We start from the raw sequence: 72,089 nt of genomic DNA, 5'->3' as shown, positions 1-72,089 counted from the left end.
CATCATTAGTGCATGGGAGTTATGGTTATGAGATAGTGGTTGGTGATTTGCAGAGTTGTGTTGACTACAAGAGTTGTACAATGTGTGGATTCTCCATACTTGGTACAGTTTCATTCAGAAGCGTTCACCATTGTTGCAGAGTTGGATTGTACATTCCGTATAGGCCAGTGGGATGCATTGATGGTATTTACTGTGTTGATAGTTTGATTTGTCCACTTTACTTGGGTTCTAATGTTCTAAGAGTTTGTGTCTCGTGGGTTTCTGACTATGGCAGTGGTGATTTTGGAGTTTGGTTGAGCTGTAATTGTCAGTTTGATTATGGATTCCTCTTGGTTATATTGCAGAGGATATTGCAGGAGCCTATGTTAATTGACAGTAGTATAGTTCATGACTACATTTGGGATCTAGGTGGATTGATTGGTTTATTGTTCAGCCATTTCTTGAGGACAAGCAATATTTGGGAGGGGAGGACTTGTCATGTCCCTTTTCAAGTAATTAAAAATAATAATTTTTGCCAAGGCAGGCAGGCCCAAGAAGGTGAAGTTTTGGAAAAAAGGAATTAATCTTTAGAAACCATTGGACTAATACATGAAAATTATTATTAAAATATGTTTTATTAACCCCTCTTGGATGTGAGTTAGGTTTATGCCCTCTTTTAAGGGGTTTGGAGGCATTTTGGGCTCATTCCATAACTTGATTTTTGCTCATTTCTTTGTTGTTCTTCAGAGGCTGCCAAACCCGTGGAGAAGGAGACCTAAGAATGGGAGTTTGCAAGTTTCTAGGAAGGATAAGGACGGGAGTTTAAAGTCATTCCATGTGCATGCTCATGAAGAGTTTGCCTTTGTGCTGAACAGTGTAGATTTGTGGATTTTCGAGTGTGTTTTTTTGTAAGAGTTTGGTGTTTTTGGTGGAGTATTTCATATCAGTTTGGGTTGCTGCTGTATATCAAATATTTAGATGTTAAAATAGAGCTAAATATATGTATTTGGCCATGATTATACTTCTATGATATATTATTAGCATTTTTGTGGTGTTTTCGGCTATTCTGTGTTGTTTTCGGGAGCCTGATGAGCATTGTTTTTGTCCTCCGTTTGGGAGCTATTGCGTAAATGTTATATAGATCTAGAAATGTCATTTTTTAGGCTGTTATGCTGCTGAAATGTCTATAAAAAATGTCCACTTTCAGATTTATTAATAATATGTGAAGCTGTGAAGTTTTTGACACTATTTTCGGCATACCCGATTTGGGGGTTTCTTGAGAAATTGGTTCATCTTTGAAATATTGGTTGTTTGATCTTAAAGATCTGATTAGAGGCTTGAAATATCATACAAAATTAGAGAAAGGGAAATTTCATTAGTTATATTAATATATATCAACTATATATATTATATTATAATACTTTATTAATATGGTATTACTATATTAAAATATATCTTAATCATAATATCATGATTGATTATATTAGATTACTATTTCATTCGTATTTTCATATTGCTATTATAATAAGATATAATATGATATTATTATATGATTATAATATAATATTACTTATAAAATATTATTATTTTAATAGTATTATGATTATTACTTTATATATAATATTTTATTATTTAAATTATTTGCCAAAATGGGGATATTATAGTCCTCCCCTCTGGAATTTGCTTGTCTTCAAGCAAAATCTTTCATGCACAAGTTCCTTCCTAGATACAAACATATATGCATACAAAAGGCCTAAAAGATTTATGAAACATACATCTTAATGAATGAAAACATGAAGTGGACAAAGTAGTCACATGAATACATGAAATCACAAAGCATGCATGATGTAGATAGATGAAAACACGAAGCATACACGATGTAGACAGATGAAAACATGAAGCAAACATGATGTAGATAGATGAAGACGCATGTTATGCAATTCCTTGATTGTGAATCTGTAGCCACAAAAAAATCATTAGTACACATTTATATATAAATTTTTCTTTTCAGGATTTCCTTATATCAATCCTCTAACAAGGTATTTATGGTCTCAATTTAGTGACTTGTCAATCAAAAGTATAGTTCAATTATTAACTCATCATTTTTTGAGTATGGGAGGAGAAACTGTAATAGGGTGCCCTGTTACCCAATCATGGGTCTCACCATTATCCCTCATTATTATTATTTCTCTCCGATCATCATCTCCAAGAGAGTGCCTTTGTATGATGTACCTTGGAGTATTTGCTCCACTATAGGTCTTACCTAGTACCCTTGGATGATGCAGCCTAATGCCTATCTCACTGTAGGCCTTACCTAGTACCTCCAAATGGTGTCAATTAGCCCATTCCACTACAAGCCTTACCTTATCTTGGAAGATGATGACCAACATTATAATTTATTAAACCTTCAATTCATATTATTAAAGCAATTTCAAGTTAATCAAGATTTATACTTAATTGATTAATAATAATGTTTGTAACAATCATTTCAATTATCAAATGATATTATTATTTAGAACCATTAGTTATATATGTTTATAATTTCATATGAATACATGTACATCTTATATACATTATAAATAAACATAACATAATCCTTCATTTTACTAATAGAAATTAAATAGCATATTACTTAGAATAGAATTTAATAATGTATATAAGTAAAAAATAAATAGAAAATTTAACCTTACCTTACTTTTACCTTGTTTAACCCTTTCTTGGTAAGCAATGGGTTCGACCATACTTGCATGACAAGTGCACTTTTTGTAGAGGAGACATTGCTTCAACCATTATTTCCTTACTTATCTTGATTAGTTTTTTTTTTTTTTTTTTGTCTTTTCCTTCCTTGATTTCTTCCATGGCTCTTAGTCCCACTTGGGGATATCCATGAGGATGCGATCTTCTTATCCAGCTTTACTTTTATTGCTTCATATCTATGTTCCCTATGCAAATGTTGGGGAAGGATTCTTCAATAACTAGTTTATATTCATCATTTTCTCTTCTTATATAGTCTATTCATTGGCATCTAGCAAGTTTGAGTGAGCAATATATAGTCCTTTGAATATAAATCGCTTGTCTATATTCACAATAACCAAGGGGCCACCTTCGATATATGGTGATCCTTGTATTTCCATTTTGGAGGCCATACTTATTAAATTCGTCTCTAATTTATATATTCATGCTATCATTTCATAATAATAATATTTGAACTCACATTTTATTGTACTTTTGATGCGCTCTATAATGGGTCACCCTCTTTCTATATTTAATATGTACTTTGTATTATGTACCAGTGTAATGTCCCCACTAGAAAGGACAATAATTTTATTTTGATTAATTACTATGATAATAATTATTCCACTTAAATTTTAAGTATTGGTAATATCAATATTCAATCATACATTTATTTGATATTCACATGTGATGTATATATGAAAATTCATAATAATGTTATAAACTGAAACAAATAGCTTTTTCTATATAATTAAAAAACATATAACTCTAATATAACCTACCTCATGTGCCTTGTCCCTACATTTTAGGGATTCTTTTATCTTTTTAGAAGATGGTCTTATACTTGCCACTTTATGGAATTGCAATGCCAACGTGGTCTTGTTTTGAAGGTTGTTCCCTTGCATTGAATGTTAAACTTTTCTTTTTATTTGATTTTTCTCCTTGTTCGGTGGTGGTGTTATATGCCCACATTATTCTTTGCAATTGATTTTTTATTCAATGTTCTTTTTATATATTTGGTTCTAATGTATTAATGTCTGCGATATCTGCTCATAGGGGTTTTTCATTACACTCTCACTATCTTGTTTCATGTTTTCGTTTGGAGATCAGAGGTAGTAAATTTGCTTTGTATTGCTTCTTATTTACCAAAGCATTTATTTGTTTACATCAATAGTGGTGGATTTTCCCAAGACTCATTTGATTTTTCATTGTAGCAGTGAATGGCTTATCGGTGGAAGCAAGCAACAATCTTATTGAACCTTATATGAGAATCATTCAACTTACTAGTTTCGTGGGTTGGTAATCATATTCTTCACAATGATATAGTATTTGCTTACCTTTGGTTTGGCAACACCAAATATCTTTTATTGCAGAAATTATTTTCTCTGTTTTGCATTTTAAGGTTTGTAGCTCGATCATATAATGACCAACAAAATCATAAATTGTGTAATAGCTTGAACGATGGAAAATCCTACATACTGATTTCTTTTATCATTCGATTAGTGACGATTGATGTAACATATCTCACTGATTTGTAGATGTCTTTTCTTTGTATTTTGTTCTTTCTATTCAATCTAGTTAATATTAAATAACTTTATTTTTCTTCTTAATTATTTTTATCCGAATATTTTATAGTTGATGGTCTCGAGTTTGCGAATTCCACACGAGACTTTATCACTATTCTGATTGCTTATTCATATGTAGTTGTCCTATCAATGTCCCATCTCTGGTGCCTGTCCTCCTTGTGTCTTAGTCTATTGGTGTTTGCATATGATATTTGTCCTCTTTTAAATAGAATATATATAGTATATGCATAATGTAACATATTTTTGGTCTGGTGAGACATGCTAATCGGTATTAATGCTTCCTTGATATTTTCCATGATTATACCAATCCTCCAATCCCTTCTTATCACAAGCTTTTCCCGGTACGTATAATGTTACACAATTTTAATATAACAAAACAACAATAATGCTATATCTAAACAAGGGCTGCAGGGCAGCTTAGTTCCTGCCAAGTGAATGAAGAGAAAGGCAGAGGTTACGTGAAGGGAGGAATGGCTAAGCGGGTTTGAGTTACTTGGCTACCTATTGAGTTACTTGGGTGGAATAGGCAGTGTTGAGGTAAACGAGAACATTGCACTAGAAAGACATAGCAGATGGAAGAGAGTAGATTGTGCAACTTGAAATAGCATCTAATTTTGAGGGGGATGGAACCATCTAATGTATTGTTTCTTAGAACAAGCATATATAGAGATGAGAGTTGAGCTATGGAAGGGGGTATTTTACCCGTCAATGCATTGCTGCACAGGCAGAGCTCTGTTAAGGGTTAATGTTTCAACGTAGTATTTTACATAAATATCATGCAGTTCAATTTCAGCTTGTGAAGAAATGAAAATAAATATGGTTAGGGAACACAATGATATTAAATTAGGTAATGACGAAAATGATATTTTGCACCCAGAAGTCGTTGGCTAATTCTGGCAATAATGTATTGCACATTTATCACATGATGGTATATATATTCTTCTCTGTTGACTAGCCTGCTTTGAGTATAGGGTTTGACCTACACATTGGACTTCCTTGAACTCTTTTCGCTTGACCAAACTTTCTTTTTATGAATGGAATTTACTTGACCATCTTAATTCTGACACTTTATGGAATTTGAATCTGCAAGAAGCTTGAAGGATGTCAAATATTTAGAAAATTGTTAAGGGCTGCGCGTCTGGGCCTTACATGCCTTGACATTTTTTCCAAATCGCCAATCTAAAAAAATAATAGAATACGGAGAAAAAGTATTAATAGGTTTATTCAGAAACAAATTGTCATCCTTTTCCCTTGGAATCTGTCTCCAGATCAGCAAAAATGTTGCAATCTGATCTGTAGTAGGTCACCTATCACTGCATATTAACCAATACATGAGGGCTTTCTGGAGCGAAAGTTTAGAGGGCAAGAGTGTTTTGGATCAATTCAAGATCGAAATCAGCCCATGATTGTTGAGTGTTGTAAATGTGGTGAAAAGGCAATTTGGGTAATTAAAATTGTTTAGAAAATAAGAGGATTTCAATTTAAGATGGTAGCTCGGTGATGGGAGGTTCTAAGTTTGTGTAGTGCCTATCCTTAGTTCACATTTTGTTTTAATTGTCAAACTCTTTTAGGCCAGTTTTATACTTGATGTTTAGTAGCATTACTTTCAGATTATCAGATGTTGTTTTACACTCAATTTATTATATGATGAGATTATTTGGTACTCTATATTTCATGCATGTATGATGATTATTCAATGTTTTCAATTATCGATGATGATTAGTTAGATGGTTTATTATCACATGTGCTTCTTTATGGATACTTACCCCATACTGCATGTGTATGGTGTGCGTGTTTGTTTTCTTTATGTATGGTGTTTTTGATGTGGTTAAGGAAGGGAGTCGTAGTCACCTACTAGTCGGGATCTACACGATGCACCACTTCCTGCCATTGTCTGTTTAGCTTAGAATATTGTGTCTGTACATGCATGGATTTTATGCAGGTTGCAGGTACCGGGTATCGACTTCTCTAAATTGCCAGGATGAGCGTACCCTATCGTATTATCTCAATGGTAAGAGAGGGGAGATAAACTCTTAAGTCCAAATCTTAAACCCTTTAGCCAATTGTCCTAATTGATAATTAGGGCAAGTATCTAAGTTAAGTACCCTCCGAATGCATCAAATGATATTATTTCGTGATTATAACCCTTTTGTTTGATTTAGTATGTATTTTTCTATGAAGAGTTTTCGTATGTTGCTTTATGAGTCCTTGATGTATTTTCTATTAATTAAGTTTAATTAAAAGGATTAATTAATGATTTAATTTAATAGAAAATTATTATGATATTTTAATAATTGATTATATTTAATTAATTGAGAAATTAATTAAATAAAAAGAATTAAATTTAGAAATATAAATTTTAAGTATACTTTTAGAATGTGATAATATTAATTTAATTTAATAATAATATATATTTAGAGTTCGTTTTTAAATAAATGCTAAATATTATTATAAATTGAATTAATAAATATTTTATCAATTAAAGTTTCTTAAATAAATTAAAAGTGGAAAAGATATTAAATTATTAAAGGTTTCTAGATCGCATGATCTAAGCATGAGTTTAAATATAAAAGAAATTAATTAAAACGATTAATTAATAATTTAATTTAATAGAAGATTATTATGATATTTTAATATTTGATTATATTTAATTAATTGAGAAATTAATTAAATAAAAAGAATTAAATTTGGAGATAAAAGTTTAAGGATAATTTAGAACATTATAATATTTATTTAATTTAATAATAATATATTTAGAGTTCATTTTTAAATAAATGCTAAATATTATTCTTATTTAAGTTAATTAAATATTTTATCAATTAAGTTTCTAAAATAAATTAAAAAGTGAAAATATATTAATTATTAAAAGTGTAAGATTGCATGATGCGAGCATGTGTTGAAAATAAAGAAATTAATTAAAAAGATAAAATAAGAGGAAATTATAATATTATTTTAATTTCATAAAGTGTGCATGGGATTAAAAGTAATAAAGATTAAAAATAGAAGTCAAGTGGAATATTAAATAAAGTAGTTTAATAATTCAACTTAATGTGCATGAAAAGATGAATGCAAAATAAAATAAAAGATTAATAAAAGATAATTTTGAGTTAACTCAGTTGAGCAAAGAGTCCTCTCGGGTGAACGCACAATTAGTGCCCCGATTTAAGGAGAAAACTCCTTATCACAACTTTGGGGTTCATTTTTGGGGGACACAAATTTGGACCATGAATTTTGGAGACAGGAATTTTGGAGAGAGTTTTTGGAAGCAAATTTCAGAAGGAGAATTCTAGGAAAGATTTTCAGAAGAAAGTTATTGAAGAGGAGCGAGTTCTCTTATAGATTTTGGGGATTGCGTATTAGCATCAGGTTCAGGTAGGGTCTGGTATTTTCACCCCTAAATGATTTAAGAAATTTAATATGTTCTGTCTACTTCGTGATTGTAAGAATCTTGTCTTCTTGAATGTATCATTTATTCGTTCTAGATCTTTTGCTATTCGATTTCATTTGTAATCTAGATTGAAAAACTGTTTAGGAACATCCTTCAACAAAATTAAATCGGGATTTAGAATTGTATTAAAATAGAGAAAAGAGAGAATTGGTTTGCGGAGAGTTTTGAGATTAAAAAGAAAATTCGTAGGGTTGGAATTATTTTCTCTATTAGATTGCAATTGTTAATTTTTAAAAAAAAAAATAAAAAAAATCTTAAAAAGAAATTCGATTGGTTCGATTTATTCCCCTATCAGATTAAATTGTAATCTTTTATATATAAATAAATAAAAGAATAATAAATAAATTTAAAATATATATATATATATATATATATATATATATATATATATATATATATATATATATATATATAAATTTATATATATTATAATAATAAACCATATATTATTAAACCTTAATCAATATTGAAAAGAATTGTGTGTTAAATTTAGTTTATTTAAAAATTAAAAAAAAATAAAAATAAAAGTTTATAAAATAAATAAATTTATTTTTTTACTTTTTGCAAGCATAATGATAAAGTAAATTATAAAAAACAAATTATATATTTTTTTAATAGGAGTGGGGAGGAGTGGGAAACCCCACGCACCCCCCCGTACCGCTGTCGGCACCCTTTATAAGGGGCTGTGGTAGCAGGTACACTGCTGCTCGCAGCAGCAGTACTGCTGTCGGCGGCAGCAGCGTACTCTGTCGCTGCAGCGTTGAAAGCCGCGCGGGCTATAAACGCAGGTTGACATTAAAGTTTTTTTTTAAATTTATTATTTTTAAAATTATAAAGATTGGTAATAGTGATTTTAATATATATTAATTTTAAATTAATATTTTTAAATAATTATAATTATTAACAAGTTTAATATTATTAATAAATTTTAATATTAGATTAAATATTATATTGATAAGTTTTATTTATTAATTTAAATAATAATTCATTTTAATGTAGTTTTTGTAAATGTTAATTTATTAATTTTTGGTTAAATATTAATAAATTAATAATTAATGAAGATGTTAGATCATTAATTATTGATTATTTCAATTAAAAGTAGTTTAATTAAAATAATTAATAATAGATATTATTTGATAAAATTGTAGAATTAAATTATAGATTTAATGGAAGTTATTATAGAGATGGGTTAATTATAAGAGTTAATTACGAAAACTTATCACTTGGAATGTATATGAAATTGAAACTTTACTTTTAACCCTAATGTGTATTTTTTTAAATCAAACCCAAAATATGAGCTGTATTGTTTTGTTATACTGTCTATGCTTTTGGGGTTTTTGGAGATTGTCCTAGCGTTGACCAGTTTAGGTTGTTACCAAAGGCTCGAGGATTATGTGAATGTGATGTTATGATGATTTGGTCTCGATCTTTCTTAACCCAACCATGGTAGTGTGATGGAGTGCTCTATGACATGATTGTATTTATTGTTTGTTATTGCTTCCAGTTTCTTGGTGTGAAGCTGAAGTGTATGTATATAAGATACCTGACTTAACCATTTTTGAGTCATCGATCAGTTATATTGGATAAACCATTTTTGAGTCATCGATCAGTTATATTGGATAACCATTTTTGAGTCATCGATCAGTTATATTTGATAACCATTTTTGAGTCTCGATCAGTTACACTTGGATTGCTTTCGGTCGCTTGAGAGGACTGAAGTGTTTGTTAAGTTCTTGATGATGTCATGTGTTGACTTGACCATTTTGGAGTCTTTGATCAGTATTTTGATTTATCATTGATGCCTTCAGTTGCTGATAGAGAACTGTTGTGATCATATGATTATTATTTGATGCTTACCTATTGCTCATGAAGAACTGATGTAATTTTGTGGCTTATCTTTTATGATGTATTTCAGTTGCTTGTATAGGACTGAGGTGATTTTATTATGATTCTTTGATTTGTGATTTCATGAGCCTAGGGTAGGTTATCTATGTGTAGTGTCGGGAAGTGGCTTGCAATGGGGATCGGGGCCCTAAGAGGCTGCCTAGAGTAACCCATTGTAAGTTGTGTTAACAAGTGAAAACATCTCACCTAAATACTGACTTAAATGAACCTAATAAGATAATTGTATGTTCTCTCCCATGCCTTGAGTGCTAGTACAGGCTAGGATGGGGTAGAGAGAATGCTTGGTTACGACCTTGCATTCCGCAGTATGCCTTGTCAGTACGAGAGGATACTAGTGGCCGCAGGGATCACTAGGGACCCGGGATTCCTAAGGGATTGCTCGGGTAACTTCTACGTGACTTTTGTGATGACACTTTCCCACTTGCATAGAAGGTTTCCTACGTGTCTTTGTGGTGCCTCTGGGTCTAGATGTCTTTCTATGTTGGAACCTTTGAGTTAGTATTCTTTTAGGATTTCCCAAACTTAGAGTGTACTTGTGTTTTGTGTTTGATACCTTGTTTGGGACTTGAGACTACCTCCTCAGCGCGGTGGGAGTGGACCATTTAGGTTCCACGCGGTCGGGTGGTAGTGCTTTTTACTCTTACCATTGAGATCCGTCTGTGGTCACCGTGGTTGCAGCTTTCTTGGTTGGCATTTACCTTCACTATGTTCTTGGATTATTATGATGGATGGTTAGATTTTATGATAGATGTTTTATCATTATGGATGTATGGATGTATCAGGTATGTTATTAGTTTCATTTATTTTACTGTACTTTGTATCATGGATTTGAGGATGATGTATCTTTATCTTTACATATGTATATTCTTTTAAGCCTTTCATACCCTGTGACATGTACAGTGGATGATTGAGCATTCCGAATTAATTTGCCAAGAGGCATTCGAAGAAAATGTATATTATGGACATTGGACTTTCTAATTATTCTTTCATATGTATGTGGTAGTTGTTAGACTTAGAATTAATTAAATTTAAATGTGACTCAACGTCTTGGGATCCTTAAGGAATGTAACTTGTGATGTATGTTTGTTGATGATTATTGCTTCCGCTACTATTTGTTTGATGTGTATGTTATACATTCTTACTTTAAAATAAAAATAAAAATGTTTAGCAAACTTAGTGAAACTCTAGGTTAATTCTTTTGGATCCCTTGGCGGGGCGTTACATCTGGTATCAGAGCCCAGTTTCTACATTGGGAGCTCTGGGTATATTGGAATGCCACTGGTGTTAACTAGTTGAACAAAAATGAAAACTTTAAACTATTATGTGTATCTCTTTCAAACTAAAACTTGAAACTAGTTGAACTAAAACATAACTTAAATTGTTAGTTGCATATTTTTCATACTTCAACACTTAGACTTCAAAAACTGAAATTATACTTAAACCAAAATTATAGGCAAATTGAAAATTGAAACTAGCTTGTTTGTAAAACATGTATTTGTTGTCTATGTTTTAAAGTAGTGTACTTTTGATTATCCTTGGGAGTATTATGTTGATTTTGTTTAGAGAGTTTAGGTGATCAATTTCAATATTTGTTAGGAAGGATGCATGTTGGATCAATATGGTTTTCGGTTTATTATTAAACTAGAATTATATTGCTCTAAGTGATTTAAAGTTATATAAGTATGCTTATGATACCATCTTGTATCTGGATATTATTGTAGGATGATATCTGGGGCGAGATCTTCTGTTATAAGCCATAGCCCAGACCATGGTGAAGGCCATGGACGAGATAGAGCTATCAGTGTCCATGAGTCTATCCATGAAGAACCTATCCAAGATGGGAATAGGGAAGAGCATGTCAGTGAGCATCAGGAAGAGTACTGTAGAGAGCAACAAGTTGTCTCTGAGGAGGTTGAGCTAAGGCAAATGTTACAGACCATCATTGATCGCCTACCTCCTATTCATGACCATGATAGAGCACATCGGGCAGGACTTGAGCATAGACCTAAGAGCATGAACTCTCGTCAAGCTCGTAATGCATGGCGTAATAAGCGCCACCAGCATTACCAGCCATATCTGGGTAATCAAGGTGTAGGTGGCAATAGGAAACCTCCTTCTGGGGGTAACCAACGGCAGGAAGGTACTTATCCTCCAGCACAGTGTGGTGGCGATGGTTCCAATGCTAGGAACTATCACAAGGTTCATCGCAACAAGCCCAACCAGTATGATCGACAGTCTCAAAGTGTTCAGCCTTATCCTAGTGGGGGTAGTTTCTTGCAGTCTAGTGCACCTAAAGTTCAAAGGAGCTTCGAGGGAGAGTGTTTCATATGTAGACAACATGGACACAAGGTGTCTCATTGTCCTCAAAGGAAACCTCAACCCTTGGATCCGAGACCCGCAGCTTCAGAACCTACGGTTGGTGATATGGATAGATCCCAAAGAGTGTTCTCAGTGGAGACATATCCTCCTGCAGGGGAAAGGTTCCCATTGGACCCACACAGTGAGACCCTTAGTTTTATCATTCATGTCGCTTCCAGGAGTAAGCTTAAGTCTAGGGGGGGTGGATGTAGTGCCTACCCCTAGTTCACATTTTGTTTTAATTGCCAAACTCTTTTAGGCCAGTTTTATACTTGATGTTTAGTAGCATTACTTTCAGATTATTAGATGTTGTTTTACACTCAATTTATTATATGATGAGATTATTTGGTACTCTATATTTCATGCATGTATGATGATTATTCAATGTTTTCAATTATCGATGATGATTAGTTAGATGGTTTATTATCACATGTGCTTTTTTATGGATACTTACCCCATACTGCATGTGTATGGTGTGCGTGTTTGTTTTCTTTATGTATGGTGTTTCTGATGTAGTTAAGGAAGGGAGTCGTAGTCACCTGCTAGACGGGATCTACACGATGCACCACTTCCTGCCATTGTCTGTTTAGCTTAGAATATTGTGTCTGTACATGCTTGGATTTTATGCAGGTTGTAGGTACCGGGTATCGACTTCCCTGAATTGCCAGGATGAGCGTACCCTATCGCATTATCTCAATGGTAAGAGAGGGGAGATAAACTCTTAAGTCCAAATCCTAAACCCTTTAGCCAATTGTCCTAATTGATAATTAGGGCAAGTATCTGAGTTAAGTACCCTCCGAATGCATCAAATGATGTTATTTCGTGATTATAACCCTTTTGTTTGATTTAGTATGTATTTTTCTATGATGGGTTTTCGTATGTTGCTTTATGAGTCCTTGATGTATTTTCTATTAATTAAGTTTAATTAAAAGGATTAATTAATGATTTAATTTAATAGAAAATTATTATCATATTTTAATAATTGATTATATTTAATTAATTGAGAAATTAATTAAATAAAAAGAATTAAATTTGGAAATATAAATTTTAAGTATAATTTTAGAATGTGATAATATTTATTTAATTTAATAATAATATATATTTAGAGTTCGTTTTTAAATAAATGCTAAATATTATTATAAATTGAATTAATAAATATTTTATCAATTAAAGTTTCTTAAATAAATTAAAAGTGGAAAAGATATTAAATTATTAAAGGTTTCTAGATCGCATGATCTAAGCATGAGTTTAAATATAAAAGAAATTAATTAAAACGATTAATTAATAATTTAATTTAATAGAAGATTATTATGATATTTTAATATTTGATTATATTTAATTAATTGAGAAATCAATTAAATAAAAAGAATTAAATTTGGAGATAAAAGTTTAAGGATAATTTAGAACATTATAATATTTATTTAATTTAATAATAATATATTTAGAGTTCATTTTTAAATAAATGCTAAATATTATTCTTATTTAAGTTAATTAAATATTTTATCAATTAAGTTTCTAAAATAAATTAAAAAGTGAAAATATATTAATTATTAAAAGTGTAAGATTGCATGATGCGAGCATGTGTTGAAAATAAAGAAATTAATTAAAAAGATAAAATAAGAGGAAATTATAATGTTATTTTAATTTCATAAAGTGTGCATGGGATTAAAAGTAATAAAGATTACAAATAGAAGTCAAGTGGAATATTAAATAAAGTTGTTTAATAATTCAACTTAATGTGCATGAAAAGATGAATGCAAAATAAAATAAAAGATTAATAAAAGATAATTTTGAGTTAACTCAGTTGAGCAAAGAGTCCTCTCGGGTGAACGCACAATTAGTGCCCCGATTTAAGGAGAAAACTCCTTATCACAACTTTGGGGTTCATTTTTGGGGGACACGAATTTGGACCATGAATTTTGGAGACAGGAATTTTGGAGAGAGTTTTTGGAAGCAAATTTCAGCAGGAGAATTCTAAGAAAGATTTTCAGAAGAAAGTTATTGAAGAGGAGCGAGTTCTCTTACAGATTTTGGGGATTGCGTATTAGCATCAGGTTCAGGTAGGGTCTGGTATTTTCACCCCTAAATGATTTAAGAAATTTAATAGGTTCTGTCTACTTCGTGATTGTAAGAATCTTGTCTTCTTGAATGTATCATTTATTCGTTCTGGATCTTTTGCTATTCGATTTCATTTGTAATCTAGATTGAAAAACTGTTTAGGAACATCCTTCAACAAAATTAAATCGGGATTTAGAATTGTATTAAAATAGAGAAAAGAGAGAATTGGTTTGCGGAGAGTTTTGAGATTAAAAAGAAAATTCGTAGGGTTGGAATTATTTTCTCTATTAGATTGCAATTGTTAATGTTTAAAAAATAAATTAAAAAAATCTTAAAAAGAAATTCGATTGGTTCGATTTATTCCCCTATCAGATTAAATTGTAATCTTTTATATATAAATAAATAAAAGAATAATAAATAAATTTAAAAAAAAAATATATATATATATATATATATATATATAAATTTATATATATTATAATAATAAACCATATATTATTAAACCTTAATCAATATTGAAAAGAATTGTGTGTTAAATTCAGTTTATTTAAAAATTAAAAAAAAATAAAAATAAAAGTTTATAAAATAAATAAATTTATTTTTTTACTTTTTGCAAGCATAATGATAAAGTAAATTATAAAAAAAAAATTATATATATTTTTAATAGGAGTGGGGAGGGGTGGGAAACCCCACGCACCCCCCCGTACCGTTGTCGGCACCCTTTATAAGGGGCTGCGACAGCAGGTACACTGCTGCTCGCAGCAACAGTACTGCTGTTGGTGGCAGCAGCGTACTCTGCCGCTGCAGCGCTGAAAGCCGCGCGAGCTATAAACGCAGGTTGACATTAAAGTTTTTAAAAAAATTTATTATTTTTAAAATTATAAAGATTGGTAATAGTGATTTTAATATATATTAATTTTAAATTAATATTTTTAAATAATTATAATTATTAACAAGTTTAATATTATTAATAAATTTTAATATTAGATTAAATATTATATTGATAAGTTTTATTTATTAATTTAAATAACAATTCATTTTAATGTAGTTTTTGTAAATGTTAATTTATTAATTTTTGGTTAAATATTAATAAATTAATAATTAATGAAGATGTTAGATCATTAATTATTGATTATTTCAATTAAAAGTAGTTTAATTAAAATAATTAATAATAGATATTATTTGATAAAATTGTAGAATTAAATTATAGATATAATGGAAGTTATTATAGAGATGGGTTAATTATAAGAGTTAATTACGAAAACTTATCACTTGGAATGTATATGAAATTGAAACTTTACTTTTAACCCTAATGTGTATTTTTTTAAATCAAACCCAAAATATGAGCTGTATTGTTTTGTTATACTGTCTATGCTTTCGGAGTTTTTGGAGATTGTCCTAGCGTTGACCAGTTTAGGTTGTTACCAGAGGCTCGGGGATTATGTGAATGTGATGTTATGATGATTTGGTCTCGATCTTTCTTAACCCAACCATGGTAGTGTGATGGAGTGCTCTATGACATGATTGTATTTATTGTTTGTTATTGCTTCCAGTTTCCTGGTGTGAAGCTGAAGTGTATGTATATAAGATACCTGACTTAACCATTTTTGAGTCATCGATCAGTTATATTGGATAACCATTTTTGAGTCATCGATCAGTTATATTTGATAACCATTTTTGAGTCTCGATCAGTTACACTTGGATTGCTTTCGGTCGCTTGAGAGGACTGAAGTGTTTGTTAAGTTCTTGATGATGTCATGTGTTGACTTGACCATTTTGGAGTCTTTGATCAGTATTTTGATTTATCATTGATGCCATCAGTTGCTGATAGAGAACTATTGTGATCATATGATTATTATTTGATGCTTACCTGTTGCTCATGAAGAACTGATGTAATTTTGTGGCTTATCTTTTATGATGTTTTTCAGTTGCTTGTATAGGACTGAGGTGATTTTATTATGATTCTTTGATTTGTGATTTCATGAGCCTAGGGTAGGTTATCTATGTGTAGTGTCGAGAAGTGGCTTGCAATGGGGATCGGGGCCCTAAGAGGCTGCCTGGAGTAACCCATTGTAAGTTGTGTTAACAAGTGAAAACATCTCACCTAAATACTGACTTAAATGAACCTAATAAGATAATTGTATGTTCCCTCCCATGCCTTGAGTGCTAGTACAGGCTAGGATGGGGTAGAGAGAACGCTTGGTTACGACCTTGCATTCCGCAGTATGCCTCGTCAGTACGAGAGGATACTAGTGGCCGCAGGGATCACTAGGGACCCGGGATTCTTAAGGGATTGCTCGAGTAACTTCTACGTGACTTTTGTGATGACTCTTTCTCGCTTGCATAGCAGGTTTTCTACGTGTCTTTGTGGTGCCTCTGGGTCTAGATGTCTTTCTATGTTGGAACCTTTGAGTTAGTATACTTTTAGGATTTCCTAGACTTAGAGTGTACTTGTGTTTTGTGTTTGATACCTTGTTTGGGACTTGAGACTACCTCCTCAACGCGGTGGGAGTGGACCATTTAGGTTCCACGCGGTCGAGTGGTAGTGCTTTTTACTCTTACCATTGAGATCCGTCTGTGGTCACCGTGGTTGGAGCTTTCTTGGTTGGCATTTACCTTCACTATGTTCTTGGATTATTATGATGGATGGTTAGATTTTATGATAGATGTTTTATCATTATGGATGTATGGATGTATCAGGTATGTTATTAGTTTCATTTATTTTACTGTACTTTGTATCATGGATTTGAGGATGATGTATCTTTATCTTTACATATGTATATTCTTTTAAGCCTTTCATACCCTGTGACATGTACAGTGGATGATTGAGCATTCCGAATTAATTTGCCAGGAGGCATTCGGAGAAAATGTATATTATGGACATTGGACTTTCTAATTATTCTTTCATATGTATGTGGTAGTTGTTAGACTTAGAATTAATTAAATTTAAATGTGACTCAACGTCTTGGGATCCTTAAGGAATGTAACTTGTGATGTATGTTTGTTGATGATTACATGTTATTGCTTCTGCTACTATGTGTTTGATGTGTATGTTATACATTCTTACTTTAAAAAAAAAAAAAAATGTTTAGCAAACTTAGTGAAACTCTAGGTTAATTCTTTTGGATCCTTTGGCGGGGCGTTACATCTGGTATCAGAGCCCAGTTTCTACATTGGGAGCTCTGGGTATATTGGAATGCCACTAGTGTTAACTAGTTGAACAAAAATGAAAACTTTAAACTATTATGTGTATCTCTTTCAAACTGAAACTTGAAACTAGTTGAACTAAAACATAACTTAAATTGTTAGTTGCATATTTTTCATACTTCAACACTTAGACTTCAAAAACTGAAATTATACTTAAACCAAAATTATAGGCAAATTGAAAATTGAAACTAGCTTGTTTGTAAAACATGTATTTGTTGTCTATGTTTTAAAGTAGTGTACTTTTGATTATCCTTGGGTGTATTATGTTGATTTTGTTTAGAGAGTTTAGGTGATCAATTTCAATATTTGTTAGGAAGGATGCATGTTGGATCAATATGGTTTTCGGTTTATTATTAAACTAGAATTATATTGCTCTAAGTGATTTAAAGTTATATAGGTATGCTTATGATACCATCTTGTATCTGGATATTATTGTAGGATGATATCTGGGGCGAGATCTTCTGTTATAAGCCATAGCCCAGACCATGGTGAAGGCCATGGACGAGACAGAGCTATCAGTGTCCATGAGTCTATCCATGAAGAACCTATCCAAGATGGGAATAGGGAAGAGCATGTCAGTGAGCATCAGGAAGAGTACTGTAGAGAGCAACAAGTTGTCTCTGAGGAGGTTGAGCTGAGGCAAATGTTACAGACCATCATTGATCGCCTACCTCCTGTTCATGACCATGATAGAGCACATCGGGCAGGACTTGAGCATAGACCTAAGAGCATGAACTCTCGTCAAGCTCGTAATGGATGGCGTAATAAGCGCCACAAGCATTACCAGCCATATCTGGGTAATCAAGGTGTAGGTGGCAATAGGAAACCTCCTTCTGGGGGTAACCAACGGCAGGAAGGTACTTATCCTCCAGCACAGTGTGGTGGCGATGGTTCCAATGCTAGGAACTATCACAAGGTTCATCGCAACAAGCCCAACTAGTATGATCGACAGTCTCAAAGTGTTCAGCCTTATCCTAGTGGGGGTAGTTTCTTGCAGTCTAGTGCACCTAAAGTTCAGAGGAGCTTCGAGGGAGAGTGTTTAATATGTAGACAACGTGGACACAAGGTGTCTCATTATCCTCAAAGGAAACCTCAACCCTTGGATCCGAGACCCGCAGCTTTAGAACCTACGGTTGGTGATATGGATAGATCCCAAAGAGTGTTCTCAATGGAGACATATCCTCCTGCAAGGGAAAGGTTCCCATTGGACCCACATAGTGAGACCCTTAGTTTTATCATTCATGTACGCTTCCAGGAGTAAGCTTAAGTCTAGGGGGGGTGGATGTAGTGCCTACCCCTAGTTCACATTTTGTTTTAATTGCCAAACTCTTTTAGGCCAGTTTTATACTTGATGTTTAGTAGCATTACTTTCAGATTATTAGATGTTGTTTTACACTCAATTTATTATATGATGAGATTATTTGGTACTCTATATTTCATGCATGTATGATGATTATTCAATGTTTTCAATTATCGATGATGATTAGTTAGATGGTTTATTATCACATGTGCTTCTTTATGGATACTTACCCCATACTGCATGTGTATGATGTGTGTGTTTGTTTTCTTTATGTATGGTGTTTCTGATGTGGTTAAGGAAGGGAGTCGTAGTCACCTGCTAGTTGGGATCTACACGATGCACCACTTCCTGCCATTGTCTGTTTAGCTTAGAATATTGTGTCTATACATGCATGGATTTTATGTAGGTTGCAGTTACCGGGTATCGACTTCCCTGAATTGCCAGGATGAGCGTACCCTATCGCATTATCTCAATGGTAAGAGAGGGGAGATAAACTCTTAAGTCCAAATCCTAAACCCTTTAGCCAATTGTCCTAATTGATAATTAGGGCAAGTATCTGAGTTAGGTACCCTCCGAATGCATCAAATGATGTTATTTCGTGATTATAACCCTTTTGTTTGATTTAGTATGTATTTTTCTATGATGGGTTTTTGTGTGTTGCTTTATGAGTCCTTGATGTATTTTCTATTAATTAAGTTTAATTAAAAGGATTAATTAATGATTTAATTTAATAGAAAATTATTATGATATTTTAATAATTGATTATATTTAATTAATTGAGAAATTAATTAAATAAAAAGAATTAAATTTGGAAATATAAATTTTAAGTATAATTTTAGAATGTGATAATATTTATTTAATTTAATAATAATATATATTTAGAGTTCGTTTTTAAATAAATGCTAAATATTATTATAAATTGAATTAATAAATATTTTATCAATTAAAGTTTCTTAAATAAATTAAAAGTGGAAAAGATATTAAATTATTAAAGGTTTCTAGATCGCATGATCTAAGCATGAGTTTAAATATAAAAGAAATTAATTAAAATGATTAATTAATAATTTAATTTAATAGAAGATTATTATGATATTTTAATATTTGATTATATTTAATTAATTGAGAAATCAATTAAATAAAAAGAATTAAATTTGGAGATAAAAGTTTAAGGATAATTTAGAACATTATAATATTTATTTAATTTAATAATAATATATTTAGAGTTCATTTTTAAATAAATGCTAAATATTATTGTTATTTAAGTTAATTAAATATTTTATCAATTAAGTTTCTAAAATAAATTAAAAAGTGAAAATATATTAATTATTAAAAGTGTAAGATTGCATGATGCGAGCATGTGTTGAAAATAAAGAAATTAATTAAAAAGATAAAATAAGAAGAAATTATAATGTTATTTTAATTTCATAAAGTGTGCATGGGATTAAAAGTAATAAAGATTAAAAATAGAAGTCAAGTGGAATATTAAATAAAGTTGTTTAATAATTCAACTTAATGTGCATGAAAAGATGAATGCAAAATAAAATAAAAGATTAATAAAAGATAATTTTGAGTTAACTCAGTTGAGCAAAGAGTCCTCTCGGGTGAACGCACATTTAGTGCCTCGATTTAAGGAGAAAACTCCTTATCACAACTTTGGGGTTCATTTTTGGGGGACACGAATTTGGACCATGAATTATGGAGACAGGAATTTTGGAGAGAGTTTTTGGAAGCAAATTTCAGAAGGAGAATTCTAGGAAAGATTTTCAGAAGAAAGTTATTGAAGAGGAGCGAGTTCTCTTATAGATTTTGGGGATTGCGTATTAGCATCAGGTTCAAGTAGGGTCTGGTATTTTCACCCCTAAATGATTTAAGAAATTTAATATGTTCTATCTACTTCGTGATTGTAAGAATCTTGTCTTCTTGAATGTATCATTTATTCGTTCTGGATCTTTTGCTATTCGATTTCATTTGTAATCTAGATTGAAAAACTGTTTAGGAACATCCTTCAACAAAATTAAATCGAGATTTAGAATTGTATTAAAATAGAGAAAAGAGAGAATTGGTTTGCAGAGAGTTTTGAGATTAAAAAGAAAATTCGTAGGGTTGGAATTATTTTCTCTATTAGATTGCAATTGTTAATGTTTAAAAAATAAATAAATAAAATCTTAAAAAGAAATTCGATTGGTTCGATTTATTCCCCTATCAGATTAAATTGTAATCTTTTATATATAAATAAATAAAAGAATAATAAATAAATTTAAAAATATATATATATTATAATAATAAACCATATATTATTAAACCTTAATCAATATTGAAAAGAATTGTGTGTTAAATTCAGTTTATTTAAAAAAATTTTTTAAAAAAAAAAAAAGTTTATAAAATAAATAAATTTATTTTTTTACTTTTTGCAAGCATAATGATAAAGTAAATTATAAAAAAAAAATTATATATATTTTTAATAGGAGTGGGGAGGGGTGGGAAACCCCACGCACCCCCCCATACCGCTGTCGGCACCCTTTATAAGGGTCTGCGGCAGCAGGTACACAGCTGCTCGCAGTAGCAGTACTGCTGTCGGCGGCAGCAGCGTACTCTGTCGCTGCAGCGTTGAAAGCCGCGTGGGCTATAAACGCAGGTTGACATTAAAGTTTTTTTTAAAATTTATTATTTTTAAAATTATAAAGATTGGTAATAGTGATTTTAATATATATTAATTTTAAATTAATATTTTTAAATAATTATAATTATTAACAAGTTTAATATTATTAATAAATTTTAATATTAGATTAAATATTATATTGATAAGTTTTATTTATTAATTTAAATAATAATTCATTTTAATGTAGTTTTTGTAAATGTTAATTTATTAATTTTTGGTTAAATATTAATAAATTAATAATTAATGAAGATGTTAGATCATTAATTATTGATTATTTCAATTAAAAGTAGTTTAATTAAAATAATTAATAATAGATATTATTTGATAAAATTGTAGAATTAAATTATAGATTTAATGGAAGTTATTATAGAGATGGGTTAATTATAAGAGTTAATTACGAAAACTTATCACTTGGAATGTATATGAAATTGAAACTTTACTTTTAACCCTAATGTGTATTTTTTTAAATCAAACCCAAAATATGAGCTGTATTGTTTTGTTATACTGTCTATGCTTTTGGAGTTTTTGGAGATTGTCCTAGCGTTGACCAGTTTAGGTTGTTACTAGAGGCTCGGGGATTATGTGAATGTGATATTATGATGATTTGGTCTCGATCTTTCTTAACCCAACCATGGTAGTGTGATGGAGTGCTCTATGACATGATTGTATTTATTGTTTGTTATTGCTTCCAGTTTCCTGGTGTGAAGCTGAAGTGTATGTATATAAGATACCTGACTTAACCATTTTTGAGTCATCGATCAGTTATATTGGATAACCATTTTTGAGTCATCGATCAGTTATATTTGATAACCATTTTTGAGTCTCGATCAGTTACACTTGGATTGCTTTCGGTCGCTTGAGAGGACTGAAGTGTTTGTTAAGTTCTTGATGATGTCATGTGTTGACTTGACCATTTTGGAGTCTTTGATCAGTATTTTGATTTATCATTGATGCCTTCAGTTGCTGATAGAGAACTGTTGTGATCATATGATTATTATTTGATGCTTACCTGTTGCTCATGAAGAACTGATATAATTTTGTGGCTTATCTTTTATGATGTTTTTCAGTTGCTTGTATAGGACTGAGGTGATTTTATTATGATTTTTTGATTTGTGATTTCATGAGCCTAGGGTAGGTTATCTATGTGTAGTGTCGAGAAGTGGCTTGCAATGGGGATCGAGGCCCTAAGAGGCTGCCTGGAGTAACCCATTGTAAGTTGTGTTAACAAGTGAAAACATCTCACCTAAATACTGACTTAAATGAACCTAATAAGATAATTGTATGTTCTCTCCCATGCCTTGAGTGCTAGTACAGGCTAGGATGGGGTAGAGAGAACGCTTGGTTACGACCTTGCATTTCGCAGTATGCCTCGTCAGTACGAGAGGATACTAGTGGCCGCAGGGATCACTAGGGACCCGGGATTCCTAAGGGATTGCTCGGGTAACTTCTACGTGACTTTTGTGATGACACTTTCTTGCTTGCATAGCAGGTTTCCTACGTGTCTTTGTGGTGCCTCTGGGTCTAGATGTCTTTCTATGTTGGAACCTTTGAGTTAGTATACTTTTAGGATTTCCTAGACTTAGAGTGTACTTGTGTTTTGTGTTTGATACCTTGTTTGGGACTTGAGACTACCTCCTCGGCGTGGTGGGAGTGGACCATTTAGGTTCCACGCAGTTGGGTGGTAGTGCTTTTTACTCTTACCATTGAGATCCGTCTGTGGTCACCGTGGTTGGAGCTTTCTTGGTTGGCATTTACCTTCACTATGTTCTTGGATTATTATGATGGATGGTTAGATTTTATGATAGATGTTTTATCATTATGGATGTATGGATGTATCAGGTATGTTATTAGTTTCATTTATTTTACTGTACTTTGTATCATGGATTTGAGGATGATATATCTTTATCTTTACATATGTATATTCTTTTAAGCCTTTCATACCCTGTGACATGTACAGTGGATGATTGAGTTTTCCAAATTAATTTGCCAGGAGGCATTCGGAGAAAATGTATATTATGGACATTGGACTTTCTAATTATTCTTTCATATGTATGTGGTAGTTGTTAGACTTAGAATTAATTAAATTTAAATGTGACTCAACGTCTTGGGATCCTTAAGGAATGTAACTTGTGATGTATGTTTGTTGATGATTACATGTTATTGCTTCCGCTACTATGTGTTTGATGTGTATGTTATACATTCTTACTTTAAAAAAAAAAAAAATGTTTAGCAAACTTAGTGAAACTCTAGGTTAATTCTTTTGGATCCCTTGGCGGGGCGTTAAAGTTTGACTCCTAATTAGTATATGAAAAGTAAATTAGTAGAGCTTGATTCAACTAAGAGTTCCCAAGTATTTCCATCATAGTTCAAGAGAGATGAAAAAATCACAATTGAAACAAAGCTAGACTCTTCAGAGGGAAAACTGATAGTGCATTGATAGAACACCCTAACAGCAGATATAAAATCTTAAATTTCATTCCTAACAACATTGAAAAATTGAATGAACAATTCATCAAAAACAAATTGAATGAACAAAAACCTAAATTGAATTTAGTTTTCTTGAATGGTTTATAGATGATTTCAACAATCTACAACAAGTCCAGTCCAAATCATATTTTTTGAATAGCTCTAGAGTTGGTTTGACATTCTTTTAAGAAAGCAATTGTGTAGAAAGTGTCGTGATTTTGTAATAATAAATATTGCTTTCAATAAATGGAAGGTGTATAGCTCTTGAGTAGTTTTCTGTACAACCACACATCTGTGAGGTTTGCCGATACAGTGGGCATGTGAGGAGGATGATTTCTTCATAATTAGGAAATATTTATCAGCAGGATGAATACTTGTTAAATAGAGATGTTACACTGGAGTACTGTAAAGTGATAAAAGAGAAGTGGTTTTAAGGCTTCTAACTGCTATTTCTAAATATGTGACGGGGTTTTTCTATTCGAAAAGATCTGTAATTTTGATGGAAACCGTGTTGCATTTCTATTTCAATAATAGATAATAGACAAGCTAATTTTCTGGTGGATTTAGTGTATCCAACACTGCAGGATTTTTTAAACTAACAGAAAAGGACAAAGCTAACCTAATAGGATTTCTCTTAGGTGGGTTAGGAAGCGGATAAATGTTAAGTAGCAACCACTTAATCAGATTTCTTGTAACTGGGTTAGAGAAGGGGTAAAAGGTACCCAGCAACCACTTATCTAATTTCTTTCAGTTGGATTAGAGAGGGGTTAAAACTTACCAGCAACCACATAATCTGATTTCTTTTAGCTGAGTTGTAGATGGAGAAAAGAGAAGCGGCACTCACATTGTTCTATTTTTCATATGAAGAACAGGAACGGGAAATCTGTGGGGCATATTTGGGATTTATGTTCTGTATGTTCTGCTGACACTTGGTGAGAAATGATACACCTTTGGTTTGAGAAAACTTGTCTTAGAACCTAGCTATCTGTCATCTTCTCCCAACACTTAGTTCCAAAAGTAATCTTGAATGTGGAGCAAGGATAGGTTGATAGTACTGAATAGGCATAGGCAGAGGTTTAGCATGGTAGACTCTTTCGTTCATTATTTGGTAAGATCCCACACATACCAGGATGATACGAGGACGGCTGGGGGCATAAGCAACATTATGTACTTCTGCTTGGAGCCAACAGGGAGCTTTCTAGCCAGTGGTGTATGTGTTCTACTTATGTTTTTTGCAACGCTGCAGGCATCACACATTGAGGGCATTTTTTTCCTCGATTTGAAATATTTGAAAAATATCAAGCAAACCCTAATTGGGCGAGAGTTATCAGGCACAGACAATTAAACCAAAAGTACCAATTATGAAGCAAGAGAAGGCCAGTAATGTGAAGCATACAGTCCTATGATACTTTGCTAGATGGAGAAATACTGACACAATAAAGAGATCAATATAAACCAATGGGCTAGAAAACCAGAAACTCTAATGGTGTGAATTGTTTAGAAGCACCAGAACAAAAAACAAGGGTTAGAATACCTCTCAGCAGCCTCCACAAACACATCGGTCTATTCCTCTCACCGGTACAACAAACATATCCTGCACAGAAGAAGCTCATCTAGTTCTGTTTTGTAATCGCCACAGGGGTTTGCTACACTCCGAAGATAAAGGCACGCGTCACACCTGCATGAAGGAGGGAAGGCCATAGCAAGCAGCTAGTGCTTTTGGTAATCCCCTAGCAACGACTGGCCCTAAACCTCGTTCTATGGAAAAGCCTGAAAAAACCTTTATGAGGTCCTGTCATCCACCTCGGTTCTCCCCTCTTCTCTAGCCTCGATTTTCGATTATCCCCTCTTCTCTCGCGTTGATTGTTGTGAATATCTGAATATCCCCTGCTAGTGATTAAACGTCAAGTAGCTTCAGCCATGGTAGAAGAATAAGATAGGGCAGGAACTAAACATGCGGCCATAGAGATTGGATGTATAAAAATGTTTTAATAACGAGTTAACGGTGAACTCTAGGCAATAGTTTCCTGCACGGCAGGAACTAATAAGATCTGTGTTGTTGATTCCCCAATCAAATTCAATCAAATATATGTGAGATTGTTCTTGAGCTTGATCAATGTGTTATATAAGAATGACTTCATTTTCTTTCAGATTCCCATATGCCTCAGAAGTGCATGAACTATGGAGTATCATAGGTTGGATTTATATTTATAATTTCGAGAACAAATTCAAATGATCAAAATGTATTAGTTTCCCTCTTAATTTTATTTTGTTTTCTCTTTGGTCACCTTCTATTATACAATTATGTATAAGATCTACTTTTTCATTTTCTTATCCTTATTATTTCCACTTACCATCGGTTCAATCTTATATTTATTTTCCCTCAGGCTAGTAGGAACAAGCTCTGATGCCACTTGTAATGTTCCTTTTTTATTGTCCTTCACGTTGCTCTTAGTTTCCTTTATAATACCTTATACAGCTAGCATCCACATCATCGAGTGTTGTTACAATAACTTCAAAGCCAAATGTGAATTCCAATGAATGTCTTGTACCACCTCAGTACCAGTCCTATCACACCCTATGCCCACATCTCAACTGTGATTGGAGTACTTTGTACTTGCAATGACTTTTATCCTTATACTCTCTATGCTTGTATTCACCGATGGGATGTCATTGTCTCTAATGAAGCCACTGTATGAAGCTCTTGACCAATGTAATGGTCATTAAAAAAGGATTATTATTTGTTTCTATGCTTCTTGATATCTTATAAGTTATTATGGACCATTGATCCTAATGAGAGACTGAATGTTTTCAACTCTAATGTGTTGGATGCTATATTTATTTCTAATTTTATAATCCTTAGGATTATATGCAATTGATTAGGGCAAAGAGTGATTCAATCTAATTGAACAATTCTAAAAACATAATATTCTGAATAGAAACCTGACTCTGTTAGATTGTGTCATTGCCGAATCCTTTGCTTCTCTTCCTTCTTTTCTTTCAATTATATCATTTAAAATTCCATTTCCTAATCCATTATTATTAAGGTTGGCAGAGTATGGTTGACAATGCAACAACCTCTATTGAATTTGATGCCTTCCCATGCTGGTTCTAAGAGAATCATCATTAGGTTTCCTATATCGGTTGCTTGTTATGCATAATTGTATTGTGGATATATATTTGCTTGCACACTTATGCTTCGAATTTCATCCACTAACAACAGAAACTAGGTCAAGCACAAAGATTGGTTCACATAGGTAGCAGACTTAATATACTAGCTTTATACTAATCCCTGAGTAGTTTCGTATATACTATCACCTTAGTAAACATATGAGGTGATTTCTTTCATCTCCTAAAGTGCTGGCCAAAAGTATTTGCTTTACAACTTTCACAAATTGGTTAATAGATGGGGCTGGCATGCACATGCACTCTGCACCATTTATTATTCGCAAAGCATTCTCTCCAATAATTTTAAGTCCTTTGGGTTTTTGGATTTTTATCCAACTGTATAGCTTCTTTTATACACTAATTTCCTTGACTTTCCACTTAATACTTTCCACAGGATGGTAGGAGAGATACTCTGATACCACTTGTAATGTCCCCAATTAGGACATTAGATTTTTAATTCCCACTATGTATATAATTTCTATTTTCCTTTGTGATGATCCCTACAGGAATGTTATTATTATTATATATATATATATATATATATATATATATATATATATATATATATATATATATATATATATATATATATATATATATATATATATATATATATATATATATATATATATATATATATATATATGAGTCATGTCCTTTCATAATATATTATATTAATAATAATTATAGTATATTAATAATAATATAATTATATTAATTATATATTTATAAGCTTAGTTATATTAATATATATCAACTATATATATTATATTATAATACTTTATTAATATAGTATTACTATATTAAAATATATCTTAATGATAATATCATTATTTATTATATTATTATATTATTTCATTCGTATTTTCATATTACTATTATAATACGATATAATATGATATTATTATATGATTATAATATAATATTACTTATAAAATATTATTATTATTAATATTACATTATATATAATATTTTATAATTTAAATTATTTGCCAAAATGGGGATATCACAAGAGGGTCCATACCCGAGGCAAGATATGGTGTGATTTGCGTCAATCCCTAATGATGGGCCTTTATAAATCTTGACAAACATTTTTCTAGAAAAACTATGAAAAGGGGATCAGGGTTCATGAGGAGACTATTTATTATTTTAGGTTAACATGTGTAATCAAAACACAATTGCCATTATTATTAATAAGTTTTCTCTTTAGGAAACAAAAGGTTTCTATCTTGGTTCTTTGTGTATTCCACTCGCTTTCTCTAGTAGCCTTGCTAAGGATATAATAGAAGTTGTGGCTGATTTAGAATAACTGAGAGGGGGTGGGGGTGAATCAATTACTCAAGGTCCATAAGTACCACTTGAAAAATTAAATATAAAACATTCTTTATTCTACTTATCTTATTGTTTCTTGGTCTCGACTGTATCGATAAACAAAATTACTATCCCAAACATAACATACTTTTCTGAATATAAATTGTAAAATATATAAAGAATTCGACACAAATTTGACACTAGGATTTTATGTAGAAACCCAATTTGCAAAAAACCACTAGCAACATGTCACCACTTTTTCACTCTTTCAAAGTGAGCTCTATTAGGAGCCAACCTTGTTAAAGCTTTACAATACACATTGTAAAATGTGACCCAATTAGAGGATTTAATCACCCTATTAGGAGTGGCCTTGTCAGAGGAATTTGATCATTCCATTTAGAATGCCACCTTGTTAAAGGATTTACATAGACTATTAAGCCCTTTAAATGATTGTTAGGTCAACCTCTGTTAAAAGGATTTCAATACAAATTATTTATAATGATTAGAAAAAAAACAATAGGGTTTTGAGATCTGTATTATTACAACTCACTTTGCAAGTTCAAATGACTATTTGGTTCATGTGTTGATTCATTGATATGATCTTCATTGTCATCTTTGTTCTTGATTTGCTTGGCAACCCTTCAAGCAATCAATCTTCTCCTTTCTACAATACTTAAGGCTTCTGCTCATATTCGCTTATCAATATCAAAAGCATTTGCATAAGTAATCTACCATAGATTCACATCCACTCTCACATGCTTGTGTTTCTCTGATCAACCTTCTTATGCATTCTCCTCACACATACACACATTCATTCAGCTCTATACCTCTTTAAATAGATAACTCTTGCTTTTCCATTTTCCATGATCACCGTAGATCTTAGGGTTTACGATTGGGTTCAACATGATTCGTTGTATCTGTCCATTTTTTTGATCTTCCTTAGAAACTTCTTTGCAATTCTTCTGCTAGGTATTTACGTAATGCTCAACTTTCATTTAATGATCAAACTCATCAATCTTATCTTCAAGATGGTTTACATCTCCCAAGAAATCAACTAAGTCTGTTGGGAATCACTATTTCCTCAAATTCATTCTCAATAATGTTACTCAAAAATCACTAAGTTTTGACACTCAGTCATCACTTAACACTCATATGTTGTAAAACTTTCTAGCTCAGCATTGACTAACTTGCTTAGTCGATACTATATCTTAGTCAACACTATATTTTCTCAGCACTTACTATGACTCAATTGACACTAGCATCACTCAACATTACTTAACCATTTTCTCTATTGCTTTTTAGCTTAAATTTCTTGATATAAAAATCATTTTGTCTCATCAAAGTCTATCTTATAAAATTTCCATTATAGCTTCCTTAAAATAACTCAACCTTTCCTCTAGGTGCTATTGTTATGAGAAATTTCTCAAATCCTCTTCATCAATCAAATAGATATGACATTTGATTAGTTAGCAATATGTCTTATCAATATATTTGACATAATGAAAGAACAACAATTGCTTCAATTATAAGTTTCCAATAGTTATTAAATAGATTCATTAAGACCAACATTCACCATGTATACCACAAGAGAAACTAAGTGACAGAAAACCTTGCTTCTAGCAATAAGAAGATCTAGGAAATGGAGTATGATCTTCCAACGGTAATTTCAATGCCAGTTCAAAAAGAAAAGCTTCTAACATGCAATAATGACCATTTTGAGAAATTGGTTTGTGGGAGTTGGATTTATGATAGAGCCTTTCAAGGTGAGGGGTTATTTTATGTTGATTTTAAATTAGAACACCTTTTCAATTAATATCATAACTATGATTCTTTATGACAAGAGAGGACCCATAACCCTAGGCAAGATAAGGTGTGATTGTCTTCAATCCCTAACGATGGGCCTTTATTACTCTCGATGAACATTTTTCTAGAAAATTATGAATTTGGGGACTGGGTTTCATGAGGAGAATATTTATTATTTTAGGTTCACATGTGTAAATCATAAGTGTAATCAAAACATAATTGCCACTATTATTAATCAATTTTATCTTCAGGAAAATAAAGCTTTTTGTATTGGTTCTTTGTGAATTTTGCTTGGTTTCTCTAGTAGCCTTACTGAGGAGATAATAGAAGCTGTGGATGATTTAGTGATTGATCTTGGTGATGATGAAGCTATAGAGAATTCCAACACTCAGATTGAACTACCCAAAGTCGAAGATGATATTAGGAAGGATAAAGAGGCTTGGACATATTTGAGGGAAGAGGTCTTAATTCCATTTATGGAATGCATTGAAGGTAATGATGAGAAAGCTTCATGGCAATTTATAGAATCTTGGAAGAAATGTTGGGTGACTATGAATGGAGTCTCGTTTGAAGTTACTAAGGAGTCAGTATGCATGCTATTGATCTAGTTTTAGATGGAACCAACTAGAGAAAGCAATTGAGCATTGTAGATGTGATAACCCTGAGGAAGTTTTTCAACCCAACGAGGGTCTTGTTCTTTTTTGTGCTGGTTTATCTTGTAAGGAATTGATAGAACTCTATGATATGGTCTTCTATGTGATTATGAGGTATATCATCATAGAAGATAAGTATAAGGTGATTTACTATTATCATTTTCTCATTCTCAACCACTTTAGGAATAGGGAAAGAGATTCTTTTCCTCACCTTCTTCTGTATTCTACAAAGGATTGTGTTTGAAAAGTGTGCAAAAAGAAAGAAGAAGGCAAGAGATTCATCATATACAATCAATCCTTAATTTTTTTTTCCTATTTAATTTATACGAAGGCTTTAACCCTTATATTCCTAGCCTAATCCCTTCCCCACCCAAGATCATTGATGTTTCCCATACTTTTGTTGGAAATCTAATTGAAAAGCTCATTGTTGAGAGTGGGAGATTGTTGTTAAAGGAATGTTTTCAATCATTGTTTTTTCATTGATGTCAAACTTGCTATTTGTAGGAATGACATTTGCTTATAAGATCCAAAGTACTATCACTTAGTTGATTAATGAAAAGCATTTGATCAACAAGATGTAACAAGAGCACCTAAAGAAAAGGTTGAGTTATGATGTTGTAATGAAGTGAAAGGATCAGTTAAGACAATGGTTAAATGATGTATTGATAACATACTCAAAGATACAGAGGTTTGTCACACTTAGAAACATTGGAGGAAGAAGTTGTAACAAGGTTGACTGTAAAGCTTAAACTAAGATCAATAGTGGATGTCAAGCAAGTTAGTTGAAGCCAAGAAAATTCTTAGTTGGAGCTGAGTAACAAGAAATTTTAGTGTGTCCTAAGTGATCTTCAGGTGTCGAGTGAAGATCAGGTCTTAATTGGTGCCGAGTGATCTTCAAGTGCCAAGCATCAGGAAAAACATAGTTGATGCCGAGTAACACAGTATGTGCTGAGCACCAATATTTCAATAGTGCCAAGCTGCTGTATTATTTTAAATGATGAAGATTTTCCAAATTTGAGCCGACAAAGTGGTTACCTTGAATTTTGTGAACAAGTTGGAAGATAAGGATGATGAGTTGGTGGCACAGAATTCTATGTAAACCATTTTTGAGTGAATTCAAGAGGATTATTCAAGAAGTTTCTAGAGGAAACAAAATATGGATTAGATGCAATAAATCCTACCTAATCTAAGCGAATTGAAATTAAAGAATGGAAGGATCAAGCAGGAAAAGAACTCCAAGACTTCTATTTAAGGAGTCATAGACCAAGAAGCAAATGCTACTAATATTGTTGCTGCTAAAGTGGAAAAACTGTGAAGTGGTTAGAAGGGTGTAAAGGTGGGACATCTAGGAGAAGGAAGAGCACAGTGGTTGTACTTTTATAAGTGGTCATGAAGAGATGATTGCACTGGTACATTGAGCAAGGAGACTCAAGGAGACTAAGCTTGAAAGGAGGGCAAGCTATCAAGAGTTGCAAAGATTGAAAGCCAGACAATGGTATGAGCTGAGAAGTGATATGAGATTTGCAAGTTAAGTTGTATGTTGTATTCAGGTCAAGATTTTCTAATACTCTCTAGCAATTGTATTGGATATGAAAATCCTATGGACTTAGGTTGGTTTAATAGCCATTTGTAAGTCCTTTAACAAGGTCACATTTGACAGTGTGTTGTAAGCCTTTAATAGGGCAGGCCTTTCACAGGGCATCACTTCAGAAGAGTGAGAATTGAGTAGTATGTTACTGGTGGTTTTTCCCAAATTGGGTTTTGACATAAATTACTATGTTATGGGTTGATTTCTTACGTGTTATGCTTGCATACTAATTTACAGTAACATGCTGGTTAGAATAATTAAAGCTTGGATGAATGAATGGTTGAAAGGGCTCACTATACTTAGTGAAAAGGACATTTGGGCCTTGAATAACTGATTCACCACCACCCCACGCTCCCCCCCCCCGTAAGTTATTTTAAAGCATTTTTAACAACTTTGTCCCTTTTTGCAAAAATCCAAGATGATAAGGAGTCCTCTACCACTATTAGGAGCAATAAAACAAAGAAAATAGAGGTTATAGATGTGAAAAGTAAGAGTTATGGCTGGGTAGGGGACCCATAAGTCTAGGAAGAGATTGAGAGATTAAAAAACCCTCTAGACTTATTGGCACAGAGAAATTGATCAGTTATGATTCTACAAAGAACTTTGGAAAAAAAGAAGGCCCTAGACCTAAAAGAAAGGCCACTAGGAGAAAATGTGATGAACAAGATGACAAGGAGATGACTAGTGAGAACAAGAATGAGGAGACCATTGAAGTGGGCCAAGACAGTCCTATTCCTTCTAGGGTGTTAGATACTTTCAAAATTGAGGCTAGCATCCCTAATTCTAAGAAAGAGGGTGACATGGGTGACTAAGGGATGATTACCTCCCTTGTAGTATTTTAAAATTGGAAGCTCAAAACCAAGGGACTAAGAATAATATGTAGGTCCTAGAGGACAAGCCTATGGGAGGTGACAACTAGAAGGAGGAGAAGACTATGCCACATGTCACTTCTAATAAAGAAATTATGTGAAATAAAATTTAATCATTAGAATAATGGATCTAGAAAACTTGCCTTTATTTCATAAACACTTTAATTGTGACAAGATTTGTAGTCTCCTAAAGTAGTCACAATTATTTTCATTTCCTTCACAACTGCATTGCTAGAATGTCATGCGACCAAATGATGTGTTGTAAAATGGTAAGGAAAACGATAATCATTTCTTGCTTGTAGAAAGAGGAGGCCTACACTGATTAGATTTGTTTTTTTATCTTCAAAGAAGATTAGATGTTGCATAAGGAAAACATGAGCTTCTTCGCACTAGATCTGCATCTACATTCAAATTTCTGAAGAGGAATGTTGGTTCTTCATTCAGCACCTTGTATCCATTATTTTTATTTCCTCTTTTTTGGACCCGCAAATAAAGATTTGCATCCCCACCATGAGACATTTTGTTTCTTTTTTTTCAAAGGAATTTAATCTAGTAGCTAACTATTTTTATCATTGTTCAAATTCTTAGCTATTTGTTAATTGTTTGAAAGGTTTTTTTTTATGTACACAATGTTTCTATTTTATATAGACGATCTCCTACAATTGTATTGGAACACCTCTCAGTGTAATTATATGTAATTAAAATAAAATATAGAAGTTAAAAAAAGAAAGCCTAGTCAATTGATAAGTAGGAGGTCTAATCAATTTTGACTATGAAGAAGTAGTTTCTTGAGATCAAAAGACTCTTTCCATTTTTTCATTAGAAAACAAAAAATTGAAATTTTAAAAATTGATTCATATCAAAAAGAATTTCGTTTTACAAGATGTTTTTATTTTAATTCTACATTAATTGTTTTTTCTGTGCAATCTTACAATACACTTAAGAGTTTGATATTTAAAAATTATATTAGATTTATTTTAGATAGGAGAAATCACACTCTACCATTCACATGTGTTCCAACGAAATATAGACGTAGTCTTGATTTGTAAGAGATTTGAATCGGCCATTAACGTAATATTTCCACTAGATGTAAACAAGGACAACTTTTATGATAGATTAAAAGTCTACCATTGACCTAGATTTAAGTAATTAAAAATAAAGAAAAAATTACTCTAAAAAAAACATATAATTTTGAAGTTAATAATTAACTTTGATCAATGGAATTTACGATAAATAAACAACGTTAACAAACAAATAGACATGGAGATCTGTTGGCATATTATAAGGAGCTTTGACTTTAGCTAGTGGATTGAACACATGGCCATTATAATTCATATCGATGGCATATATTCACTTTCCAAGAGAATAACGACAAGGCTAATAATTTATTTATTTTCTATTGTACGTGGAACTCTTCCTCGGCGAACAATTCCGTTTCAAATGTTACCGGTGAGTTATAAAACTGCCATCGATTGTTCCGAGTCGACCTTATTGTTTTCGTCGAATAAATATCTATCGGCCGGCAAACAACTTTCTATATTCCCTATAAAAATCCTCAAATTCATTCTCAATCCATCGAACAGTTTGCCTTTTTCTTTCTATAAATTTCTGCTTGGCAACAATGGAAAATTTATGGTTTGGTACCTTCATTCTCGCATTCCTCGCTTTATCAGCGACGTCGTCGTTGGGTAAACCGGAAGATACATCTCCCAGAAAGCCGTATATTGTTCACATGATTAAGACCATGAAACCCCAACATTTCGATCTACACCAGCACTGGTACGCTTCATTGCTCAGCCAGGCCTCGCAACCTGACAATGAGATGTTATACACATATCACACTCTCTTGCACGGCTTTGCTGCCAGCGTGAGCAGCGCAGAGGCGGAATCCATGGAAGGCATGGAAGGCTGCTTGGCCGTAATTCCCACATCCTTCACTAAAATTGGCACCACTCACACCCCCGAATTTCTTGGCCTCGCCTCCTCCACTGGAGGGCTGTGGTCGCAGTACTCTGCATATAGCCAAGATATCATCGTGGGCATGATTGACAGCGGAATATGGCCTGAAAGCAAGAGCTTCGGCGATGAAGGCCTCGGACCCGTTCCCTCCAGATGGAATGGCACTTGCGAAAGCGGAGAAAGGTTCAATTCCTCTCACTGCAACAGAAAAATCATTGGAGCTCGATACTACTACAAAGGCTATGAGCAGCACGCAACTCCCATTAATCAAACCACAGAATACAAATCTCCGAGGGACCGCATGGGCCACGGCACACATACAGCTTCCACTGTAGCCGGAGCTTCCGTAGCTGGTGTCAATTTCGTGGGCTTTGCCAACGGGACGGCCAGAGGGATGGCCCCTCATGCCAGACTGGCCATCTACAAAGCCTGCTGGGAAAACTACTGCTACGACATAGACACTGTTGCCGCTATGGACCAGGCTGTCGCTGATGGCGTCGACATCATTTCCATCTCTATTCATTCCTCGGACGATCTGCCATTTGACCAGGACGTCAGATGAATCGCCGCGTTTGGGGCCATGGAGAAGGGTGTTTTTGTTTCGGCAATTTCAGGAAACTTTGGACCATTTGCATCTACTTTGAGTAACACAGCGCCGTAGATGACTACCGTGGGTGCGAGCAGCATCAACAGAGATTTCCCTGCATCTGTTGTCCTTGGCAATGGCGAGATCTACGGAGGCCAATCTACCTATGTCCTAGTAAACGGAACTTTGCAAGGGCCTCTTCCACTGGTTTATGTGTCCAATAGCAATAGCTCAAGGCGTTGCCTCGGTGGAAGCCTTGATCCCAATCTGTGGAAGGGTAAGATAGTCGTGTGCGATCAGCTTCTATTCTCGAACAACGCCAATGAGAACGGCGGCAGATGGAAGGTTAACGTTGTGGCAGAAGCAGGGGGCGCAGGAGTGGTTGTTGCGAATGAAAGGCTGCTTGGGGACCAGCAGCAATTTATGGACAATTTTAGTCTGCCTGTCATCACGGTTAGTTTTACCTTCGGAGAGAAAATCAAAGCCTACATCAACAGCACTACTGCGGATAATGCAGCCGTTGCCGCCTTGAACATCACAGGCTCAACTGTTGTAGGAAATTACCAGACATCAATTGCTCCAATGGTAGCTGTGTTTTCTTCAAGGGGCCCGAGCAAAGGGTATCCACACATCCTCAAGCCCGACATGATTGTGTTAATTATTGTTAGTTGGACAGCTGTTATTTCTACCCCGGAAATAGCAGCACTATTTATGGGTAGCTTGGACAGCTGTTCGTCCTTATCTATGAATAGCGGTTGTATTTATGGGTGGTTTGGACAGCTGTTTGTCCACTTGCCAAAAATTAGTAAATGGTTATTATTTACTAATTTTAGTGATTCCTTTTGGACACTTTGCAACCAATTCTATTATTGGCTGTCGAGTTGTCTTAATCTCAGCGGTTGGTTAGATTTAATCTCAGCCGTTGGTTAGATTTAATCTCGGTCGTTGGTTGACCCAATGACCCTTTTCTATACTACTCCTGTTGGTAAACCAACGACCGAGATTAAATCTGACCAATGGCTGAGATTAAGACAACTTGACAGCTAATAATAGAATTGGTTGCAAAGTGTCCAAAAGGAATTACTAAAATTAGTAAATAATAATCATTTACTAATTTTTGGCAAGTGGACAAACAGCTATCCAAACCACCCATAAATACAACCGCTATTTATAGATAAGGACGAACAGCTGTCCAAGCTACTCATAAATAGTGCTGCTATTTCCGGGTCAGAAATAACAGCTGTCCAACTAACAATAATTAACATGGTATCAGAGCATTGTTAAGGGTAGAAGAGTTTTTCCCTAGGAAAGAAATTTTGATCTCTTTAGATTTATTATTGCTTTAAACCCTTGAGATGGCTTCAGCTGGTTTGAGAGATCAAGATAGATTGGATGGTGCCTCAAATTTTGGTGTCTGGAAGGCCAGAATTTCTTTATTGTTGGAAGAGAATGGTATCAAGGATTATGCTACCAGTGGTGTACCTGTACCAACGGATGCAACACAGCTTGCAGCATATAGGAAGGATGATGCCAAAGCGAGGAGGATTATCCTTGATGGTGTCAAGGATCATATTGTTCCACACATCTCGGAGCTAGATACAACAAAGAAGATGTGGGACACCATTCTAAATCTGTACCAGAATGCTACCACTAACAGGAAGTTGATTCTCAGAGAGAAGCTAAAGAATACTCGGATGAATCAGGGAGAAGACGTCACAAGTTACCTCACCAGGCTCAGACTTGTCAAGGATGAGTTAGCAGCAGTTGGAGATAGCCCTAGTGATGATGAGCTAGTGAGAATAGCCCTAAATGGGTTTACTAAACAATGGAATGTCTTTGTTCAAGTTGTCAGTGGACGAGATACTTTACCGAGTTGATTTCAAATTGTTTGGTTGCTAGAATTAGACAAAAATTGGCATGGACAATCTCTAAAAAATTTAAATCCATTGTTTGGGTGCTCAAAATGGGAATTGGGATTTGGGGAATATGATTTGGTATCCTTGTTTGACTCCCAAAACAAGAATTCCATCTCCTCTCACAATATTTGTTATTTGGAATCCATGTTTTAAATTCTATTTTTTTCAAAATGAAGATTATGTTGGTTAACAGTTTTTCCCTCCTATGATTTAGCTTATACCTTGACTCTTTAGTGCCCAATATGGTGGAGAAACTAGCTATAATCAATAGATGAGTCTATTGAATTTCTAAGGATGTGTTGCAAATGTATTAACACTACCATTGTATTTGGCATTTGTGTTCCAAAGACAAATCTCCTCATATTAATAAGCATAAGTTATGAATAGACATGTCCCTTTAAGGGATATGTCTATTTCTTAATAAATAATTAATATTATAATAAATATAACCATAGTTATATTATTATGTTAATTTAGCTCATATAATAAACACACACACACACACACACACACACACATGATTATATCTTGTAGATAATTATATAAATATAGATTTATCCAATTAAAGCTACCACACATCAACAATCACTCTTAGCTAGGAAGGATAAACACATGATCATATGTTACCTTGATATAAGGATATATTTGATGAAAAGATATTCAACATTTTGATATCATGAGTATTGATCTTCTAGAGTATCAATATATGATATTCACCAATCACTCAAATAGGATTTTGATATCACATCTAATATCAAGAGTATTGATCTTCTAGAATATCAACATTTGATATTCAACAAGTACTAAAATAAAGTGTGATATCACATCTAATATCACAAGTATTGGTCTCCTAGAATATCATATGGTATTCAACAATTACTCAAAATAAGGTTTGATATCACATATGATATAAAGAGTATTGGCCTTGGTGAATATCAATGATATTCACCAAATACTCTGAGTAACAGTCTTTGAGAATGTTGAGATGCAATGAATCCACCATTTACTCAATGTATTTGGTCTCATAATATAAGTTATTGTAAGATTGTCACCTTACAACAACTTCTCCAAATACAAGTGATGATCATTTGGAAGTAGTCAGGAGGTAGGCCCATTAAAAATCACACGGTCATGATGTGTGAATCACGGTCCTCTTGACTATGACAATTGATTGATCACTAGAGAATCCATCTCAACATGGTTTACTCCCTCTCAATCAATAAGACTAAGATCACTGAAGTTAATTGAATAACATCCTGAGTCTTCTCCCTCTCTTTCAAGGTTGCCTCTAATAACATGTCATTCTCCCTCTCAATCTTTCTCTTTTTTCTACAATAACATTCTCAATGAAGATTAATGCAAATAACTCATATATAGAAACACCAATAGTGAGTAGACAAATGTAATACTCAATTTAATATTAATAATTACTTATCTCATTTAGATAAAGAATGACACTATAATGATGAATAGCCTTAGGATTTGAGATTGGTAAGAGAGTTCCTCCTCATTAGGACTCTATTTCACGTATTCTCATTTTATCACTTCCTTTTGATTCACTTATATTTTTATATCTTTATTCAAATTTTTCATATTATGGTGATGAATTTTCAAAAAATCATGTCTCTTTATTTTAGGTTTTGAATAATGCTCAATCTTTACCTTTCATATTCCCATAAAGAATCTCTTTATATTATATCAAATTACTAAATATCATTTTAAATGAATATATATAATTCAAATACAATTGTACATATATAAATACATGTATACAAATTAAAACTTTCAATAATGTTGATTTTAAATAAATACACATATAAATAATAAATCATTACTACTTAGCACAAAGAAAATTTAACACAAATAACTTACCTCATTACTAACCTATTGATGAATTGATTAACCTCTTTGTCCAACAAAGCCACTAATCGACCTGATACTTCCACACAATTGATATAATCCATGGGCATTAAAGGTGACAAGCATTAACCTTTCATATATCTCATAGTCCAACACCCCTTTTTAGTAGAATAAGGAACTTGTATAAACAATGCTCTAGATGTGGACAATGTGGCAAGAGGATTTGGAAGTTCTCTCTTTATTGTCCTATCCACTATACATGATGTTGTGGCATAAGATCTCTCACACTAAACTGATTTTTCTTTACTAATGAATTTGAACCCTATGATTCCCTTTATAATACATCAATTTCTGATATCTAGTCCACCTATGTTTTGTTAATGCCATAGTGGTAGTGGCATTACCACATCACCACTTAAAGGGTCGTATCCTTTAACCATGCATTGTTTTACTCTTAGTTGCTAAAACATATTTGATGTGATGATGTAAAATCAATGGTTGTGAATCATACCAATGTCAAGAGGTCCCATCACAATGTCTCTACAAATGTAGGAAATTAAACTTCTATACCAATTTCTATGTATGATCAACATATAATCGAGCTTGACCTTTGATTTTTGGGCTGGTTTGGCATAATGGGGATGAGTTGTTCCTTTTGAATATACTAATGTGTTTGATCTAATATAATAATAATAAAGCTATTATTACACCATTTGAGAAAATTCTTGATTGTTATATATTGCTAAGGGAATATTAGAAGTTGGTGAGAATTAATCACTTGATAAAGATGATACATATTATAAAGTTGTAACAAAGGTCATTATGCCCATGTCAACGTAGAAGACTATCTTATTATCACTATAGAAGATCTAAGTATCTATAAGTTTTGTTGATTTCTATGAAAGCTCATCTTTATTGAAGATTGTCTACCTTTTCTCATTTTAGAGGTACTATTATTATCCCTTCTCCTATCACTGACTAGTCCACTTCTGAAGCTGATTAAATGATGTAATTCCATCCTATCCTTTGTAATGATTTTATTTTCCTTCCAAGTTTATAAAACACAAATTACATTGAAGGCAAATGTTGTCTGAATGTATCTTCCTTTCCAATTTGTTAAATTGATGTAGCTTATTATTCAATTTGGAAGATTGAATCTACCATCCATTCACTGTCAAATTCTCTGAAAATACAATGGTCAAAGATTGTTAGTATGTATGTGTTCTCTATTCATTGATTTATGGATTTCATAAGCAACCCAGAAAATGTTTAGACAAGTAACCAACCAAGCATGAACAATCAACACAATGTTGATCAAAGGCACTTCATCGGGCATTAAGAACAAGAAAAGACCCATCCATTAAAATGCCACTTTGGCCCATTCAGGACATACTTTTCCATGCTCCCAAAGGGAGAACAATTTTTGCTGGTGACTCTAAACTTCCCTTCCAAAAAGACAAAACTAATATTCACTAATATACATTTGTAGCTTGGCAATAATACCATGTTGAATTTTTGAGAATTTGCAACAAATGTATTAACACATCCATTGTGTTTGGTATGTGTGTCCCAAAGGAAGCTCTCCTCGTATTAATAAACATATGTCATGAATAGACATCTCCACTTAAGGGAAATGTCTATTTGTTAATAATTAATTAATATTATAATAAATATAACCCTAGTTATATTATTGTATAATTTATCTCATACACTAATAAACAAACATACACACACACACATATTATATCTCATATTTAATTATATATATGTTTATCCAACTAAAGCTACCACAGGTCAACAGGATCAATGTATGGGTGATATCCTTGCCCTCTAGATTGAAAGGTACAACTCCCTTGTTATGCAAAGATTTGCAATGTATATCCTTTTTAATAGATCTAAATCTAGATAGTGGTATGCTCTTAACTAGAGAGAAGGAGAGGAAAACTAGGATACCCTTAGCCACAAGCAACCCAGGAAAAATGAGTGGGTTCTAGACAACTTATAACACCCACAACTAAGTATAATACAAGTGAATTTCAACTCTTCTACACTAAGCTCTACTCTAAATCAGTGCTCTTACATCCAAGCCTACAACTACTGAATGCCAAGAAAGCGCATTGAGAAATGAACATTCATGGGCCCAACATTCTCTCTAAGAAAATAAAGTCACCCAATACCAATTTCCTATCTCACTTATATCCAAATCCAAGAGTACACCAACACAAGGCTATTCTATAGAGATGTAACAACAACAAACAAATAGATACACATTCAAGGATGATAAAGCTCATATTACCCCACCAAGCCAAAATGACACCCAAATCATTATAACTTGGTCAATTTACAATTAAACATATTCAAATTCCCATCACTAAAATGGATATGCAAACCAAACTATCAAATTCCATGGAATAGGGGAAATGAAACAAAATTGAACATAAGTTCAAAACAAAACTCAAATTGTTTACACTGCTAACATAGAACAAACACACTCAAATTACTGTGACATTAACAACCTCACATTTAACTGTCATTCATTTCCATGGAAATCTAAAGTAATGAATGACAAACATTCATAGTAAACTCAAAATCTCACTTAGTAGTCTCAGCTACAAGGGTGAATTTAAAACAAAGTTTGGTGATCCTTTATATTCATCTTTCAAAATTACATTTATAGGAACTCTTTACAGTTTGCACATTTCATTCATCATTATATTGCAGAAGTAGCATATCCAAGATTAGGAATGACAATAGTCATCTATTGTAAAACTGTACATCCAAGGAGAATGCCAAAAATGGCTACAATAGAAAGAAAGAGATAGAGAGAGTAACACTTGTCAACAATTTGGCTAAAGAAGAATCATGCGAAGAATGTAACACTTCTGTTATAGTCAATTTTTCTTCTTTGTGACCACTGAATTGGCCTTGTGTGCTTTCATGACATAGAGCATGATTTTGACTTCTTTGACACCTGAGATATTAATATTGTTATCTCTGACTACCCAGTAGTCATGGTCCTCTTTCAATTCCTCCATTTTTGTAACCTTAGAGTAAAGCTTGTATTAGGCCTTCTTCAGAGTACCATCAAGGGAAGTAAGCTCCAGAATCTTTGAATCCTAAAAATTGGTCAAACTAATTGATTCTTCAATGAAACTTAGTAATTTTGTCTTCATATGCTAGATGTCAACCAACTGTACATTTGGAGCCACTTGAGACTTAGTGTTTAGATAGTTCATATAGGCATAGATATTTTCCATTACCTTATTCACTCAATTCCTTAACTCAATTTAGTCTTTTCTTCTCTCTACCTTATTTTGTCTATACAAACATATGACTAATAAAACCTAAATAACTCTATCCATACAACTCCAAATTGCAAGTGCACTTGTAGGCATGTAGTACACTATCCATTATAATTGATGGTAACTATGCATGTACTAATGTTCTTTCTATGAATCTCACCATCCAAAATACTAATAATGTACAAAATATACCTTGGGTGATACTTGGATAATTTTCTAAGTACACCACATCAAAACATATCCTAGCACTTTTCTTACTTACCATATAGCATATATGTTGCCATAATCCTAACAATCATAGAAGAAAGGGTTGACATTTTTCTACTCTTGAGGAAGACTTTTAAAGAAGAATATCTGGACGATGACATTGATATTGTTTCTCATGTAGTAAGAGGGGTGGAGATCCCTTGGGTAGGTGAAATCCATGAGCTTCTACAACATAGCTAGAATTTAGCCTAGGAACCATTTTTGTTGGGCTTGACTGCTAGGTAGTTGAAGCACCATAAGATATGGGCACAAATTGGCTTGGATTTTCTCTAACAATGGTATAATTTGGATGAAGTAGCAGATGATAAATTGTGGTTACAAGAATTCATAGCCTTAGTCAGGTCTTGTGATTTCTATAGTGACTAGTAGAGTAGTACTGGGGTTTTCCCCTGTAGTCTAGTTTCACTTTTTTTTTTTTAATCAAATTACAATAATTGTACATGCATCTTCCTCAGGTTGTAATTTTCAAGGAATATCAATACAAAATTTGGAGTTCGATATAAAATTGTATTTTATTGTTATGCTTACTTAAGCAATGTTATGACATTTTGGAATTTTCCTATTAAATTGTTAAGAACTGAAATATAACATTTAACATTGAATTAAAATTAATATATTGAGGTTTAATATTTATCAATTAATTTAATAAAAAATTCACTTACTCCAGTGTTCGATTTGAAGAATATAGAATAGTAGAACACGTGGAACAAAATTGATAGTTACTTTTCCAATCAAATTTAATTCTCCATTGGATAGGCTTATTTTACAATCAAATATAAAGTATAATTGAAAACCAATTAAATTATTTTAAAAATTAGAAATATTCTAATATATTTAAGAACTATGTTAGTAATATTATAAAAGTGGTGTTTTAATTACTGTCGGATGAACAAAGATCAACAACTCTAGATATTTTTGTTGGATACAATTGGTTAATTGAGTGTTGTCTTTGATGTTACACAAATGTCATATCAGTCATCAGACAGAGTCTACCAAGCTCAGAAGGTAAGCATAGTAGTTTACAGAGTCTACCGAGCATTGCTGTATATTACACTATAAAGATAGCTTCTACCGAGCTAACTTGGTTAACGAAGGAAGTTCAGTACTTACCCAACTCACTCGGTGATCGAAGGAAACTGTGATAAAGTGTTTACCGAGCTGGGAAGGTAAGTGAAGAAAAGTTAGTGTTTACCGAGCTGGGAAGGTAATCGAAGAAAAGTTAGTGTTTATCGAGCTGGGAAGGTAAGCAAAGGAAAGTCAGTGTTTACCGAGTTCACTCGGTGTCCAAAGGGAATTTGGCAAAGACAGTTTCTACCGAGCTCACTCGGTCATCTATACTTACCGAGTTCTCCCGGCGATTGAAAGGATTGTCACGGAATTCGTTGCATTAATCGAGGTCAGTCGGTTAACACAAGAATTATTTTCTGAACAGTATTAACCAAGCAGTGTCGGCCAATAAAGGGATTTTTTAGTTTGTAATTTTAATTATTTCTAGCCGACTATTGTATTTGATTGATTATTGGTCAGTGATTAGAGCCGACTAAGATAATCTGTAAGGTATATATGAAAGATCAAGTTGTGAATTCGTAAAATGTAAGAGTTTGGATGCATAAGAGTGCGAATATTGAACATATGAGTGAATGTTGAAAAAGTGTGATGAAAGATCAGATGCGTTGAAGGAGCTGCAAAGTTGTATGTGATCAGTAAGGATCCAGTCAAGCATAACAGAGATTTGCAATCAGCAAAGATAAGTTGCACATTATAGGTCACTTTATTGTTGCTTTCTAACCATTGTAATAGTGAACTCAAAATCTCTTAATAGAGTGGGTTTAACAGCCCTATTGTAAATCCTCTAACAAGGTGACAGTTCAGTTGAATTATTCTAAAGACCTCTAGCAAGGCCACTCCTAACAGGGTGATTAAATCCTCTAACAGGGTCACACCTAATAGTGTGTTTTGTAACCTTTAACAGGGTTGGCTCCTAACAGGGCTCACTTCAGAAGAGTGAAAAATAGTAACTAGTTACATTGGTGGTTTTTCCCATATTGGGTTTCCCCGTTAAATCTGGTGTCCCTAGTGTTCATGATTACAGAATTGTTTTGGTTATCAGTTCTTAATAATTATTAGTATTTGCTGCATTATCAAGTTTCAGTAATCTATAACTAAGATCAAGATTTTAGACATCTAAGGGACTGTGAAATGTTTTTGTGGTAACTGATTCACCCCCTCCCCCTCTCAGTTACTCCATTCTCATTTCCAACAATTGGTATCAGAGCTTTTGGTGCTTGCAGGAAAGGATTTCAAGATTCTAAGCCAAAGATCAAGATGTCTTACAGAAGAGAAATTCCAAAACTTAACAGAGATAACTTCTCAGCATGGCAAGAATTGATGAAACTTCATCTGGCTACTGTTGGTGATACTGGACTGAAATACTTTGAAGAAAAATATGAAGAACCTTCTGGCACACTGTCAGTTAATGATATTGCTGAAAAGAAGACTCACAACAATATGATGATAGACATTGCATCTGCTCTCAGCTATGAAGAATTTGATGACATTAAGGACTACAAAACTACCTTTGACATGTGGAACAAGCTAAAGGAGATCTATGGAGGGGATGATAATGTGAGAAGAGAAAAAGCAGAAAGTCTAAGAGGAAAATTTGATCAAATGAAGATGAGAGAGGATGAAAACATTGCAAAGTATGTTGAAAGAGTTAAAGCATGTGTAAGTGCAATCAGGGTAGCTGGAGGTGACATCAAAGGAGAAACAATTGTAAGAAAAGTTCTCAGAACCTTGCTTCCCGTTTATGCAATTAGAGTCTCTGCAATAAAGGAAAGAAGGTGTGAAGCAAATCATAAGATAAATCTTGAGGCCATAGTCAGAAGACTAACTACATTTGAAGTAGATAACTTTGACAACTATGTTCCAGCCTCCAAAAACATTGAATCAACATTTCAAGCCAAGCTCTCACTCAAAGAGAAAAGCAAAAAGAAGATAGAATCACAGTCAGAAAGTGAAAATGAATCAAGCCAAAGTTCAGATAGTGATCTCGAAGTGATTGAAGCTCTACTAGCCAGAAAATATTCTAGAGGCAGAGGAAAATACAAAGGTAAAGTTCCTCTAATCTGTTTTTCTTGTGATGAAATTGGTCATATTGCAGCAAGGTGCCCAAACAAGCAAAACAATGATGAAAAGAAAGATCACAAATGGAATGGCAAGAAAGACTTTAAATCATCCAAAAACAAAGGTAAGAAACCATGTTTCATGGCTGAAAATTCTAAGGATTCTAATAATAGTGAGGATGAAATTGTTTATATTACTGTTAAAGATAACTCTGATAGTGATGAAGAAGATAAAATGGCTCTTATCTCTCATGTAAGTAAGAATGATACATGGATTATAGACAGCGGTTGCTCACATCATATGACTGGTGATAAAACTAAGTTTGATCAATTTGAAGACTATGATGGTGGCAGTGTGAGGTTTGGTAATGATGAACCTCATTTCATAAAAGGAAGAGGAAGAATCTGTCTATCCAAAGAACTCATATGTAATAATGCCTACTGGGTTGAAGGTCTCAAACATAATTTGCTAAGTGTGGCACAGTTACTAAATACTGGATTCAAGGTAGAATTCATGCATGGAAAGGCGAGACTGTTGAATGAGCAAGGAAAACTAATAGGATCTGGCACTCAAACTAAAGGTAACTTGTTCTATCTAGAACTTGGTGAATGCTCATGTTTTATTGCTCAAATTGAAGAGAGTTGGTTATGGCATAAAAGGTTGTGTCATGTCAATTTTGATAATTTGGTAAAAATAAGCAAATTCAAGAAAGTAAGAGGCATTCCTAACATCAAGAAACTTGAAGCTGGTCTATGCAAGAATTGTTAGATTGGTAAAATGGAAAAAACTAATTTTAAAGGTAAAAAATATCATTCTGAAGATATATTAGAAATTGTGCATACTGATTTATGTGGACCCATTGGAATAGAAAGCTATACTGGAGAAAAGTTTTTCATTCTTTTTGTTGATGACTATTCAAGAAAGATGACTGTCATGTATCTAAGGAATAAATCAGAAGCATTTGAGAAATTCAAATGGTATTTGGCAAGAGTTGAAAAAGAAACAGGGAAAAAGCCGAAATGTTTAAGGTCAGACAGAGGTGGTGAATTCATTTCACATGAATTCAATAACTTCTGCATTAAAAGAGGTATTAAAAGACAGGTTTCAGCACCAGGAACTCCAGAACAAAATGGAATAGCTAAAAGAAGAAACAGATCCATTATGGATTGTGCAAGAACCCTGATGATAGAAAAAAAATTGCTATCAAATACTGAAAGGAAGCCATCAGCACTGCAGTTCATACCTTAAATCAAGTACAGTTGAAGAAGGATTCATTCAAGACTCCCTATGAATTATGGTATGGCTACAAACCCAATGTAAGTTATCTGAAAATATTTGGAAGCAAATGTTATATTTTGAAAGAATCTAGAAAAGGAAAAATTGATGTAAAAGGTGATGAAGGAATATTTTTGGGTTATTCTCGCAAAAGCAAAGCATATAGATGTTTAAATCTATCCACTCACAAAGTCATAGAAAGTGCACATGTGAAAGTTGATGAGTTTGCATACAAATCAGAAGAAGAAAGCAAAAAGATACCTGAAGACTACAAGAGATTTGTTTACATTGAACCTGATACTATACCAAGCATACCATTCACTCAAGGATCCTCAACTCCTGAGTCTTCAGTAACTGAGTTGCAAATAGTTCAAACCGAGCCACATCAACATTCAGACACTACCGAGCAAGTGTCTAATGAGTTTGAAGCAACCGAGCTAGAATATCCTGAATATGAAATTGAAGCACAAGCAGATATCAATGAAACTCATTCAAGAGGTAAAGAACCTGTATTATCTAAATATGTCAGAAGACATCACACACCAGATCAGATCACTGGAGACAAATATGAAGGAACCCTGACAAGAAGTAAGTTGAAAACTACTTGTTTACTTGCTGATTTTGAACCTAGAAGTATTAAAGATGCATTGGCAAATGATAGTTGGATTGAGGCAATGAATGAGGAAATAGAACAGATAGAGAAGAACAAGACATGGACTCTTGTACCCAGGCCTAAAGATAAGAATATAATTGGAACCAAGTGGGTATTCAGAAACAAGTTGACTGAAGATGGTAAGGTATCCAGAAACAAAGCTAGATTGGTATGCAAAGGATACTCTCAAGAAGAAGGCATAGATTATGGGGAAACTTTTTCTCCTGTTGCAAGATTGGAAGGAGTCCGAACCTTACTTGCATATGCTGCTCACAAAGGATTCAAAGTTTATCAAATGGATGTCAAGTCAGCATTCCTCAATGGAATACTGGATGAAGAGGTTTACATTGAACAACCTGAAGGTTTTGTTGATCTAGAGAAAAGGAATATGGTCTGCAAATTACACAAGGCACTGTATGGTCTGGAACAAGCCCCTAGAGCATGGTATGAAAGATTGCATAACTATCTTATTCAGATTGGTTTTCAAAGAACTAATGATAATAGTAGCTTGTATATAAAGGAAGGATCAGATAATAAGATTGTCTTGGCAGAAATATTTGTAGATGATACTGTTTTCACAGGGAATGATGATCTTTGCAAATAATTTTCAGAACAAATGAACAAGGAATTTGAAATTTCTATGTTTGGTGAAATAAAATTCTTTGTTGGTCTTCAAATTCAACAAAATAAGAATGGAATCTTCATTACTCAATCAAAATACATCAAGGAGATATTGAAAAAGTTTGGTATGGAGGACGGCAAACCTGTTGGAACTCCTATGTGTACTGGATTGAAACTTACCAAAGATGATGAATCCAAAGAAGTAGACCAAACATTGTATAGATCTATGATTGGAAAGTTACAGTATGTAGTTCATACCAGGCCAGATATTGCTCTTGCAGTTGGTATTGTTGCAAGATTTTCAGCAAAACCAAGAGACACTCACCTAATGGCAATCAAAAGAATAATGAGATATTTGAAAGGAACTAAAGATTATGGACTATGGTACAAACTTGGAGGTAACTTGGATTTGAAAGTTTTTATTGATGCTGATTGGGCAGGGAATCTTGATGACAGAAAAAGCACAAGTGGAGGAGCATTCTTTCTTGGAAAGAGATTGGTTTCTTGGACAAGCAAAAAGCAAAATTGTACATCCCAATCTACAGCAGAGGCAAAGTATGTTGCTGCAGCAGTAAACTGTTCCAACATTCTTTGGTTTAAGCAGTTATTACAAGGAATGAAGATGAAAATCAAAGAACTAGTTGTTATGTTCTGTGACAATACTAGTGCAATCAACATATCCAAGAATCCAGTGATGCATTCCAAGACCAAGCACATAGCAATAAAATATCATTTTGTCAGAGAATTGGTGCAGGACAAGGAGATCAGACTGGAATATGTGCATACAAAGGAACAAATTGCTGACATATTCACAAAGCCATTACCTAAGGATACATTTTTGTATCTCAGAGGTAAGTTAAGGGTCACTCCCCTATCTGAAGTTCACTAAAATAAATTTTTAAGTGATGCATCAACTTATGACAAGTTGAAAATCTATCAAGTTGATGCAGCAGAGTATTGAAGTCATTGCATATGAATTTGTACATAAGGTACACTGTAATCTAGTTGAGAAGTACTTTTGGCATACGAAAAGAGCTTTTAATGTGTTGTATTGTCTTTGGCATGTGTTGTCAAAGAGGGAGAGTAAAACTGTAATACCTATTCTGAAATTTGTAAGCATTTGTAAAGGGAGAATAAAACAGTCATATCTTTCTGTTATACAATTCCTTCACAAAGGAAGATTACTAAAAGAGGGAGAAGTTTCTATCTAAGAGGGAGAAGTATTATGTTGACATATAGTGCTGCACTAAGAGGACTTTTTTTCAAATTTCATTCTACTATGACATGTTGTGTTGCCATCAATGCCGAAGAGGGAGATTGTTGGATACAATTGGTTAATTGAGTGTTGTCTTTGATGTTACACAAATGGCATATCAGTCATCAGACAGAGTCTACCAAGCTCAGAAGGTAAGCATAGTAGTTTACAGAGTCTACCAAGCATTGTTGTATATTACACTATAAAGATAGCTTCTACCGAGCTAACTTGGTTAACGAAGGAAGTTCAGTACTTACCGAGCTCACTTGGTGATCGAAGGAAACTGTGACAGAGTGTTTACCGAGCTGGGAAGGTAAGCGAAGAAAAGTTAGTGTTTACCGAGCTGGGAAGGTAACCGAAGAAAAGTTAGTGTTTACCGAGCTGGGAAGGTAAGCAAAGGAAAGTCAGTGTTTACCGAGTTCACTCGGTGTCCAAAGGGAATTTGGCAAAGACAGTTTCTACCGAGCTCGTTCAGTCATCTATACTTACCGAGTTCTCCCGATGATTGAAAGGATTGTCACGGAGTTCGCTGTATTAACCGAGCTCAGTCGGTTAACACAGGAATTATTTTTTGAACAATATTAACCAAGCAGTGTTGGCCAGTAAAGAGATTTTTTAGTTTGTAATTTTAATTATTTCTAGCCGACTATTGTATTTGATTGATTATTGGTCAGTGATTAGAGCCGACTAAGATAATCTGTAAGGTATATATGAAAGATCAAGTTGTGAATTCGTAAAATGTATGAGTTTGGATGCATAAGAGTGCGAATATTGAACATATGAGCGAATGTTGAAAAAGTGTGATGAAAGATCAGATGCTTTGAAGGAGCTGCAAAGTTGTATGTGATCAGTAAGGATCCAGTCAAGCATAACAGAGATCTGCAATCAACAAAGATAAGTTGCACATTATATCAGGTCACTTCATTGTTGCTTTCTAACCATTGTAACAGTGAACTCAAAATCTCTTAACAGAGTGGGTTTAACAACCCTATTGTAAATCCTCTAACAAGGTGACAGTTCAGTTGAATTGTTCTAAAGACCTCTAGCAAGGCCACTCCTAATAGGGTGATTAAATCCTCTAATAGGGTCACACCTAACAGTGTGTTTTGTAACCTTTAACAGGGTTGGCTCCTAACACGGCTCACTTCAAAAGAGTGAAAAACAGTAACTAGTTACATTGGTGGTTTTTCCCATATTGGGTTTCCACGTTAAATCTGGTGTCTCTAGTGTTCATGATTGCTGAATTGTTTTGGTTATCAGTTCTTAATAATTATTAGTATTTTCTGCATTATCAAATTTCAGTAATCTGTAACTAAGATCAAGATTTTAGACATCTAAGGGACTGTGAAATGTTTTTGTGGTAACTGATTCACCCCCTCCCCCTCTCAATTACTCCATTCTCATTTCCAACAATTTTTTGGGTTGAATTCAACAATAGGCAACTAGCTTTTCCGAATACCCCAAAAAAAAGACATGTGGCAAACTCGTATCAAGTGTGAAATTACTATGCTCATAGTTGTTGGACTAACCGCCAACCTTCCCCTTTAGGATTTGTGAGATGGCTTAACTACCTCTTGTGTTCTATAAGTCTAGTGGTTGTATCACACATTAAAAGGTCGATCTTTTGGTGCAATGACAACTCTAACTTGTAATAAGTGGTATCAAAGCTTGGTCACAGGTTTGAATCTCCTTGGATAACGTTGAGGGGGGAATTGTTGGACTAATCACTAGCCTTCCCCGTCGGGATTCATGACATGGGTTAACTACCTCATGTGTTCTATAAGTCTAGTGGTTGTATTGAGCATTGATATGTTGATCTTTTGGTGCAACGACAACCCTAGCTTGTAACAATACTAACACCATTTGATCAACTTAGATCAATTACCAGAGATGATTTTTGGGCAAATCTGGGGAATGTTCAACCATTTTTATAACTACACCCTAAAAAAAGACACATGTCAACTCTAGTCTCTAATAACTAATAAATATTCTATATTAAAACTTCAAGTATGTCATATAAATTAGAATAATTTAACTATAGTGTATTAGGTCCTTAATTATTTTGTAGTCATCATCAAAAACATAAAATAAGATATTTATTTTGTTAATGTAAATGGTTTAGCTTGAAATTCAATGGACGAATACATAAATTCTTATTTCTATTTAATTTATTATGAATATCTTCTTATTCAATCACAAAATAGTTTTAAAACATATAACACAAATACAAATTATTTCTTAAAATAAAATACAAAACATACTTATTCAATTTATTTTTAATTAGTAATTATATGTTTAACAAGTGTTAATACAATATTGTTATTATTATAATATAATAATAATTAGTATTATAATTATAATTGAGTATTGTGGCGCTCATAATATAATAAGGGGATGTCCTGACTACTATTGGATGACCAAGGATCAATAACTCGAGATGTATTTCAAGCCGATTTGGGCAACACTCAACTCATTTTCCCAAATCACTCAAAAGAGAAGACACGTAGCATTGATGTACTTGTGACTATTCACTATTCATTTTGATGTGGATGGTGAACTTGTGGTAAATATCATAATGACACATGACTCGATGACAGGGCATCATTTACATTGTACGAAAAAAAGAAACAAGCTAACCATGTTCGATCAACTTTGATCAATGACTCCAAATAAATTGTGGACCAATATTTCCCAAAAAGAAGACATGTGGCATACTTAACATAACATCTATAGAGGCATCATTATCCTTTACACATTGTTTGATCAATAAAGATCAAATGGCCCTAGTCGCATTTTAGGTTGATTTTGACAAAATTAATCTTTTTTTCAAATGTTCAGAAAAAAGACACATGTCATACATGTATTGGGTGAGAAAGAAGACACGTGGCATTGACGTAGATTGTGGTGCAATTATAGGACATGTAAAGATCGACGACTACCACTGTTGCAACATCAAATATCTTTAATTCTAATATTTGTTTGACGTTATGTTCTATTCCACAAATTACGTATAAAAGGCTGATTCATTTCAGCTTGAATTAACTCTGTGAGAAAACTGATTTAAACTTCACCATAATTACTTCTCAAAGAGATAGTTTTCATTGTATGACTCTGTCCATTGCAGCATATTATATAATATATATCAGAGATGGAATTGCTCTGTATTGTTCTGTTTCGTTCTGCATATTCTGTGTTCTTTTATTCTTTTTCCTAGCTCGTATTATGCAGTTCTAACTGCGAATTTATTCCTACAAATTAAATCTACTTTCTTTGATAAAATGTTCACACAAGATATATCCATTTCCAGATACGGAATACAAGGATGGAAGCAAATATTTAGTCCAGATTATTTATCTGGAGGAAAATAATTATATCTATCTTTTAACGCAGAAAATAATCCTTCGAACTGAAAAACAATTTCATAGATATTATAACATTTATTTGATATGCAATATAAGCTGGGAATATCTGATTTTACTGCCGACAGAATTATTTTTTATTTACAGAAGTATTTAATTTTGATTGGCGTTTCTATTATAATGTCTACTTATGCGATGTCCACCGAAATTTCGTCCTTTCCAGTGGTAAGGGTTACAAGCTCCCCTCCAAACTTGATGGGTGGATTTCCTTATTAAAGCATATGATCTAAATCTTTTGCACTCATAGTGACGTGAAAGTCTCAAGAGGCAACAAAAGATGATTGAAAAGGTCTTTAGGATCTGTTTGGCAGTGGAAATATAAGTGGAATAGGCATAAATAAATTCCTAAAATTTCAAATTCTTTGTTTTGGTGCAAATTGAAATTGTGAATAGGAATACTTATTTCTTTTTTAGCCTAAAACTGAGCATTTGTAATTCCACCTAAATCGGTAGACAACAACCTATAACACAATGGTACTTTGTGAGCCTTTCAAAAAAAGATCTTGAATTTGAATTCACTCAAATTTAACATATAATAATTAATAATAATTAATCCAAACTTCAACTCATTACCCATAAAAAAATTCGAATACCTACTCCTATTTATATTGAGAACCCAATTTATATAGCCTATCGGCTAATAATTGTTGTTTCAGTATTCTTTAGAAACTAGACAATGAATCGAAGGAGAACCGGCATTTGATTGGAATTGGATAACATCGATTGAGTGGGATATGGAAGAAACTGGTCGGTGCCAATCGCTGATGTTGTGAACCGACTTTGAAGAATTCGAAACAGTCCCCTGAAATAAATGATGACTAACTTATATATAAAAAATAGAATGAAAATGGAGAAAATTTCTAAAACATAGCCGAATTCGATCACACAAAACAAACACGCTGTATTATATTTGAAAACCAAAGTAGCTACATAAAAGAAACAATTGAATTCAATACAACAATTGCAATATAACAGTTTGCAGCAGCCACTGTCGGCTGAACACCATGCCAATTAATAGAAACAGACGATAATACTAGAGACACGGAAGTGATGCAGCCATCTGACGCCAGAGTGAAATTTGGCGAAAATCTAAATAACAATTGAAGAAACAGAGAAGTGACATGGCCAGGCTGGATTAATTTGAAGGTTGCCAGGTGAATGCAACTGGACTGCGGACGACTTTCTTTCCCCCACCAACACGGCTCCAACGTATCTCTCCAGAATCATATTCCTCTCCCTCGGATGCAGATGAGCTCCTTAGATTGCTTTCGAATTTCACGCTATAGCTCGCTTTATCGTTGAGCTTTTTGAACACTAAAGTCTGGGGCTCCACGGTGATGTTTACGCCAGGAGGGCTCTTCACACTCACTCTATACACCACATCACGACCGGCTACAACTGCACCCACATTCGTCACTGTTCTTCTGCTCACCTTAATCGCTTTGTCGCCCGGCTTATACACGACAGAAAACGATGGGTGGTTCAGATCCCCTGCTTCCAGACTGGAGTTCTTGGGGCACGATATGAATTTCTTGGTGAGAAGAGCGATTTGATTTGTGGTGTAGTTGAGAGAGCAGAGAAAATCTATATAATCTTGAGGCCCCATGTCGTAGACAAGCCCAGGATGTAGCGCAGCTCTAGGGTCCACGTGGCCTGCACCCATATCAAAAGGAATGGCTTCTTGCGTGGTACTTGCATCTGTGATTGGTTTCCCCGTGTTGTCGAGGGTGTAGGCAGAGGTCATCAGCGCTGATTTGATGGCGGCGGGGCTCCACTTGGGATGGATGCTTTTTACCAGCGCTGCGATTCCGCTGATGTGCGGACAAGCCATGGACGTCCCAGATAGCATTTGATAGATTCCGGGTCCTCCCGAGTATGCCGCCAATATGTACACACCGGGAGCGACGATATCAGGCTTGAGAACGGAAGGATATGCTATGCTGGGGCCCCTCGATGAGAAAGTAGCCACAGTGGGAGCGGGTGTTGCCGTCTTCCCCACGACAGTCAATCCTGGCAGACGCATGGCGGCCGTGGCGTTACTCAATGTGTTGTTGATGTATGATTTTATTTTCTCTCCTCCAGAAAAGCTCAAGCTTATAGCCAGAAAATTACCGCCTACGTCTATAAGCAGCTGCTCTGCTCCGACGGAGTCTCCATTGGCCAAAACAACTCCTACACCGCCTGCTCTTCCTACCTCGTTGGCCTTCGTCAGGGGGCTGGTTTCGTTTACATGAAGACGGCTAGGATATGACAACTGATCGCACAGCACAATCTTGCCCTTGACAATATTGGGGTCGAGGCTGCCACGAAAACACCGCCTTGAGCTGTTGCTGGTGGAGTCATACACGAGAGGGAAAGGCCCTTGCTGCAATTTTCCATCTCCCTTGAAGACGGAGGTGCCTCTAACTATCTGCTGGTTGCCCAAAACAAGAGAAGCAGGGAAGTCTCTGTCCATGCTGCTCGCACCGACCGTAGTCATCCATGGCGCTGTGTTACTCAGACTAGGAAAGAATGGCCCATCGTTGCCTGCCGCCATCGAAACGAATACCCCCTTTTCTGTTGCCCCAAATGCGGCGATGTCTCTGAGGCTCTGGTGAAATGGCACATCTGCTGAATCAATAGAGATAGAGATGATGTCGACGCCATCAGCAACGGCTTGGTCCATAGCGGCCACCACGTCAGTGTTATCACAACGCCCTGCACGCCCCCAGCAGGCTTTATAGATGGCCAGCCTCGCACCAGGGGCCATTCCTCTCGCCGTTCCATTGGCAAAACCGGAATCACTGACACCCGTTACTGCAGCTCCCGCGGCAATGGAGGCCACGTGCGTGCCGTGGCTGTTGCGGTCTCTCGGAGACATGTATTCAAACGTTTCGTTAATTTTAGAAACATTACTCTGGAAACCTTTGTAAAAGTACCGAGCTCCGATGATTTTTCTATTGCAGTGCGACGAGTTGAATTCCCGCCCGCTTTCACACGTGCCTTTCCATCTGGAGGGAACTGGTCCGACGCCTTCATCGCTGAAGCTCTCGCTTTCAGGCCATATGCCCGTGTCGATCACGCCAATGATGACATCTTCGCCATAGGTATTGAACTCAGACCATAGCCCAGGTGAAGATGAGAGACCAAGAAACTCGGGGGTGTGCGTGGTGGCAAGATTACTGGTGGAAGAAGGGATTACGGCCAAGCAGCCCTCCATGTCCTCCATGGCTTCGGCCTCCGATTTGGTCAGCCTCGCTGCAAAGCCGTGCAGCAGAGTATTGTATGTGTACAACAACTCATTCGCCTCACCAGCGGGATCCGACCCGGCCGAGACGTGGGCGAGCATTGAGGCGTACCAGTGATGGTGTAAATTGAAATGGTTGGGTTTCATGGACTTGATGGTGTGGACAATATACGGCTTTCTCACTACATCTTCCTCTGCAGCCTTGCCCGACCACAGTATTCCAGATAGGGCACAGAGAGTGACTAGAATGAACAAGGCGCCATTATTATTGCCCATATTTGGCTGCTAACAAGGGGAAAGCTAGAAAACATGCGGGAGTTGACGTTGTCAATAGAAGATAGCCTGGGCAATTTATAAGCACAACATACAGAGAGACGCGTTGCGGGGCAATTGACCAGATCAGATTGAAACTCGGTATACTTCCAAACTCAATTATTGGTTTCACGTTTGAGTTTACCAAGTCACGTCACCTCCCTAATTGGATTGGCATCACCACACAGTTTCTTGTCTAATTAAACAAATTTCACTCCAAAGCTGCTCAACAAATGTATAGTTAGTTATTTTTTAAACAAAAAAATCAGTAGATTTCATAATTTGAACATTTCAACCATATTTTTAATAATTTGAACGTTTCAACCGTCATTACTAATTAAAGCAGTTTACAATTAAATAGAGGAACGTGATTGACAATCTCCAATCATAATATTTATGTTTTCACCTAATCATTTTTTAATTAAAATAATAATATACAAAAGGTTCAACAGACCTAGTTGATTTATAATATGAATGAGTTGTTTTCCTTTTATTTCAAACGAGAATAAAATGGTTAGATTCTTTATAAAAACAATTCAGCCTGAAAAAAAATTCAATTTAAAAAAAAATAAAATTAAAGTTTATATTTATTTATTTTTTATTTAAAATGGTACAACTTTATTAAAGATCTAATATTTAAAATAAAATTGTTTGATATATTATATTTATTAAGTAATTTTTTTTACTAAATCACTTATCCAAATCAATAAATCTATATAAATATGGTAAATAAATTTTGTTTTCTATTGTTCAATACATGTGTTTTAGAAACTTCAGCTCCTAATAGTGTTATGAAGATTATGAAAACTTTTAGGTTTCACCATAGGATAGTTCATGATCCTTATAATAGATATATATTAGTACTCATGTAATGGTTGATGAGTTTTTTCATCATAAAGCCACAATAACTCACGATGAAAAGGATTTAAATCTTTTACTACTCACCCTAAAGACTAATTGCACATAGTTATTATAATCTTTAATTTGATGTCCACTTTATGGTGATAAAAGCATTTATTTTTAATTAAACTCCAGAAGCCACATTGGTTTTTTAATATAGTTTTATGTGACATCTACTCAATACTCTATGAAAAAGCTTTTCCACTACTATCTATGTACAAATTAAAATTACCAATAACCTAATAACTTGCTTAAGTTTGACATTTATGTAGTGTACCTCTTTGATAAAGGATAAGAAGAGTTTTATGTTAAGGTAACTATTACAAATAATTGTTGAGTTTTACCTAAATGCCTATACATTGTGACATATTCATAATCATTAGTGTGATTCAATAAGTATTAAATGTATAATGCAAATATATTAAATGGTATGGTAATAATAATGTATCATCGTACTTGAATTCTAGACATCCAAATGCAAGGTATAGAATTCTAGATATATTAAATGGTATGGTAATAATAACGCATCACTTTTTTCTTCATTGCTACACACTTCCCAATCAAAACTTGATCAAACTCCAAAGAATGCAATAACTCTATAAATTTGCACCACTTCATCCAAGAAAATAGGAGATGTAGTTCAATAGGAGAACATGTCAGTACACCACCAAAGGTTGCACCTCACTCAATCTACCACCAGTAAGTCTACAAGGTCATTATTCCATATGAATGTCAACCCCTAGCTCTTCCCTTCTAATAATATCTTCAATTCCACCACCACGCTTCAACTCCACACTTTCTATAGCCACAAAGATCACCTATCATTTTGAATTAGTCACCATCAGTGCTGAAGACAAAATAGAAATGAGATCTCCAAATTTGACCTTAGTCGCCAATCCTTCTCCAAATAATCTTCTCTAAATCTTAACTTTAGTGCTTCCCAAAAAAATTCTCCATTGAGCTTGAATGTATTTTTGAGTCGAGCTGTTGAAATTGACCCCTTGAAGCATGAGATTTTCTTGTTCATAGACAAGGAGAAAATTTCCTTCATCTTGTTGTTCCTTTCTCTCTGCTCTACTTTGGATTCTGTATTTTTGGGTGAAAAATGAAATTTGGAAGGTGAGAATTTGAAGGGTATTGAACCCTCAAGAAGAATTGAATCCTAGTAAGAAATTCTATCATTACAAATACTAGCAACTCTCCAACACATGCAAAAAGCACTAGTACTTATGCATATGTTGTCATGCTTGCCTCCATTCACATAGAGGATGCCTACTTTTAAAGAGTTTGATGCAATTATAGCATCAACTCACATGAGTCAAAGTCCCAAAAATTCTCCTCTAGCACATAGTTTTCCATGTTGGTTCACAACTTTGACAATGTATTTGCCACCTCATTATAAGATTGTGGTGACTGATATGGGAATTCATAATTCCTCAGCGGGGTCAACATGTAACTAATTTTAACCCTAAAGTAGCAAAAATACTTGTATAAAAGGGATTAGGTTAGGGATTGTTTCATAAGGTGTGATGTGAAAATTGCTTCTTGCGGTGGTATTGAATTGTAAGGGATAATAGATTGTAATCAGGTTGTAATCACTAGATCATAATAATATTGGACTTGCTATTTGTGATGTCCCTAGAGTGGGCCCCTAATGGAAGGTGATGTAGGTCTATCCATGCAATTTGTCGCTACCACGTGTCTAGGGTCCTCGCCAGCGAGGCTATCCTGGGGTTGCCCCCTTAACGCGAGGAGGTGTCGTTTACTAACAATTTGGGCTTTTGGTGCAACAGTTACTAACTTAGTATCAAAGCTGGAGGTCTCAAGGTCGAGACCCGCAGAGCATGGTGGGCTATGATGTCCCCAGAGTGGGCCCCTAACGAAAGGTGATGTAGGTCTATCTGTGCAGTTTGTCGCTACCATGTGTCTGAGGTCCTCGCCAGTGAGGCTATCCTAGGGTTGCCTCCTTAACATGGGGAGGTGTCATTTACTAACAATCTGGGCTTTTGGTGCAATGATTACTAACTTGGTATCAGAGTCGGAGGTCTCGAGGTCGAGACCCGTGGAGCATGGTGGGCTGTGATGCCCCCAGAGTGGGCCCCTAACGGAAGGTGATGTAGGTCTGTCCGTGCGGTTTGTCACTACCATGTGTTCGGGGTCCTCGCCAATGAGGCTATCCTGGGGTTGCCCCCTTAATGCGGGGAGGTGTCGTTTACTAATAGTTCAAGCTTTTGGTGTCATTTATCTTAAGAGGTTGATAATGACAACTACATTATTTTAAGTTTATATGTTGATGATATGTTTGTAGTTGGGTCTAACATGGATCACATAAGGGGCTAAAATGCTAGTTAACACATTCATTTGCTATGAAGGATTTAGGGGCAGGAAAATAAATCCTTGGTATGGAGATTTGTAGAGATAGGAAGAACAAGAAATTGATAGATTATATTGCGAAGGTGTTGCATCATTTCTCTATGGAAAATGCTAAAGTTGTCTGCACACATTTACCTGGCCATTTGAAGACTAAGGAGATGTGTCCAAAGACACAAGAAGAGGAGGACAATATGTTGAAGGTACCTTATGCTTCAACTATAGGATGCTTGATTTATGCTATGTTATGTACTAGGCTAGATATTGCACATGCATTGGGAGTCGTTAGCAGGTATATGAGTCATCTAGGAATTGAGCATTGGAATGCAGCTAAATGAATTCCCAGATATTTGAGAGGAACATCCAATAAGATTTTACACATTGGGGCCTCTACTACTGATTTAGAGGGCTATGTTGACTTATATTTGGTAGGGGATATTGATACCAAGTGAAGTACTATAGGTTAGGTATTTACTGTTGGTGGGGCAGCCATGAGCTGGGTTTCTAGGTTATAGAAGGTTAATGCTTTATCCACTATAGAGGCAGAGTATGTTGCTGCTACATAGGTAACCAAGGAGATGATATGGCTTCAGTTCTTCTTGGAAGAATTGGGAGCCTCAGAAGGATAATTATTTTTTTATAGATAGTCAGAGTTTCATTCATCTTGCAGAGAATTCAGCTCTACATTCAAAGACAAAACACATTCAGTTGCAATACCATTTCATTCCATCAGTTTTGGATGGTGGACAATTAATGTTGGACAAGATACATACAGATAACAATCTAGAAGATATGTTTAAAAGGTGGTGAGAAGGGAGAAACTAAATTCCTCTTTAGCTTTGGTTGGTCTTCTAGAATGAATAGGAATAAAAGAACAACAGAGTCCAGGTGACTTGATCTAGTGGGAGCCTCATGGAGTAGCAACATAGCTATAGGATCATTCTCCAAGTGGGATATTGTTGTTTAGTGTGGAGCCTTATTAGTCCCCAAGTGAGAGATTGTTACATTGTGGTGATTGATCAAGGAAATACTGTACTATATTGATGCTTTATGGCTAACATGTTGTAACTAATTTTAACCCTAAAGCAGCAAAACTACTTGTATAAAAGGGCCTAGGGTTAGGGATTATTTTATAAGGTGTCATGCAAAATTTTCTTTTTGTGGTGGTATTGAGCTGTAAGGATTACGAATTGTAATCAAGTTTGTAGTGCCTCTCCCATTTGACTTTTGTAAGTCGTCCTGATGGATGCAACCTTGCTGATCTTTTGTTGTGATGGGATCATGATTGTGACCCTGAGTGGTCTACACCGTTGAGGTGTTTGGATTTATGTTTCTTTATCAGTTGCTTTGTTTATGCTTTTGTCTGATCTTTGAGATTATGATGTGATTCTTGGTTCACTGAGGTTTGTGCCAGTGGTTACCAGGATCGATGTGGTATCATGAGGTTGTTCCGTGATTACCCTGAGATGTGTGCAGAGATTGCACTGTGTACTTTTTACCATGCTACACTGGACTAGGTTCCTATAGCAGTGGTTAGTCATGTTTACGACTGTTTTTGCTTATGTGTTTTAAATGCCTTTTTAATGCAGAGTAATCAATCATTATTAAATGCTTAAGTAATTAGAATGGATTGTTCTTGTTGGATTATTTGGTTATGTGTTGCGGACATTTACCTTGTTATATTTTTTATTAGAGAGATATTTGTTACTCATGTGATGTTTTACATTTGAGATGACCTGAGGGTCAAATGTTACTCTTTGATTCCAGTATCATAGATATTAGACTACTATGCTGTTCAGTTAATCATATTGCATGATGATGCCATTTTGAGATGACAGTGTGTTTTATGATGTTATCTGATTATCTGGTATTTGGACATACCTCTGATTATGTTATGTGATGGATTTAATGCTATGGTTATTTACTTCATTCCTGCATTGCTATGCCTTTTGCGAACGTGAGTGATGTAAATAGATTATTTTAATATAATTAAATAAATGGTTAAATTAGGTGATTTAATGCATTTATTGCTTCGGCTATGTTATTATATGCAATTGCACTTGATCGTGTTGTTTAGTGTGCAGGATTATATCCCTGGCAGTGGCACTTGGAGTTAGTGATTCAACTGTTCATATTTTACCAATGTCGCCTTTGTATGATCGACGTATCCTTAATTAAATGTTTAATTTAAACCTTTCGGTGATTATTAAATCCAAACTCATTTGCATTATGTGATTAGACCAGTAAGTGTGTCTGTGCATTTAGAGTTTCACTTTGTCGCGAAAGTTGTTTAGTTGATTTTTGTGTTTTTGGGTTTTCGGGCTTTTTAATTGATTTATTTTAATTTCTAGCAGCTTTGCCATAGATGAATTCCTATTTATAGGAATAGCCTATTTTTGTTTGGGTCGATTCGGAGTTTAACTAGATTGGCTGGTTAAATGCCCTAATCGATTATTCACCCGAAAAGTGAATAAGTATCCAAAGAGGAATTTAATTCCTCACTTCTCACTTTTGAATTGGAAAGTTGGAGAGTAAAACCCAAAATCCTCTTCATGAGGATTTACTGTTTTGTTCGTTGTGGGAGCTACGGGCGTGGAATCGTCGCGAGGTTGAGCTCGTTGGATCCAGCTCAGGGAAACCTTGGATTGCCGTGATTTTCAGCTACTTCTGCGAGATATTTATTTTATGGTTTAGATTCCCATTTTGCCCTTTTGGCTGTGAGGTGGGGCTTTCCCGTTTTATTGTTTCTGCTCCGTTTCAGCTTCTGTTTTTGGTAGCCGTTTGTTTGGAGGCTGAGAACTAGTGTTCCCCTCCGTTTCTGTATGTTAGTTCTACCCGGTTGGGCGGGTATGAACATTTCCCTATTTTTTGGGATGAGGGTTTGGGATTTTGCACCGTTATGCTGGCCGTTTTCGCATACGGTGTCCGATTTTAGTTATTTTTGGATTTTTGGGGGTTTTGAACCCAAAGGCCAAATGGGTTTTAATTTTGAAGTTTTTCAAATTTTTGGGGTTTTTACCTCGTTTTGCGTGCCGCCCTATTTTCTCGGGTTTTCTTGGCACAATGTGGGTCGTGGACCTCGATGATCTGTTTGGATATCAGTCAGACCACTTTTGCATTGTTATGTTGCATTGGGATGCGTGTTGCATCCGTACTCCCGACATTGTGTTCGGTTGAGTGATTTTATACCTGGTGTTATGGTTTCCTTTAGACCTTTGCTTTTGTTTCGTGAATGCTAGGATTCGTGTAGAATGCATACTCTCGGATTGAGGCCGATTGAGTGAGTTCATGATGTTTGGTCTTGTTACAACATTGGGATTTGTGTAGAATCCATACTCTCGGATTGAGGCCGATTGAGTGAGTTCATGATGTTTGGTCTTGTTACATCATTGGGATTCGTGTAGAATCCATACTCTCGGATTGAGGCCGATTGAGTGATTTTATGATGTATGGTTTTGTTGGCTTTGGGATTCGTGTAGAATCCATCCTTCCCATGTTGCTTTCGGTTGGGTGTTTTCTTTGCATTGTGTTCTCATTCCTGTCCTTGTGTTATGATCTTCGTGATGGTGGTGCGCCACACACGAGTACGTACGCATACATTTGTTGGGTGACTTGCGAGGCCCGATCTTCCGTGGATTTGCCGGAAGTTATGATCATTGGGGTTGGGATGGGAGTATGCATGCCCACGCGCACTTGTCGTAGGATGAGCATGGGTAGGGTAGGGTAGCATATTGAGGGGGCTTCTATCCTGTAACCTGGTGACTACTTCCCGGTTGGCAGAGGAAGTTTTATATAAGTGATAACTAAATAAAATGTGTGACTGGTAATAAAACTTAAGATAATAAAATGGTACTTTTGTGTATTGGCCTTCCGTTGAGGGAGTTGAGCTACACAGATCCGATCTTGGGCTTTTCGATGCCAAGCGACTCTCCATGATGTTAGCCCATACTTAGTAGCCTTTTGAGTTTCTGACCAGGACCTTTACTCCTTGCATTGTCTTAGGTTCTTGGTTCAGCCATCATACTGTCTGGCGTGAGTGTTAGCCTTGGATGTTGTGCTTTTGTGTGTTTGTGGTTGGATCATTATCTCCATCAGCACGGTGGGTGTGGACCTACGGGTGCCACGTGGTTGGGAGGCGTAGCTACCTTCACCACTGCTAGGGATCGGTGTACAGAGACGATCTTTTGTCCTAGTGCGACCGTTGCTGGATGTCTTCACTTGGTACTTCGGGTTCCGGAGTATGCTTTCTTTGGGATGCTTGTATATCATGTTTAGATGATGTTATTTTATTTGACGCATTCCCTTATTATGATGTTTAGCATATGATTAGATGCTATGAATTGTTGTATTAGCATATTTGTTGCTTATTGTTGTTTAGCATGTGATAGGTGATGTTATCTACTGTAGGATTATCTTATGCGTTATCACTAGCATGTTAGATTTTCTTATGCTATCATTATGCATGTTTTAGTAGTGACATCCCTATTACGACAGTACTGATGATTTTGTCAGTGGTTTGGGATGTTACGCGCGGAGGATGGCTAGGACCCACGATGGTCTTATGATGCTATTGACGGTTGGGAGGAACCGCGTACTTAGTTTTGTTGTTTTGTTCCTGAGATGTTTTTTTTATGTACATCGCGATGTTGCTTTTGTTCTTTGCGATGTTTATTTCAGTATGTGCTTTGCTTTCATGGTTTAGATGGATAGATGTTCTTCATTCTGTGTTGTTCTTGCACTCGAGTGTTCATTCCTTGAGCCTTTGTGGATCCGGTACGCCCTAGTGTGGATTTTCTTTGCTCTATTTTGGTCCTTTTTGCTTCTGGGAGTGTTTTCGTGTTTCTATGGGTGACATTTGTTCAGCATGGTGTGACACTTTGAAAAGTATCGCACGCCCATGCAAACTATGTCGTACGACACTGTAAAGTATCGCACAGCTTCTTGAGAAATGTCGTACGACACTAGAAGAGTGTCGCACGCCTTCTTGAGAAATGTCGTAGGATGCTGAAAAGTGTCGCATGCCTTCTTGAGAAATGTCGTACGACACTAAAAGAGTGTCGCACGCCTTAAGGAGAAGTATCGCCCTCCCTTAATAAAAAGTGTCGCACGGTTTTTGTGAAAAACCTGCGCGTGCCATCAGTGGGCACTTTTCTTTATGATCCAATCTTTTTTAGAGTGGTTTTGGATACCCTTTTGGGCGTTCTTCGAGCCTGTGTTGTTGCATTTTGAATTTAGTTTTTGGGTTTCTGTTGTTGTCCTTCGGGGTTTAAAATATATCGTTTAAGTATAAGGTCCTTATACTTAAGATATATTTTAATATATGCGACAAATCATTTGAGATAGGTTTCAGACCTCTCAGAGATAAGTTATGGATTCTAGGAAATTTCAGGGCTTTAGAAATCCAGACTTAGCCAATTTTCAGGGCTTCAGGATTTCAGGCTTAGCCAAATTTCGGGATTCTGCATTTTACCCCAGCTTGGTGTTTTGTTGATGAGTGGTTGTTTCTTGTGCCCTCATCATGTGCGTTGTCTTTGTTGGCTTTGTTTGTGTGTGTCAGTTTGGTAGTGGCGTTCGAAGATTCGTTGGTTGCCGGGATTGTGTTGAAGTCTTCCGTTGCGATCGTTGTGATCCTTGTATGATTTTGTCATGTGCATTCATACTTGTAAAAAATAAATATCTTGGCTTGATTTGAATCCTTGTTTCCAAGGATCTCTGGGCGGGGCATTACATCTGGTATCAGAGCCCATGTTCAAACATTGGGATCTCTGTGTTATGTTGCCCTTGTAGTTGTTGCTGCGTTGGTTGAGTGCGAGTGTCTTGGAGAGAACTCGTGATCTTTGTTGCTTTGTTATCTACTTAGGATGGATTTGCTTGTCCAGTAGATGTGACTAGAGCAGTGTGTGGAGAAGGAAGTGAGTCTTCCTGGCCTTGTAGGTGGGATCGTTGTGCCTTGGTTGGTCGGTTGCTTGTGTGACCCTTTTTGGATGGAACCACTGATTAGTGTCCATGTGTTGGCCTTGTGTGCCTCTGCTCGTTTCTCCTTGTGGAGTTAGGTGCATTGTTTCCCTGTTTTCTCCTTATTGCAAGTTAATGAATGAATCTTATTTGTGATTCTTTATTTTGTTGTTATAATGATGAAATGGTTCCTATCATTGAAAATGAGTGTTTATTGTGAATCATTGCAAAGAGTAGGTTTGCATTACATCCTTGGGTTAATGACTTAAGTCCCCAATCCGATTTTTCTTAAGCTTATGTAAAACTATATTAAATTGATAAATATTTAAATGTTGCATTGCATTGAAATTATTGTTATCTACATATGCATGAGGTTACTAATGGTATACTGCTTGATGTGTGTGAGTGTGTTCTCTAACATTGCTAAGAGGATGTATTCCTTAGCATTGGGTGGTGATTTATCCCTCTTGTGTGACTGTACTCAGTCATCACCTGTAATGTGATTTGTTTGATGCCTTATTTTATTGGGCTAGAGGTACTTTCCTCATGTTGTTGGGCTAGCATTGGTTTTTAGTATTTTCCTCTCTTGGAGTAGTCATCAAATTTTATCTATCGCTCTCTTTGTGACAGTTGTCACATTTGACTTATTGTTGAAATGAGCTCTTTTTGGTACTTACTATTGGAATTGATAAATCTCCCATTTGGGCTTTTTGATTATGTTTCATGATGACTATTGTGGATGTGTTTTACTGCTGCCCAGTTGTGTGTTGTGACTCTATCATGTTCATCTCGAACCTCTGGTAGTACGTGCAAGGGATAATATCATGGAGAACATGCTAGTGTGTCTTTGTTAGATCTAAAGTTGTTATTGTAACTGAATGGTTTAAATGGTGATTAAACTTAATGTTATTTTTGAAAGAAATTGAAAGATATGTACTTGTTTTATGGTAAGTGACTCTTGGACCCTTGCTTGAAAATCTTTCAGTTCATTATGCATTAGTGCTTATGTTATGTGTAATTAATGAAATTATGAAAGAAGAGTAATGATGGTTTCAATGTGTGAATTACCTTTCTCTTCATGCCTTATGTTGTTTTGGGCATATGTGCTCTTGTGTGGATTTGGACATTTTGTCCGTTGCTTGTCTTGGTGACCAAGGCTGTTGGTTTTGTCTTTGTTGTTTTGATTTGAGTGGTGGCTCAGATCATAGGTCTTGGTCTCTATTAGTTTCTTCATGTTGTATTCCTTGTTGATATCTTTTCAACACTTTTCAAATGGATTCGATCCGAGTTCGACTGTGAGGCTATGGCTTCTGGAGTTGTTGATCGATGTTCTGAGTACCTTTTCGAGTAGAGGCCAATTCAATCATGACATATCATATTTATGGCCATTGGAGAAGTTTAACTCCTCATGTTATTCATAACGGAAGAGTTATATTGTCTTCATAATCTACTAGGTACTTGTTGGGGTTCGTGCTCGAGTTTTTGTGTTTCCTATTGCACTGACCCACCCTTGTGAGGTGTAGTGTGGTTTGTGAGCGTTCCTTGCTCAGGGTTGTTGTTGCCTTGTCTTTTGGGAGTGACTCAGTTCTTTGATGAGTCTACATTCTCCTTTCTGGATGTTGACCTTGGCACATCTCTGTATTCTTTCTCTCTTGAGAGAGTAGGCTAGTGTGGTTATGCCACTAGCTCAGTTAGTGTTCTCTTGTGAGTATGTTGATGGTTGGGGGAATTGTGAGTTCCCTAATGCATCTTGGGCTGATTTTGTGTAGAGGTTGAGAGAGAGACTCCCTCTCAGTCCTATACTCTGTAGTATCCTTCTCCCTAAGCTTATATCTTCAAGTGGATTGTCTCAGTCAAGTCTTCTCTTTAACTGTTGACTTGAGGCTAGAGATTGAGTTTAGCGGTAGTTTGGGTGTAGTTTTCCTGGCATGGTACTGGAGGGACATGGTATTGTTGGACACATGTTACCATCTCGTGAGTTGGTATGCAGACATTACATGATTGTGTCCACGGACGAAAGTCTTTGAACCTTGTGAGAAGGTGATATCTTGTCTGGTTGGGTTGTGTTACCCTAGTTCCCAGTGTTAGTTGAGCTTTTGTGCCTTGGTGAGGGTCATGCTCCTATACTTGGTGGTGAGTAGTCTTTTGGAGTGTGTCCTTTTGTTGGTAAACTTTCATCCTCTTTGTTCTAAGGTTGAGTTTACGTGGATTCCAGAATGATCATGTGTGACATGATAGTATTCTTGGAAAGTTTGGGATGGTTATTCCCCATGATTCCAACTTTTGTTGGAAGAGCTTAGTGTTTTGACCTGGTTTTATGGTCATGTGGTTGGTGCATGTCGTGGTTGGGCACCTATTGATGAGGTAGAGAGGCTCTTTCCTTACCTTGTATTGTTGTTTTTATGGCTAGTTGGTTTCTTCCTAGCGCATAGAAGGTTCCTTGTTGGAGGACCTTGTGTCTGTGTGACACCCATTCTCTCGTGGTTAACCTATTTGGGGGTTAACGTGGTGGTTTAAGAATGTTGGAGTGATTTGGGTTTGACTTGTAGAGAGTTTCTTGAGTCATTCCTATTGCTCGCTTTTGATTTTGGTTCTTGTGTGTTTTGGTTTCTATTTTTGGATTGCAGGCTTCCAGGAGTAAGCCTAGTCTTTGGGGGGGATGATGTAGTGCCTCTCCCATTTGACTTTTTTAAGTCGTCCTGATGGATGCAACCTTGCTGATCTTTTGTTGTGATGGGATCATGATTGTGACCCTGAGTGGTCTACACCGTTGAGGTGTTTGGATTTATGTTTCTTTATCAGTTGCTTTGTTTATGCTTTTGTCTGATCTTTGAGATTATGATGTGATTCTTGGTTCACTGAGGTTTGTGCCAGTGGTTACCAGGATCGATGTGGTATCATGAGGTTGTTCCGTGATTACCCTGAGATGTGTGTAGAGATTGCACTATGTACTTTTTACCATGCTACACTAGACTAGGTTCCTGTAGCAGTGGTTAGTCATGTTTATGACTATTTTTGCTTATGTGTTTTAAATGCCTTTTTAATGCAGAGTAATCAATCATTATTAAATGCTTAAGTAATTAGAATGGATTGTTCTTGTTGGATTATTTGGTTATGTGCTACGGACATTTACCTTGTTATATTTCTGATTAGAGAGATATTTGTTACTCATGTGATGTTTTACATTTGAGATGACCTGAGGGTCAAATGTTACTCTTTGATTCCAGTATCATAGATATTAGACTACTATGTTGTTCAGTTAATCATATTGCATGATGATGCCATTTTGAGATGACAGTGTGTTTTATGATGTTATCTGATTATCTGGTATTTGGACATACCTCTGATTATGTTATGTGATGGATTTAATGCTATGGTTATTTACTTCATTCCTACATTGCTATGCCTTTTGCGAACGTGAGTGATGTAAATAGATTATTTTAATATAATTAAATAAATGGTTAAATTAGGTGATTTAATGCATTTATTGCTTCGGCTATGTTATTATATGCAATTGCACTTGATCGTGTTGTTTAGTGTGCATGATTATATCCCTGGCAGTGGCACTTGGAGTTAGTGATTCAACTGTTCATATTTTACCAATGTTGCCTTTGTATGGTCGACGTATCCTTAATTAAATGTTTAATTTAAACCTTTCGGTGATTATTAAATCCGAACTCATTTGCATTATGTGATTAGACCAGTAAGTGTGTCTGTGCATTTAGAGTTTTGCTTTGTCGCAAAAGTTGTTTAGGTGATTTTTGTGTTTTTGGGTTTTTGGGCTTTTTAATTGATTTATTTTAATTTCTGGCAGCTTTGCCATAGATGAATTCCTATTTATAGGAATAGCCTATTTTCGTTTGGGTCGATTCGGAGTTTAACTAGATTGGCTGGTTAAATGCCCTAATCAATTATTCACCCGAAAAGTGAATAAGTATCCAAAGAGGAATTTAATTCCTCACTTCTCACTTTTGAATTGGAAAATAGGAGAGTAAAACCACGTTAAATATTGGTTTATTGTGTTCTCTTCTATGTAATCCATTATTTTCTGTTATTGTTTATATTTGTATGTAATTTTTATTTTGGTTTGTGGTTTTATTCTAACACTCATTACATTCCCTCATCACATGTTGTAAATTCACTCACTACTTCTAATGATCCTTGAATCAACCCAACATGCTTTTTTAAATACCAAATCTTCATTTAACTGTTTGTAATACCATTAAATGCCACTTTTGAATCCCCTTCCAGATAGATCTTTTGAGCCCTGATTCTCTGACCCAATATCACCTCTTCCATTATAACCAAACACTTGGCTTGATTATTTATTCCATATGGTATCCCTTTTGCAATTATGACTAATATTTTTCTATCATTGTCCCTAGCTACTACACCAATCTAGGAAGAACCTAGGTTTCCTTTGGATGTCCTATCAAAATTAACTTCAATCTATCCTTCATCAAAAGGATTTCACCGAATTCTCTCTTTGTTCAAGCTAAGAGGATTAATCCCCAAAGACCCATTAAAAGGTAATTTATAAATGAACTATCAATGATAAAATAATATAGTTATTATGGAGAAATGAAAATTGATCAAGCCCAATACTAATTAAAGTCTAAAGGGATGAACCTTTCCACCTTATTTCAAGTTGTGCTATGATAAGTTAGTGAATAAAGAAAAATAAATGATAAAAGAATGTAATGAAATAAGATGCAAAATGCAATAAACTAAAATAGCTAAACAATACTAATGGATATAATTATTTATTGGTATTGGTTAAATTTTTTTTGCAAGAGTTTTAAATGTGCTATGTAACTTTTGAGTGGGAGTTGGTTGGAGGTAGAGCTAAAGGAGCCAAAGTGTCCTATGCAAGAAAATGGTAATGTGCCTAGAGCTATTGTCTTGGGTGTAGATGGGTCTCTACAAAATGGTTGTAAAAAGGTTTGAAGTTGAGTCCTCCTTTCTATGTGTCTCTTTATCTACTCTTCATTTCCTATAGATTGTAAAGGATTAGACATGATGGCCCCAATTCTGGTGACCACCCTATGTCATTGGCTAACAATTCATCTCCTCTAAGAGATGAGACAACCCTTCTCGCTAATGTACTAAAGTCTCCCTAGGGTGCTATATTAATCCTAAAAACAATGGATGGGATGTGTGTCTGTCTCAAGGATTCTTACTTAGATATGACTTTGGCAATGATTTCTACCTTGCTACTGAGTAAGTTTTGTAGGAAAAGACCAAACATTATTTTCATTAGGAAGTGGGCTTTGTTGGCCTATGCACTAAAAGGTTTTGTCACATTTTTCATGTTTCTAAAAGGTTTCTTCTCCTTCTCTCTCAAGGAGGACTATTTTCGCATCTTGATATAGTGACATAGTTTTTGGGTAACCTGCCTCTTCAACTTTGTAAGTGTAATCTAGGGTGTGATCTAGTGGGACATCTCTCTAGAGTTTTTTATACATAGGTAAACCTACTTGACCTTCTCAGGGAATTCTTGGATAAGAAGATGTTAGAGGGGATTGCAAATTCATTTGGGGAATTCCTCAGTGTTGATGTTGTTACCCATAATTTGGCCCACTTCATATATGCTAGGTTTTATTTTAGTGGTCTTTGGGAAAATGTTTACAATTTGAGATCTCCTTAAATCTAGGTTGGCTTTTGTTTCCCAACATCTGGGGTATTAGAATTCTATGTCATACTACCAACTTTGTTCCTTGGCAGGCCACCTCTCTAATGTAATCCCTAAGGTTCCTCCTTTTAAGTCTCATCCTTAGGTTGTAGTAGTTGATTCTAAGATTGCTTCTAGGTCTTTTCTCGTGTTCTTGGATATTGGGATCTACTTGTCTCTATTCACTGCCTCATGTGTCCTTGGATATTGTGATCTACTTGGCCTTCCTCCCCCCTATGCCTTGGTCCCTTTCTCCATTTGGATTCCTGATGCTTCTTCCTAAGTTTTTGCTCTCTTACCTCTCCCCATGGGAAGCTAGCTCATCT

At 34.8% G+C, this 72,089-nt stretch overlaps 2 pseudogenes; one reads left to right on the top strand and one right to left on the bottom strand.

Annotated features, from left to right (window-relative positions):
- Positions 1–34,712: 34,712 nt before the first annotated feature.
- LOC149559323 (subtilisin-like protease SBT1.7 pseudogene) lies at positions 34,713–53,278 on the top strand (annotated as a pseudogene).
- A 927-nt stretch (positions 53,279–54,205) lies between these two features.
- On the bottom strand, positions 54,206–56,831 carry LOC149559322 (subtilisin-like protease SBT1.7 pseudogene; annotated as a pseudogene).
- Positions 56,832–72,089: the final 15,258 nt, after the last annotated feature.

Source organism: Cupressus sempervirens, chromosome 5, assembly GCF_028749045.1.
Source record: "Cupressus sempervirens isolate cs-2001-9-10 chromosome 5, ASM2874904v1, whole genome shotgun sequence".
Taxonomy (NCBI): Eukaryota; Viridiplantae; Streptophyta; class Pinopsida; order Cupressales; family Cupressaceae; genus Cupressus; species Cupressus sempervirens.
Note: the sequence above shows the minus strand (reverse complement) of the source record. Positions and strands in the feature narration are given on the sequence as shown.